General features: G+C 41.1%; 6 protein-coding genes across 6 annotated transcripts; 2 read left to right on the top strand and 4 right to left on the bottom strand.

Moving 5' to 3' along the window:
* Positions 1-2,495: 2,495 nt before the first annotated feature.
* Positions 2,496-13,383, bottom strand: enc3 (ectodermal-neural cortex 3). The gene is made up of 4 exons (XM_080506940.1): positions 13,174-13,383; positions 10,062-11,097; positions 9,210-9,971; positions 2,496-2,621 (listed from the first exon to the last, which is right to left on the bottom strand). Exons 2-3 carry the CDS (start codon positions 11,082-11,084, stop codon positions 9,225-9,227), a joined length of 1,770 nt encoding a protein of 589 aa, XP_080363066.1. The 5' UTR covers positions 11,085-11,097; positions 13,174-13,383; the 3' UTR covers positions 2,496-2,621; positions 9,210-9,224.
* Positions 13,384-18,875: 5,492 nt separating this feature from the next.
* Positions 18,876-22,222, top strand: timm13 (translocase of inner mitochondrial membrane 13 homolog (yeast)). The gene is made up of 3 exons (XM_080505823.1): positions 18,876-19,075; positions 19,540-19,608; positions 21,085-22,222. The coding sequence occupies exons 1-3, from the start codon at positions 18,956-18,958 to the stop codon at positions 21,181-21,183; spliced, it is 288 nt and encodes a 95-aa protein (XP_080361949.1). The 5' UTR covers positions 18,876-18,955; the 3' UTR covers positions 21,184-22,222.
* Positions 22,223-22,706: 484 nt separating this feature from the next.
* tmprss9 (transmembrane serine protease 9) lies at positions 22,707-29,674 on the bottom strand (the record flags this gene model as incomplete). The annotated part of the gene is made up of 15 exons (XM_080505729.1): positions 22,707-22,868; positions 23,441-23,577; positions 24,138-24,403; positions 24,505-24,673; positions 24,745-24,858; positions 24,964-25,249; positions 26,030-26,172; positions 26,459-26,733; positions 27,501-27,666; positions 28,092-28,205; positions 28,639-28,683; positions 28,792-28,967; positions 29,058-29,125; positions 29,218-29,345; positions 29,536-29,674. The coding sequence occupies 15 exons, from the start codon at positions 29,672-29,674 to the stop codon at positions 22,707-22,709; spliced, it is 2,388 nt and encodes a 795-aa protein (XP_080361855.1).
* Positions 29,675-31,984: 2,310 nt separating this feature from the next.
* lsm7 (LSM7 homolog, U6 small nuclear RNA and mRNA degradation associated) lies at positions 31,985-34,167 on the bottom strand. The gene is made up of 4 exons (XM_080506979.1): positions 34,150-34,167; positions 33,818-33,908; positions 33,630-33,701; positions 31,985-32,527 (listed from the first exon to the last, which is right to left on the bottom strand). The coding sequence occupies exons 1-4, from the start codon at positions 34,153-34,155 to the stop codon at positions 32,385-32,387; spliced, it is 312 nt and encodes a 103-aa protein (XP_080363105.1). The 5' UTR covers positions 34,156-34,167; the 3' UTR covers positions 31,985-32,384.
* Positions 34,168-35,250: 1,083 nt separating this feature from the next.
* LOC308137153 (kelch-like protein 23) lies at positions 35,251-37,358 on the top strand (the record flags this gene model as incomplete). The annotated part of the gene is made up of 3 exons (XM_080505727.1): positions 35,251-36,232; positions 36,419-36,830; positions 36,969-37,358. 3 exons carry the CDS (start codon positions 35,251-35,253, stop codon positions 37,270-37,272), a joined length of 1,698 nt encoding a protein of 565 aa, XP_080361853.1. The 3' UTR covers positions 37,273-37,358.
* Positions 37,359-40,040: 2,682 nt separating this feature from the next.
* On the bottom strand, positions 40,041-48,772 carry LOC308137815 (ceramide synthase 2-like; the record flags this gene model as incomplete). The annotated part of the gene is made up of 10 exons (XM_080506665.1): positions 40,041-40,241; positions 40,329-40,485; positions 40,956-41,062; positions 41,854-41,982; positions 42,514-42,606; positions 44,317-44,367; positions 44,616-44,673; positions 44,859-44,977; positions 46,059-46,176; positions 48,597-48,772. 10 exons carry the CDS (start codon positions 48,770-48,772, stop codon positions 40,041-40,043), a joined length of 1,209 nt encoding a protein of 402 aa, XP_080362791.1.
* Between the last annotated feature and the right edge of the window lie 11,405 nt (positions 48,773-60,177).

The raw sequence follows: 60,177 nt of genomic DNA, 5'->3' as shown, positions 1-60,177 counted from the left end.
TTCACACCTCATGTAACACCCGGCTCCAATGTGCGATATCGCTACAACAGGCAGCAAACGTGAACCCGCTGAATCTTCGGTGCACAGACTGGTGGAAGGAGACGAGTGTTTCTGGTAAATACCGAACCACTGACAACCTGCAGTTGGAAACTATGTGAAGCATTTTAAGAGCACCTGTGTAATTATATCTCTGCCCACACTAGGTAATGACATGGCTGCTGAACTCCATCCTCCACAGGAGAAATGAGAAAATAAGCACCAGTTCCAACAGAGGGACATTTATTGAAAATGTAGGAGCTGCAGAAGAAGAGATAATAGTGTGTATCCATAACAGATTCATATCAGATCAGACATATACTTTTATATAATTGTGAGTTACAAGGAAAAGCATGAGGATTAGAGACAGAATGCTTTGATACAAAAGGGATTTGAGTATTCACACTACCAAGGCTGGGTTAAGACAAAAATACAGAATTAAGACCATTGAGAGACGTCTTTTTTTTACAAATTGTGCAAATCAAAGGCTTCTACAAATTAATTACAAAGCAATATACAAACTATACACACAAAAGATCTTCAGAGAAAACAAATGCTTACACAATTGGACTACTGAGGACACGTTTAGCTTTTGTTGTTAAAATCCAAGATGGCACTAAAGTTAGCTTCTCTGGATTTGGCAACAATTCTGTTTTAAATAAGACAGTTGTTAAGCAAAATAAGCGTAACCAGACATTTGCAGCTGGAAAAACAATATAAATGAGAGTTCATTACAAAAATAGTACATTCACAACAAAAACAAAGATGTAACAATTTATTGGACAGAATCTGGCAAAAAGTATACATGACCCTGAGACAAACCACAGAGAAATGCCAAAAATCATAGTATGAAATAGAAAATGATCTCCTTCAGTCTCAATGGGCTCAATCTCTATTGCGCGTTTGTATTTTAAGTTGAGGAGGAAGACACAAATTTAGCTCACCAAAATTGAGGGAAGCCCAAGTCCAAAAGCTAAAAATACAAACGCCAAGATTGTTCCTGTGCAACAAAATCATACACTTCCCCCAAAAGGTTTTCTCTCCTCCAGATACAGTGCCATGAAAGAGTATTGGCCCTTTTGAAGATTCTTTAGTGTTTAAGATCAAACAAAAGTAAATATCATAAAGATAATTTAGATGATTTTATTTATTAAGAGGGAAAAAAAAACACAAAAGGACCGGTGGCTTTCAATAGTTTTGACAAATAAACTGCCCCCTGAACCGAATAACAAGCGTGTTCTAGAACTGGCAGCGAGTCAGGAGAATATTTTGGCCCATTCATCTTTGCAGAATTGTTTTATTTCAGACACTGGAGGGTTTTCAAGCATGTATGGCTTTTTTTTTTTTTTTAAGGTCACGCCACAGCATTTCAATCAGAGTCAAGTCTGGACTTTGACGAGGCCGCTCCAAAACCATCATTTGGGTTTTTTTGTTTTAAAGCCAGTCAGAAGCCAATTTTCTGTTATGTCTTGGATCATTGTCAGGCTGCAGAACACAAGTGGTTGAGGTCACAACCCAGTGGCCCAACATTAGGCTTCTGGCCGAGCAGAATTCATGTTTCCACAATCACAGCAGAAGTTGGTTTGCAAAAGCAAGACGAGCCTTTATATTCTTGACATTTTTCTTTGTTATACAGATTTTATCTAAGTGATTTCTTAATGGGAGAGGTCTGGGGGTGTAATCAGGTTTGGGTGTGGTTAATGAAATTAAACTCAGCTTTCCCAAAAAAATAAATGTAATTAGCCACAGTTAATTCATGATTTCACGCAGGGCCAGGTGGGTTTGGATCGCTTTTTCTCACCCTTAAAACATGAAATCATTTAAAAATTGTATTTTGTGTTTACTTGGGATATCTTTGTCTAATATTTACATTTGTTTGATGGCCTTAAACATTTACGTTGGTGAAATATTCCCCCCCAAAAAATAAGAATTCCAGAATGGGGGAAAAAAAATACTTTTTCACAACACTGCACATAGCACAGGAAAGGTCTAATTCAGACCCCGTTTACCCGACGGTTTCAAGTGAAAAAGCCAAACCTTCACTCCCCTCCGAGCGTCAGGAGGGGTGAGAAACCACAACAAAGGACTGCTTCACTTTCTTTAACTTAAAAACATGCCAGTAAAACCGATGTGTTCATGAGATGATACACAACTGATGGTGGAATAAGTCATTCGAGCAGTGCATGATTCAGTCAGTCACAGTAGCTTATTTGCCCCCAAGGGTGGAAAGAGAGAAGTTTCTGGGGGGGGCTCACCTCTACACTCTCTGCCTCACATGTGTTACAAAGGCGTCTGTGAGTCTCTGCAGTCTACATGGCAACCGGTCCAGCTCAGAAGAGAGGCTGCATGAGAAAGTCACACAATAAGTCTGAGTAAACAGAACTGGGCTGATTCCAGGACCCTTTGCCTTCTTTCCTCTGCAGCCCAGGATAATGTGATTCAGGCTGGAGGGAGTCATGACGAGCATTTAAAAGGAAAGGGGGAGGCGAAAAAAAAAAAAAAAAAAAAACCTTCATCGTCTTCCTCCTCATCTTCAGTGCCGGTGAAGGGAGACACATACCTGCATACCAGACACCAGGGCTCATCTGGGGAGAGAGACAGAGGGAGATTAATGGTGAGGTCCTGTGAGCTCCTGCTGTACAAGGAGCCCGTGTGTGTGTGACTTCCCCACCACATGACCAGGGACGGGTGGCCGGGACATTCTCAGGGAGTGCAGAGGAACGCCAAGACTTCAGTCATCCAGGCTACACATCAGCTTATCACCATGCCACTTCATCGGGCTTACTCGCATAGCATGAATAATGCCATGGGACAGGGGCATTATTTAACCAAAGTCCTCCTGGCATGTGAGATTACGCTGCTCCAGCCATTCATGTTGCGAGGTAATAAATACGTGAGGGTGGCAGTGGAGAGGACCCCCTTTGTGAAAATAAGCGTCTCTGGATGTGGATGAAACACATATTCCAAAGCCGTCCTCTCTCATCTGCTTTATCCGGACAGAATTCATACCATATGTGGTTTATACTCCAACTCTCAGATCCCTTCATCTGCAAGCACCACTTTTTAACATGAATGCCGTGTTGAATTCCCCTGAAAGAGCTCATCTGAGGCTTTCTGTGCAACATCAGAAAACGTGGCGTCTAATTCTCCTCACCTGCTGTTGTGGAGGAATGTCCTGCTGCATGTTTGCGGAGTCGGAGCAAAAACCGAACATGTTTACCTTTGATTTGCATATTTTTGATAATAAGCTCCGAAGAAGCTCGGAAATGTTACTCAGAAAGAACACCGTGTAACATTTCTGGCTCTGCCGGGGGTTTGTTTGGATAACCTAATGAGCCCTCATTTCCATGGCTGACAAAGCCGGTTGATACTACCGAAGCCTCCACTGATCCATATGCATCTGTTACTGTTGTGATTACTTTGCCTGAAGTGCAACAGCAGGATGCAGCCAGAGCAGGGAACGACTGGATCAACAAAGAGGCAGTCCACAAACATTTAAGCTCAAAATGCATTATGTTGATGTTTACGAATACCACTTGTCAAAAGCTGTACAATATAAAATAATCAAAATAAGAGCAACACGTGAAAATGTTTTGAGCAGAAAATAAAATAAAATTTACTATAGGATCTACTTTTCTTGATCGTTAATCCGATAGCATAGCTGCTCCACCTTTAATTAGACTTGTAGTGTTTGGAACGTCTCGAGATGCACCCCGACCCTACAAAAGGTTATGAGGACATCCAATAACGGCTGCCCTCCTTCATCGCGCATGATTACACGTCAACGGAGCTCTTAATGACAAGGGTGCCGCCGTCATCAGGACTGAGCAGGAGACCGTCTCAACTGCAATTATCGAAACATTAAATCAGTCAACATGATCTGTAGTCTGTGTTACACATCATCAGGTGAAAACGGAAAAACGTCTGTTTTGGCTGCTCATTTACACAACAAAACAACAACGGCCTTCTGCAACTGAACTGTATTTGCAAACGGCTTCAAGAGTGCAATTTTTAACGCTCTGCTCTCGCTGTGAAAAGGGAAAACTGAACTTTTCTCACACCGCAAGCACTGGTGACCTGAGGCTTTTTTTTTTTTTAGCGTTTCGAGAATTTCTGTCTGATGATCCTTTTCACGACGTTGCCGTCTGAAAGTAAAACTTTACTGAAACACAAACACAAAAATTCCTGCCGTTTTCTATCCATCACTGTTATGAAAACAAGGGAGAACTTTTCGTGTTCACTGTGGCGTGACAGCAAATTGACCTTCACCACCGCGTATCAAGAATCATCCAGCGATCTATGTGCGTTTGTTTTGGTTGACTGAAGGCCGCCCAGCGTCCTGCTGTGGGAGACGGAGGGAGCCTGTGTGACCTTCAGCAGACCAAACCGAGGGGTTGGGACTGTGTGACATGACTGGATCCGACAGTCAAGACGTTGAACTCTGCTGCCACATTTTATCAAAGAAAAAAAACAAACACTCTATGGCTTTGCTGTTTATTTTCCCCCCCATCGTATTCATTTATCAAATGGACCAGTCGTGCACTGGGACATTCATCTTTTTCTGCGGCTGCACTTTGGACAAGATCTGCGTCCTCACGAAGCCCAATTAGGTGTGTGGACTCCAACTGAAGCCAAGTGGTTTCTTTCTTTATCTGTCCCCTGTGTGCAAGAAGGCCTGTGCCATGTTTACTAATGACCACCAGGAACTCCAGCGTATTGACCATTGTACGACTCACCACTCACTTCATTTCCACGAGTTTGTTTTCAGAGACACGCGAAGAACTCCTGCATCTTGGCGCAGCCGAGAAATATAAACGAGGATTCTTCAAGAGGCACGTCTTGATGAATACTCGGAGAAAATGTATTTTCAAACAAAAACGAAAACACAATTGGAAGACTAAATGAGCACCACTTCAGAGACACTTGGGCAGAAATTACATAATTCTGATTAATTACCAGGCAGACACCCTCTGTCCTCCCCCAGCTGGCTTTTTGAAGAGGCCCCTGTAACTGTATGACAGCTCATCCCTTTTTGAGGGTGTAATCAAATTAGTCTGGGTGATTATTCAGTCATTTTGAGCATCGTCTTTCCTTTCCCTTTTTGTAACTCTCTGCATGGTGAAAAGACCAATAAAAACCCCATTAGATTTATGCAAATGTAAGCCACTGTGCTGAAGGCTGTAATGTGGCAGATTGATTACTCAAGGGACCGGAGACGAAGTGTGTGCGCACGTGCTAACTAACTGTGCATGTGTGTGTGTCTGAGCCGGGAAGGGGGGGGGGGTCGTTGTTGTACACAGATGCCACAATAAAAGCCTTATTCAGCTTGTGTTCCTGGTGGCCCTCACAGCGAGGCATTAATAAAACATTAGTATTGAGTGACTGGGGGCCTCAGCACTCCTCCTCCCTGATCCCACTGTGACCTTTCCGTTTTACAGCAGCTGTCTGGGATCCAGAGACCCTGCAACGGAGTCCCCTGGTGCCCCCGCGACCCCTCCAGGTGTACCCCGTCTCAAAGAGCCAAGCCCACCTTGTAAAAGCGTCCGTTAAACTAATTAAGAAAAATGTAGATATTTTTAAAAAGGTTGTGGGGGGGAGGGGGGGTTCAATATCTGCACTACATGCATCTGGATTTTGCATCATAGGATTTTATTCCCCAAGCTCTAGCCATTGGACAACATGTTTTGAACCTCCAATTTGACTTTAAATCCCACAAAAAAAAAGATTCAACACCACTCTCTTTCCCATATCATATCCCAAGCCTAATTTTTAAGTGAGTTAGTTTGTTAGGTTTTGGCTCTTTTACATGCGAAGTCTCTGAAAACAGCAGTATTTGAAAAAAATGGCCTCCATAGTCCCAAATTTTTTTCAAAACATTCTGCTCTCATCTGCATGCAAACGGTCGTAGTGAATAGCTCTGCACATGTGAGGGGATTAACAATAATGATGGAGGAACTGTACGTTTGTGCTGCTCACTTTTCAATTTAACAATGCTTGTACGTTTACTTCGCCCTCATCATGATCATAGGCTCTTTTTTTTTTCTCTCTCTCTCTCCCTCTCTTCTCTTGCGCTACCTCCCTGCAGGATCTCTGATAGTGGAACTAGAAGTTTGTCCTCTGAGCCTCCAGCCCAATCCATCTGCAGTGAATTGGCTTCGCTCTGCCAAACAGAATGAAGAATCCCTGCTTTAAATGAACCTATGGGTACTTGAAGTCCAACTATAAAGGCTGCCCAGAGAAATGTCTGGATATCTCCATTAAGTGTCTTTATCTCTGCGCGTTTTAACACCGAATGAAATGTTTAAAAGCCATTCACATTTGTCCTAGTCATAACAAATCTCTCATAGTTTTCCATCAACAGTGGGCTCTGGCTTGGCATCAGAGCCTGTGGTTAGTCACATCTGGTGAAAATGCACAGGGCAGCAAACTACAGTAGGTGGCAATAAAAACAGTGAAAAGTCTGGTAAATCCCACACAAGCCACATAAACTGTGTGGACAACAGGGATGCCTGCGCCACAACAGAACATTAACAAATCTTTACTAATGGGAATGCAGGCCACACCTTCATTCCTCCCAAATTAGAGTAAGGATGGCTGGCTTTTTAAAGGACAGGCAATGCCAGCAATTTGACTGCCTTTGTGTGTGTGTGTGTGTGTGTGTGTGTGTGTGTCTGTGTGTGTGTGTGTGTGTGTCTCAGCAGTATGAGTGGAAAACCAGGAGTTTTACAACAATGTAAAAATTTACAATACAACTTGTGAAAACTTGAACAGCTGACTGGTGACTTTTAAGCTACAATAACACCAAAATAGTTTTATTAAAAAAAAAAGAAGAAAAAAAAGTGCGCACAAATACACAGGCACACAAGTGTTTTTCTTTCTAACCTCAGCTGAAAGTTGACAACCTCGGGAGCAAAGTATTTTTAGATTGTCCTTAGTCTCGCCTGCCAAACAAAGCAAAATATAGCTTTGCTTATTCTGGTCTTACTTAGTCTCCTCTTTATCCCCTCCTCTTCTGCGTGTGTGTGTGTGTATACGCTGTGTTACTTTGATGGTCCTACATATTTGCCGCTCGACTCCTCCTTCCAACCATATCCTGGACGAGAGTAACCCAAAGATTGACATGTGCTTGACACACGGAGGGAACTTGAGCTTTTTACATCTCTGTTGTAATTAAATATAAGGCAAACAGCAGTGGCTACTATGACTTTGAGAGTTCATAAAGCGACGGTGCCTTGGTCTGTCAAGTCAGCCCGTCTGTCTCCATGCTGGCACAGGAAACCCTGGCCACCATGGATACAGAGTACCGTACCAGTAGCCTCCCAAGGCTGAGCCCCCAGGTCCATCATCTCCAGCTGTTTACTGTAGACACAAGTCCCACATAAAGCTTTCGTTTCCCACAGACGTGCACTTTGCTTCACTTTCAACTCACTGCCTGCATTGAAAAAAAAAGAAAAAAGAAGAAGAGCTTGTCGGGAGTTGCTTTCATGCATTTTTAAGAAGAGTGCATGTTTTACAGAAGTGAAGAACAGGATCTACCAAAACTAGAGAACAATAATGCTTAAAAAAAAAAAGAAGAAGATTAAATGTAATTTTTTTGAGCATCAATGACACTGATGGGATTGCAGGCTGAGACAGAAGTGGCGAATGCTCCAGTAAGATTTGAAACAAATTTCATGTTGTGAGAATATTATCATTCTCAGTCACCGAGGTACTTAATAATTAATAATAATAATAATAACTTAATAATAAACCTGGCAACGGGGTGACACAGCTTATCTGAACAAGAACACTGAAAACAATAGAGTCCAGGGCATCTTTGTTACCTTGACTCATCTGTTAGGTGCACCTACCCAGCATGTAAATTAGGTACACTTCATTTCCTTTAGTAAACTTTAAACAGATCTAGGTTATCCATTTCCCCACGCGCCGAGCTAAACTCATTAGGTTTAGCATTATCGGATAAACCCTGCATAAGCAAACCATTGAGGTTATGGACATTTATTTATTAGACCAACAAAGCATGTCTTCTACTAGAAGACGATACTCTGAGAAAGAACAATACCTACCAATACAAAACACGATATACGGTCCGACTTCTGCAACTTCAGAAAACAATTGGTTTTATGCCACTATTCTCGCTTGCTTAACCACATTATACAACCGCGGGGCATATCTGAAAGCAACCGGCACACATTATCACACCACTGACTCTTAGCTTAAATTAAGAGCCTCCTGCTCCTCCTTTTTTTTTGTACAAAACCAAGAGCACCGCAAGAAAAAACATGTCATCTCTTATCTCACACGAAACTGTGAATGCTGCCACCTGTCATTCCTTCAGGCGGATCAAGCCTCTCAATCTTTCAGCGCTACAATATGCTACATGTCAGTCATAATAACAGGCTGGGGATGAATATTTAAATTTTCCTTCTTGTTGCTTTTTATCGATTACAGATTATACTTTTTTTTTTTGGTATTGAGCACCCCCCCCCCTGCAAGCCTCCTAAATAGATTTAATGTTTTCTCATTGTGTAAAGCATCGGATAATTTGTTTTGATTACAAATCTGATTAAGGGCTTGTTTTAACAAGAGTAAAATTGATTTGAGGAAAGCACAACATGTAAAAGTTTGAGATCTTAGAATAGTGCATAGGATAAAGGGTATGTCCTCAAGCCTGTATGAAGTGCACCAAATATAACACCATGTGTCACTTACAACTGTTTAAGGTTACCGACTTGCATCATGCGCTCTCTGAGAGCGGCCTTCACACTGGCCCTGCTGGCACTGCAGGCTCAGACCTGATCCCCGCCTCTCCGTCTCACTCCTGCCTCTGACAGAGGTGCTGCCCTGTAGCGCTCTCCCTGTGATTATCAGCACCACTGACATTCCTCCTGCACTTTAAACCAGGTCTCCTCCATGTTTATCCAACACTCAGCTGTCACTGTGGCCAACTGTGTAACCACTGGCAACCAGGAAAACAGAGAGGGGCTCCTCCAGCGAAGAGTGGACTCACCTGGAACCGTTAACTATGCAGTTTGAGCTTTCAACTCACAATACCGTCATTTGGCTAAACATAAATATGTATATGTAATGATCGTTCCATAAAGTACACAATCAGTGACACATGATTTCAGCTGGTTTGTTCGTGTCAGTGTAAAGCGGTTACAATATCTTACCATGCCGGCTAGTCTTTATGCCGGGAGGTACTTCCATGTGCTGACGAAGGCCGTAGGAATGAGAGAGTAGGGCACGCTGGTCACGCTGTCCCAGGAGTCTGAAGATGGATCGTAACAGTCTAGTGTCTTACACCTCTGTGCCCCAAAGTACCCACCGACCACATACAGTCTGTTTCCTGATGCCACAGCGTGACAGCTGATCCTCTTGGCTGTCACGTCGCCAAACTTTGACCACTGGTACGTCTCACTGTTGAACCTATATGCTGAGCTGGCCGAGAACTCTGTGTCACCGCCGATTACGACGACATGATTGCCGACCACAGCCGCTGCGGTGTACCGCCACAGCTGTGGACAAGCTGCCGGCACCGACCATCGATTTTGACAGGGGTCGAAGCACTGCACCTTGGGATATTTGTCTCTGTTCACACTGGTGCCTCCAAAGGCAAAAAGTTTGTTTTTGGCACCGACCACAGCGGCGTTGCTCACCCCTTCTCGCAATGGAGCCACGAGGGCCCACTTGTTGGTTTGAGGGTCATATTGCTCCACCTGCTTGAGGGACACCGAAGGGGAGGCAGGGAAGGACCCTGCCAAAGACGTGTGCCCTCCCACAACATACAGCGTATGGTCGAGTTCTGCAGAACCATGTCCAAATCTGGCTACCAGCATAGGTGCTGCTTTGGACCACTCGTCGTGTAGCGTATCGTAGACCCAGACATCTTTGGAGGCACCATTTTCAGATCCACGGCCTCCAGTGACATAAACCTGAAACGGGGATAAGAATCACAATCTGTTCAAATTCTCATGGTAATGAAAAACTAAATAATTTCGTTTCAGTTCACTTCTCATACATACCTTGCAACCGATGGCGCAGGCACTGCACTCCTTCCTGGGGCTGGGGATATCCGTTTTTGGGGTGATCTCCTTGGTCTTGTTGTCAATCATGTAGACTTTATCGCACATGAAAGTCTGTCCTCCCAGCAGCAGCAGAGCCTGGCTGACCTTTCTCGGTCGAGCACAGAACCCCGTCACAATCCCGTCATTCTGGAGGATCCTCATCTTACAGCAAACGGCATCCTCGACAATCTCTCGACTCACTTTGTCACACATCACCAGCTCCTCCGAGGCCACATTCTTCAGCAGGTACGACTCGGGCAGCAGGGCCAGGCGGACACAGCGCAGCAGCTCGGGGAGCTCGCCGTGCCTCCGCTCCATGTCGGCCTTCACCCAGTCGATGACGGCCTCATACACAAGACTTTCGTCCTCCACCTCCAACTCCTCACTGAAGATCAGTTCCTTTACTTTGTCTCTGGGCAGGCTGAGGAAGTCTTCCGTCTTGAAAAGCGTCGCAAAGTTCGCCAGGCACATCCTCCACGACAGCTCGTACAGTCTCTGACACTGGTGGGCATCTGAAAGCAGCATCATGCCCAAACAGTTTGACTGGTGCAGGTTCTTTTCTAGGAACTCTGCTGCTGCGTCCCTGATGTCATGGAACTGAAGCATGTCTCCGGCTTCCAGGAGAGACTCTGCGTTTTCCTCGTTGATGATGACCCGGGCTGAGTACACGTAGTCGAGTAGGAGCTCCAGCACCTCTGGATGGAGAGAGTCGTGGAAGTTGACGTCGTCATCGCGACTCTCCCGGAGCCCACCACTGAACATGGCCTCAAAATACCGGCTGCAGGAGGCCAGGACGGCCCGGTGGCAGGGGAAGGAGCGGTTCCCTGCCTTCAGCACCACATCTGTAAAAACCTTTCGTTTACGCAGCAGGTTGAGCTGAGTCAGGAGGCTGTCTGCATGGGACGTCTTGTGGAATAGATGGATGTTCATGGAGCCGGAACTGGAGCGAGATTTTCTGTTTTCGTGGTTACTGACAGACATCTTGAAACTTCACCTAAAGCAATAAAAGAAAAAAGTCAATTACAAAAGCACAAGTAGGACATCTTCGAATTATGAATTGTTGAAATGTGTTGTGACATTGCTATTGATGCAGGTACCACAATAAACACTCCTTTTTTATGACTAAACAACAAACCATGCCAGCAGCTGATGAATGGACGGTTCAGGAATTAAATACTCTCAAACGGTATGCCGACTTACAACGGAAATGGACTTTGGACTTGGAGAGATGAAAGGACATCTGATAAGGCGCACACCCACGGAAAACAAAACAGCATGCGTACACTTTGTGCCAGAAAGATTAAGCCTGTAAAATCTATCAAACAAACATAACTTTCAAGTCTGCCAGAGCAAATGAGCTACATTAACCAACTCTCAGGATCAGCTTCTGTAATTAATGCGAGTTAAAGACGCAACACCTGGGCGTGTTGTCCTACTTCACCTGTTTCCACCCCTATAAACATTTTGTGAGTCACATCAAGCCAAACAGAAAGCCAGTAAATCCCTGCCAGCTTGTTCTGTTCCTCAGTTGGCTCACATGCAAGATGGTGCCAGAAGCAAAGCTTTCAAGCCCACATAGGATGCGACACCTCAGCTCCTTAAGGATAAAATTATGTAACCACAGCGCAACAGATTTTAACACCAATGTTTCCTTTGATCAGTTGCAGTGGGTTTAGGCAGAGTGGGAGGAACAACTTAATGAGATTACCATTATTTTAACTAATTGTCGCAAATATGATATGCACAAGGGTTGAGACAAGAGCTCTTGCTTTCAAACTACTATAACAGTATGTACTGCTTCATTTAGGGCAAAGGTGAACTCTTGACTGTCAACATCTTCAACAGTTGGTGTTCCAGAGTGTCAAGACTAATATTCAACAACACTTAATACATTGTGCATTGTGAGTACTTTGCGTATTGTACATGTTTGCACTGCTCAGACACCATTGCACCAATATTGATGTTCATTTGTGAATTTAATTTGTCGGTAAATTATACCCTGGTGATTTATTATAATGTCATAGGTTTTCATTTTCTATTATGTTAATGCAACACAGGGATCAGACTCAATTATGTATAACAATTTGGGCATGTACAATATTACACTACAAAGTGAAACTTTACTGCTTTCCACTTATCCCTGCAACTTTTAAACCACTGTCAAATTCAGGGTGCTGATCACTGTAAACAACAGATGGATAACATAGTACAGTCTATTACCATCATTGTCACACCTACAGGAAATTCAAGATCTATAATTACCTTTAAATGCATGTCTTTAGACTGGGGGAGAAAAATGCACCTATGCACAGCTATAATATGCAAACTCCACACAGAAGGAGAGATTTTTCGTCTCGGAAATATTCATACAATTTATATTTAGACAAACAAATACTTCGATCCGTTTTGCTCTGATCTTCTATATATTTAGATTACTATTAGAAACACAGCATCTCCATTCTTCATTAGAGCAAAATGTAGTCAAACAACAGAACTTTATGTATAATATTTCAGGCTATGCGTTTTGATTTTAGGTTCACTCAGTGGTAGTATATTTTCTCTCTTTTCACTGGAGGCCACAAAAAAAAAACTTGACACTTCTCAGTGTCGTCAACTAACTTTTCACAGACATTTTCATTTGGAAACAGACTACGTGCATGGGAAAGGCTCGTAGTGAAAATTACCCGGCTGCAATAAGCGGTGCACAGCACAGAGGGTTGACAAAGACTGTACACAACTTGAAAACGACCAAATAAATATCTTCCGCCTAGAATAACCTTTTGTTTCGCGGCAGATAAATTTCAGTCGACTATTCAGCCGCTCTGAAAGGGGGACGGGGGGCTTCCTGGAGGAGGGGGGGATCGGTGTGAAATGCAGATCGTTCAGTGCAGTCAATGTGAAACTTTGCTGGGCAACTTCAACATGCGCTCAACTTTCCTCCCAAGTTAGCAGCAGCAGCCTGGAACCTCCAGCCTCGAACCAGGACACCAACGAGGCTGCTGCGCTACAAGGAGTCAAAACACTCCGGATTACTAAACTCCGACCACAGCGATCAGGATATAGCGCTTACCTCCAGACACGATTCAGGGCTGCTTCCTTTATTTCGGCCACAACTTGTCAACTGTTCTCGTCGATCTGTTCGAAATTCAGCCGAAAATTCAAAGCAATCCGGTTTGTGACCTCAGCGCTGCGCCTCGTCCTGTGGCGGTGAGAAGCGGCTGCGCCATCTGACCGTCCAGCCGCAAACTTTTTGGAGTTTTTTGTTGTTGTTGTTGTTGTTTTTACAGGCGTGAAAGAAGAACCAACAGTGTGAAAAGTTAAGTCACTCGGTGGACTCTGCGGTGAAGCCACGCAGCCTGCGGGGGAGCAGTGAGCTGTGTGCGGAGAGAAAGAGCTCGTGCGGCGGAGGTTCTCTTCTCAGGCTCCTCCCCCTTGCTGCTGCGCCCGACCAATCAGCTCCGGCAGCACGAGGCGCACAGCGGGTCTTTATCCTCCCTTCAACTTTGAACAGTGAACTGCACCTGTGTCAGGACAGCAGTGAATCCTATAAATAATGCAAATGTCCCTGGTTCGTCTGCATGTGTGGCGCGTCTCATAAATAAACAAAAGGCATCCACCGGAGCTTTTTTTTGTTTTTTGTTTTTTGTTTTTGTTTGGGGTGGGTTGGGGGGGATGCTTTGTTTTGTTTTGTTTTGTTTTGTTTTGTTTTGTTTTGTTTTGCCTCAATGTCAGTGCTGAATCCTTCGCACCAAATCTATTGTGGCCGTTAGTGTACAATCTAATTCCGTACCTGATAATTTTATTCTTTTATTCTTTTAACCTTTACTTTTCCAGGCATAATTTGCTTGCATGCAAATCATCTATTTTACAAGCAAGGCCTGGTCATCTCAGGGCAGCGTTAGAACAAAGGATGATGGAAAGAGACTCATAGAGAAGAATTCAGAAATAAACAGACAAAAACAGAGAGAGAGAGAAAGTCAGAGTCCTGTGGATGGCTTATGTTGCATCATTGTATGGCATGTGATGGGGGTGTATGAGGGGAAGGAGATAACTAATTGGAAGAATGAACACTCACACACACACACACACGCACGCACGCACACACACACACACACACACACACACACACACATTTTCTTCTCCAAGCCTCAGTATGAACTATGGGATAAACCTACTGTAAACTGTCAGTATTTTTTTTTATTTATTTTAAATTTAAAATACAACACAAGCGCAAAGAAACAAATGACTCTGACAAACAAACACTTGTGGGAGTGGGAATATTTAGATACATTTTATTTAGATTAATTTTAGCTGGGAACTGTTACATGGCAGCTGTATTTTAAATATAAATGTCTCTGCTTTTTGTTAATAATACATGAATCCCTTGCAGCCGCAGTCTAATGCACTTTCTTTAGTACAGCCAGCAGTCCAGCTTGGATCCCTGCTAAACATGAACTACTGTGTCAAAATAATCCCTCTTTAGCAACAAACATCACCAAAAATATAAACACAAAGCCACTGTTAAGTCAAAATCATTTATACTTTAGAAATAATTTAACAGTAATAATAATAATAATTAACTTAGTAAGTAAAATTACAAGACAGAATAGCCTTTAAAAAAAAAAAAACAACAATGTGGTAGCGTTTAACCAGCATTAAGTTTAAGCTATTTCAGTGTGAAGTGTGTCGACTTGAATCCCTTTGAATTCAAATGCATTTGTCTGATTTGTTTTCTTTTTAGCACATTGTAGATGTAAAGTAAAATACTGTATTTGAATAGCGCTTTTTGTATGTTATTATTATTCATTCTCACCAGTGGTGGTAAGTTACATTGTAGCCACGCTGATAAAGGTATGGCTGCCATTTCACACCATCCACCACCAACATTCATGCACCATTACACACCATATGACAATGACTTGGATAGAGTGGGATCCAAACCACCAACTCTCAGGTTATTGGACAATGCACCCTACCATTGAGCCACAGTCAAAACATATATCACAGCTGAAGCTAGAGTTGGGTCAAGATAGGGGTAAAAAAAATGAAAGATATCTAGTAAAGGAGTAATATATTCCTTTATTATCATAACATCAATGACACCAGGTTATTAAAACATTTATGAAACCATTTGGTGTTTCCATCAACTGGAGGCAGTTCTGATGACCTTATGAAAAAAATGTTGACTTGCTTTTTTCCTTTTTGTGGGGCACCAGTCACAATATATTGCTCTAATAAAACCGTAAACCGAATATTCACATAAAATATATATGGAAAAAAAACTCAATAATACAACATGAGTGGGCCTTTGTAAGTAAGGGAAAAATACTGGGACAAGAACTAGTGAAAATTGAAAACATAGTGTAGACTGGTGAGAGTACAATCCACATTTCGTTCCATAATAACTTCAGGAATATGAAAGAGAGACGCACAGACAACAAGAAATGGTGATGTTAAAATAGTAATTTTGTCAAAGTTGTTCTTTTCTTCAGAAGTATCCATTTAAATGTTGAATTGGGCATTGTTAAATATTTAAAACACAACATGAATGTCCCAAATTTTTGAATAACATCACTGCGCTGCCAAGCATGCCAATCTTGGGAGTTAAATCAGGAACCCTTGATTTAATAAATAATTAATTGTTTTAAATATTAAACGTATTGATGTCGATATACTGCACTCAGCACATAAAACATCCCCCATGTCCATAAAATGTAAATTTCTTAGGATGCTAAAGCCTACGCGTTCATGAAAAATCAAAGTGAATTCAACATGAACCTTCCACTCATGGCTGCTGTTCAGCCAGATGTTCAGCAAGATGTTTGTATTGACAATCAGTAATGTTGATCAGCACGTGTAATTGGATTACAGTCGGTGCCACATAACCAGCGGTCTTAACAATCATACGGTTGTAGATTAAGTCCTTCTGAGAACGATGAGATTGTTTCTTTAGCTGAATTCCTGGAATTTTCTCAAGGATCGAAATACTTGTGAGGTTTACAAGAATTTATCAAGAATGTTTCTCTGTTCTGGGCAGATTATTGGGACATGAATATGCCAAGTTTGGACCGCACATACAGAGAATATCCTGATGCAATTCTAAGTTTAAATAAACTGGGAATATGTACGACAAGAGGTTTGCATTTCAATGAATGAGCTACAGAAATAAGATGCATGTGTGAAATTCATCTGGACATGCAGGTGTAGTGGATGATTAACTATGATTTTATGGCAATCCGGTCCCATTGTTTTATTGTTTGTCTATTCAAATAATAGACGAATGAGACTGGCTGGGTGAGCCTGTCTGTGCACAAAGCTGACAGTTCTCAAACACGAGGAGAACACCACCGCCGAAGTGGGTGCCACAAGTCTCAGGTTTCTTCTCCCTCTCTCCCTGTTTTCACTCCCCCTTAGTGTCAATCAACAGCTGCTTTTGAAGATTAAAAACCTGCTGCTGTTTCTCAGCTGTCACAGTTTTGTTTGAGCGATCTTCCCTTTTTATCTAATATGTTCACTTGGTTCCATTATACATGCCTTGTATTTTAATATTAATTACATTTCACTTCACAAAATATATAATACATTTTTCAGCGTCATAATTTATCCATTGACATTGAAAACAACATTCATCATTTAAATCACACTTGCTTGCGGACTGTTGCACATTGAAGTCTGTTTAGCTGACTGGGTCAAATGCTTTTATACACACAAGTGTGCCTAACTGGAGATTAAGACTTTAAGCAGATTAGATTAATGAACTCATGATTGTAATCTAGGGTTAATTCATTTTGCTGCACTTTAGCTCAACCCTCCCCCCTGAGGCCAAACTGATTTGAGGACTTATATGCATGTGTGTGAGTGTTTACATGTGCATGATTGCAAGCATTGTCTAACCGGTCATTAATTACTTCTGGGAAGGCACCCCACTAATCAGACCCCCTACAATTCTTCATCAATGCCCCCAGCACCGACATAAACTACTGATTGTCCATTCAGATGACAGTAACCGTCACTCTATTGTTGGCTGCAGACTCACTGTACTGGATATTTGTTCAGTCGGAGCAGGTGGTCTCCTCTGTGAGGTCATCACGTCTCAAACATAAAGGGGGGGGGGGGGGGTCCTTATCCTCACCCCAAGGCCTCAACAATAAACAAACCAATTTTATTTACGAGTTTCCATTTCTGTCACTGGCTTGCCTTCACGTAATTCTTTAGTTTCCACTTATAAAAACAAGTTGAAAAAGCAACACCACACAAATACAGCAACCAGATGATGAGTGCCACTGAATCATATATTAGATTTACAAAATATATATAAAAAAGACAGATTGCAGTAATTTAAGGAGGATGTCCGAAGTAACATATCACCACATGGCAAATACCTGTTTATGCCTGCTGTCTCACTCTAAGCTGTGGGGATGGGAGCTCTTGTCCTTTGTTTCAGACAACAAACAGAACATAGTTGCTCACAAAAAAACAAAATTGTTTTCTACAATTATACTCATCGAAAGACGACATTAATCAATAAGTTCAACCTGTTTGCTTGTTTTGTTTAGATTTTTTGTTGCTGTTTTTTCACACTTGAATGGTCGCCTGAAAAACAAACCCACAAAAAAATAGCTGAGGTACTTATGTTGCTGACTTTGTCTGTTCACTTTACTTTACCTATGGCGCCACCTTCAGGTGGACCTACTACTTGTGTCCACTTGGGTGAATTACTGTGTAACATCGTTAGGTTAGTACACTGCTATCAGCATGAATTAATCATTTCAATCCTATCATTGAATATGTTGCAGTTATTTCACGGTGGCAATAACACGATTCTCTCTCTTTTTGTTGTACAATGTGTACCAAGTGGAAAAAGTGAGGTACCACCACCGACAAAATTCCAATAGAGTTACTACTACTATGACCAACCTGAATATGTACTAGAGGTTTATCTGAGTATCTATGTATCTGTGTTAACTCCTGATATAGGGGATATTTAATTTGTCAACCATTTATGACAGCCTCACTGTACAAAACACTGCATTACCACGGCACTCTGAACTCATCCTAACAAGTTGCAGCACCTATTTATCTCTCACAACAACAGGCCAGAACACAAAGAATGACAGCTGTTTTTCATTCATTCACATGTACACCAAGTCTGCTGACAGAACGACAAATGTCTGGTTCCATCAAAAGCTTTGATGTTGAGGCAAAATAAAAGCATCTGCTTGTATTTGCTCACAAGTGTGTTCATAAAAGTATCATCTTAATAAGGGCTCTCTGTTCACTAACTGAAAAAAATGTCAACATTGGGGGCCTCTCAAGCTAAAAAATGGATTATAAAATAAAGATTTGCAACACTTCTGGCGCTTGTTGTAATGTGGTTTATAAAGTCACTGTATTTAAATTAACACTCAGACTATGGTGGCTGGTGGTTAATTTCCATAATTTCCATAAAATTTCAAAGAATATTATATTAGTCTTTTCTACACACATACCACAATGACAAGCTTGCTTATTCTATCAAAAGTATTGACATTCTTGCTGGTCGAGCACAGATCCTTTTGCATATCAAGAGGAAATATATATTGTATTTGTGCTTAGTGTAAATGTAACTAAAAATTGACTCTTATACATGTATTCCTGCTTTAAACACCATTTTTAATAGTTTCATCAGAAACTGTATTAAAACTACATTTCCCATCAGCCCATAGCCACTGTACGGAAATTACGTCAGTACGCTCACTACAGTCAAGGACATTGTATCTGTCGTTAGCCTAGCCTCAGTTAGCAGCGGCTCAACACACGTGTGTCTCCAAGAGCGTCGCGAAGCCGTGGTTTAGGCACCAACTCCAGCACAAATGGACGGATTCGGTTCAGACTTCTCTGCAGGAGGATCCGGGGGTAAAATGGACACCGGCACCATAATGGAGCAAGTCAAGGTCCAAATCGCGGTGGCTAACGCTCAGGAGCTCCTGCAGGTAACTCAATGGAGGCAGCAGGCAGGGGCAATACTGGGCAACACTGACCAGGAGGCAGCGGGCAGGGGCAACACTGACCTGCCTTTCGCCCACTGTCACTTGCATACTCGTGGACCATTCAACCACTTGCATTTTGTCGAGTTTAAGTAAAGATTGACCAAGTTTATTCATAAACCTGGCCTGCAATGTTTAGTCGAATTTACTAACTACTCTGTAAATTGTTTTCTGAAATGTCAACTGCTTCTTTTGGTCCTCTCGTCTTTAATATTGCATTGAGTTTTTCATGAGTTCTTGGTTTTATATGCTACATCCCATACTTTGGGAAACTATGGAAATCTATGGAACAATTAGAAACATTGAAACCATGGATTTCCCAAGCAGTGAAATGACTGATACTGAATTTATTGTATTTGAAAATTGAGTGTTGAAACCGGCTTTGGGCATGTTTTTTGTGTTTCTTTCAGAGAATGACTGACAAATGCTTTAAGAAGTGCATAGGTAAACCAGGAAGCACACTGGACAACTCTGAGCAGGCAAGTGAAACACCTGCAAACTCATATGTCATATCTACTGCATATCTACTGCATTGGCACCAAAAGCTACATTTGATTGTGTAAATCAATCAATCACAACACTATAGAAAGACATATATAAAGGAATACCATATTGAAATAGATTTTATGGAGTGCTACACCAAGGTGAGAATGGAGTGTTTGATAACACTGGGTGACCTCTGTTGGCTATCACAGAGGATGTATTTATAAATCTGATATGTAGATTTTAGATTAACTTGTTCAATATTGCTCTCGGCTATTGATTAGGTTTCCACACAGCGTCATTGCTTGTAAGCGCTCACAGCAAAACAACGTAGCTGTTGATGTATTTTACTGCTTGAGTCGGCAGGCTTCAACTCTCATTTGGACCCGTTTCCCACTGAACAGAACACACTGGGAGCTGCAAAACCCTTGAGACATAAATAAAATTACTGTGCAGTAACCGATCCAAAAAAGAATGAACAAAACCGCGTCTGTAAAATTAACCAAACATAAATAAATGAAATCTTGCAACAGTTTGAACTCGAACCCTCGTCCCCCCCACATGGCAGTTAAGGGTCCCGACCACTGGAATACGGTGGCCAGATGGATATTAAAAGCTTCCAACAACGATTTCATCACTTTCCAATAAAACTTTTGGCCCGCATTAAATTTTCCCTTGACAAAAAACACAACATAAGTGAGGAGGGGGAGAGAGAGAGAGGCGGCAACTCCATTCCATCTCAGGAAAAGGCTGCCGGCCAGCCCATTGCTGGAGCCGCAATATAATCTAATTGGCGCCTCCATGTAGGAGTTTGGTGTTTTTAGAACCAAGAGTGTGAGTGGTGTGGCTTTCAATGTCATTCAGTCGTTGCAATTATTCAATGGTAAGTGAATAATTGCGACTGTCTGTGACCGTGAGCGTGAAAAAGTGAAGGACGTTATTCCTCCACCACAGCAGAGGGTTGAAGGAGCTGCGAGTTGCGAACCCCCGATCCAGTGCCTCGGCTGCTGCTTGTCACTGCTTTTTGAGCTGTCTGCTAAGATGAGCTGCAGTTTTCGTCAATCATTCTGGGCACAGTAGATGGGCAGATGTTGACTTTATCCTTTGCTGGACTTCCAAACTGTTGGACTACATGTTGACCCTGACGACCACCCAATGCAGAATTGTATGTTATTAGAGTAACAAAGAAACAAAACAATGTGCGGGTAAATAGGCGGGGGTGGCTTTGCTGGTTTTCATGGTGTTTAAAGTCACTTTGGAAATTTTGGCCCATCAGCAATATTTCTTTTTAGGCCTATCAGTAGGGGCCTATGTACAAAATTAAACAGTGGAATGGGTATATATTTGGTTAAACATTATTTTAAGTCAATAAAACTCTTTTGTTATGTTTTATTCCCCCGAAGAACTGTGACCGATCTGCTTTGGTTAGTTGCTCCTTGCCATTGCTAACCAAATAATTTTTTCCTCCTCAGAAATGCATTGCCATGTGTATGGACCGGTATATGGATGCCTGGAACACAGTTTCCCGAACATACAACTCCAGACTGCAGAAGGAAAGAGCTCGAATGTGAACGCCCCTCCGTGCATCCTTCCCTCCCTCCGTCAGGCTGCTGCTGCTCACAGTCAGGACCACTGCAAGGCAACCCCTGGAGCTCACCAGTTGTGGAAGCGTGTATCATGGCAGCGTCACATCATCATCTTGTATCATAATACCTCACAGACAGGCAAGCAAAGCCTGGGGACTCGAGCCAAACAGCATTTCTGTGGAAATGTTCCTTTCCTCCATAGGCATACCTCACTGACAGTTTAAATATTTCTGTGTCATTTGTGTTAAAGCAAGCAGTCTTTATGTTCTGGTCATTTTGATTGAAAATTTTAATTTCTCATTTTAAATGAAGTGTGGGGGTTTATAAGTAGGTGTAGTTGGCGTCCTGTAGAAATTTGGGGTTCGGTTTCTGGCTTCCATAATGTAAAAGCAGCTCAGAAAGAAAAAAATCAATGCAGTATCACAATTATGAATCATTTAGAGTAACATTTTAATAAGTTGCTGGGACACGTTCCTTGTATCAAATGCTTCTTCACTGTATAATTACTACATGATCTACCGCCAGTTATAAACCGGTCTCCCACTTGCTTTGAAACATTAATTTCAACATGAACACCCTTGCATAAAAGCAGCACAACTGGAGCCATCGCAGGACAAGACTGAAAGACCTACTTTAAACCATCAGGAAGACTTCCATCAATTTTTCTGTTTTTCATAGTCGGAACACGTGACATTCACTGTCCTGTATCGAAGTACACCTGGAGAACAAAACAGTTTTGTCTTGCATGTTTTCTAGTCATCACTCTATCTGCTGCCCTCCACAGTTGTGGGTTTGTCGTGCATCTTGTGGGCTACTGCACTATTCTCAGCTTTGTTTGTTTATGTAGAAACCTTACTGCCTTTCTTCTCTACTATGGGCTCGTGTGAGGCACTGACAGCTGACGAAAAGCCTGTGAATATAGCTGCAGTTGGATTTCAAATGTGACTGTCCATCTTTTTTTTTTTTCCTCCATGAAAATCCAATAAATGTCAAACAGATTCCTCTTGTTTTAATTAAACAAGTATGTATTTACCAACAAAAGATCTCTAATTTCTTTGCCAAGTTTAATTACGTAAGCTGATTCATTTGTCCTCAAGACCAGATTCAAGATAATAGTAAAATATAGCCAAAAGTAAACCCCATTTATTCTGAGCCCTGCGCAAATTCAGAAAAAAAAAAAGGTGGCTATATTTACCAGATATAAAAATAAATAACAGCAATAAATACTTTGACATGGACGTGTAAGAAGAAGGTCCATACACTGTTTTTTAGTATAATTTCAGCAGTATATGTCGCCACATGATGGTTCCAGTTCAGTTTCGGTAGATTGCACAGAGTTACAAACAGCACCCATGACCAAAAATTCACGCCGGTCAAGACTGTGTAAACTGAGTATGTGTAAGTATGACTTAGGTCCATGTACAGTACAGTTTTGTAGAGGAAACGGCATCAGTAAAATCCCTTGATTGTGGTTTGTTTGAAGGCATAGTTGCCTTATTTGTTTCTCCTTAAAAAGGCACAAATGTCGATATCCACTTCCTGACGGATGTCACGCGAGTGTAGACCCCTGGAAAACCAATCCGTCCACATCCGTGTCCCCAGCTCGTCACTCCGGCAACGAACCACTGGCCAGAGGGCTGACGACAAGTCAACGGCCCGCCGGAGTCTCCCTACATATTTAAACGATAAATAGTGCAGTGATTATGTGACAGCAAGCATAATTACTTTATTGTAGATGTAGATCAAGGAGCGTGAAAGCAGGAAAGGCCCAGCAGGTACAAAGAGAATGTCACTTGGATTGAAGTTGAGATACCGGGTGCTTTGACCGAGACAGGAATGCAGTGGGGTTTCCTTACAAAAGAAGATTATGGAGGCGGTGAGAGGGAGCTGTTTTAGGAAACAAAGTGTCCTTAACCATCAGATAAGCAATTCCCATTAATGGACATCCAAACCTGTAATTATGTTGTTGTTTTTTTCATTATTATAATATCGACTCGGTGGTTTTCTACTCTTATTTATCCATTTGCCTTTTATGTTTTTGGAAAAAGGAAAAGGTTCAGATTGCTCAGACTTGGTTAAATGTGAACTTGATCATATTTTTCATGGCAGATTAACCCCCTATTTCGAAGCATTGGTGGAAACTTGACTAGGAAGTAGGACATCACTACTCAGATGTCCAGGACAATCTCAGGCGGGGAAAAGAGAAATATTGTGTCACAGAGTGGACAGTGCATCGTCTTACCAAGCAGGTGTCTCTGCCTCCCCCCATCAGTCCAGCACACATCATGTTGGAAGACAGTGCATTTCCATATGACTGCTGGCACTCTCTCTGGGCTATGATGTTCACTGCAGCTTTCTGTAGGAGGCTGGTTAATGAACCTGCGCAAATAAACAATTTTATTAGAGTAGTAGCATATTCATGCATATTTGCAAAGACTAATTCGAAACACTGAACATTTACATATCCTCTGTTGCTTTTATGACCAGACTATGGTCCATTCGCTGCCTTTACCATGATAAGGAGGGGAAGTGGTGATTTCCAAAGTAGATACAAATAAAAGAATCTTCCAGACTTTGAGAGAGAAATACGTTTGAAAACTGCGAATGTAGATCTATTTTCATAATATGAATGAGTTTCAATGTGAAGTGCCATGACTTTCCTTGAAGATTTAGAGGTTATTGCTTTTTTATTCATAAAAAAACAATGGTGATTTTAATATAAAGGGCAATGTTTGCCATCACTTCACCTTTCCTTTATGTTTATTATGATATTGAGATACTTATAAATGGATCATTTATTTCTTTGCTATCGTAATTAATAATGTTCTGCATTTTATAAGGCCTTAAAGCAATGTAAAGAATGTTACAATTTCCCATTTTGCTGTAATCTCATTCATTATGCCTTGCTGTTGGTGGAAGTTTACATTTCATTTCTTTACCTCCTTCTCTCATGGATCCCCAGCCTGTGATGTAGCACTCTGTGTTTGTCAAGAAATTGTGCACGGGTGAGGGAAGACAGACAGCCTGGATGGTGTAAGACATGGGCGCTGGGACTGCCAGCTCCAGCAGGGCCACGTCGTGGTCCATGTTAGTGCCATTGAAAGCAGGGTGGAGAATCACTCTCTGAATTGGAATAACCAGGGCTCCAAGTCCAGATCGCAGCACGGATCCCAGACTTACAGCCCAGTGAGTAGGACTGGAGTCACTGGGTGTGAGTTAGAAGACAAATCAAGGTCAGTACAATGAGTGAAGAAATAGAAGTGACTTTTGTCACGGTGTATATGGGAACGCACCCGAACACATTACCTTTTGAAGCAGTGGGCTGCAGTCAGCAACCATCTGCTGTGAATGAGTGTTGCACCACAGCGATGAAGCCTTTGGTAGTGAAGGCTGCCGATCCAAGGCCATTCTCCCCGACGGGCCGTCACTCCACCTACGATCCTATGGGAGCCCAATGCAGGACGCATACCGCAGTCTGAAACCAAAGCACATCTCAGAAACACTTTCTTTAAAACCAGAATAAACTGTCCATGTATTTCTCCTTACCACAGTTTCTTTCATCGGTCCCATTGGGGCAGTCGGGAACACTGTCACACTCTGGGTTAAGCTTGCTGATGCACATATTGGAGCCACACTGAAAGTTTCCACTGCAATTCACCACTGGTAGAACTAATGGACAGATTAATCAAATAGTTGATTCTGTAACTGATTTAATCACTTTGTCATATGTCATGGAATAGTTTTCAGAAAGAGTTTTCAGTTTACCAGATAGTTGAAGTGCTGGGGATAACTCTACGGTCACAGTCCCGGGTGTTGGTAGGTCATTGGGGGTCTTCTCTGTCACTGGAATTGCAAGCGGAGACACATGCGAGTTGTAATCATGGACCACGCTGGGATCTGCGTGTCTTAGGATCCAGCTGCGGAGCCTGGTGATCCGGGAATAAACCCCAGGCTTGTTGATCTGGGCGCAGCCCACACCCCAGCTCACCACCCCAGCCAAGAAGAACCGCCCTGGGGCCCCTTCACACACGAGAGGCCCTCCAGAGTCGCCCTGCACATGACACACATAACCAATTAGTTTTTAATGATTCACATTCTAATGAATCCAGTGAAAACTTGGTGACTTTTAAAGTTTGTGGATCACAGGGATGCATTTTCCCAGAATAATTTATTTTAAAAGAAGTAATTGAGATGATTATTGTTAATAATAATAATAATAATAATAATAATAATAATAATAATAATAATAATAATAATAATAATAATAATAATAATAATAATAATAAAAATAATAATAAGGGAAGGTGAAACAATCACATCAATTGTGTCTGTGCATGCAAACACGTGCAACCATTTGCGTACAATAATAGTTCACAGTGTGAAAAGTAACAAATCTTTCCTTTAGATCTTCCGGGCTGCATTCTCATCCTGATCAGGCCTATAGAAATTCTATAGGTTCTGCACATAATATAATGAGTTAATTGCAAGTAAGACTATTTAGTTGTATATTGTAAACTGTCTGATTGGGAAAAGAATGTAAAGGTTTCAACCTTTACTGCTATAAGGCACCTTTTCACCTTTATTCTTCAGCATGTCACACTGACACGAAAAAGGACATGACATACTTCTATTTTTAGGGTGGGACCTAGGTTATTGTATAGTTTTGGTCCTACTTATGGGTTTAAAATGAAAAGGAAGTCCAAATCGTCATAGTTTACTCACTACTCCTGAGACAGGAGAATAATGTCAGTGAATGTAAGCGGATAGCGCTGGTTATGAGACCCACCTGAGGTGAGCTGTTTTCATTGAAGCTACAGAAACATATACTGACCCGACATGAGTCCACCTTGCCCTGCAGGAATCCAGCACACATCATGCTGTGGGTAACGGCTCCTCTGTACACAGACGATTTATTGCACATCTTGGAGTCAATGATTTTCACCACTGCTTTCTGAAGCGTGGCGGCCCCATCAACTGAACAACAGAGGAGAACACGACAGATGGTTCACTCATTACTCCCACTGATCATATATCAACATGCAACTCAAATATAGTCCTAAAAGATCTTCATATTGTGAAATCATACAATGTTTCTCATGGGACACATTATCTTTAAGAAGAGCTCTAAAGTATAGACCGCAACTGGTGAATGTACATTGATAAATTAACTAGATGACGCCGCTCATGCAATGATGTCTGTCTTTAAAATTCTAACTGTTCACTTGAAGTGTTAATGTATAGAGATTGCGTGTAGACTCACAATCAAACTGGGTGAGTGCGCCCCATCCTGACACCAAGCAGCTCTGCCCAGGGGCAAATACGTGGGACAGGGAGGGCAGGCATATGGGCTGGATGTTAGAGCTGAAGGTAATTGGAGTCTCCAGCTCCAGCACGCTCACGTCGTTGTCGTTGGTCATGGAGTTATACTCGGGAGATAAAACTAACGACTTCACATTGATCATTTTGGACTCGGACTCCTCGCCGCTCACAAGTCTCGCTCCAACCAAGGCTTTCCAGTTTTTGGGGTTGTTTTCTCTAAATCCGGAAAAGAGAGGCAATACAAATATCAACTATAGTTCTATCACACGTGATACAGAAGCTGATCTGGTTACATTTAATTATGTGAGCAGGTCAAATATCTCAACTGTAATTTTAAATAAATCTCTCAAAAAACAAAACAAAAAACATAAATAAATTCAACATAAAATAATGATTCTAAAAAAAATACCAACAAAATAGAAAGTGAAATGAGGAGGAAAAGGAATAAACCTACTGATTTAATAATCAGTAGCTTCCTAAGAGATCAGGCATGACCAAAGTGTTGACCAAGCGTCTTATTTTGTAAATGTGATATTTTTCGACACAAAAAAAATAAGTAAAGGCAGCAAGCAATTCCCTTTTTTAAACCAATGAATTAGAACAACAACATGTGCAACATTATGTATTTTGCGCACCAATCAAAGCTTCTGTTGTCTGTCACATTTAACTCCATGTTATACAACTAACATAACACCTTTGTCCAAAGAAGAAGACCATTTTATATCTCTGGATAACCTGCAAGTTTCTGGGAGGACACAAATTGAAGAGTCACCAAATACTTAAACATAATGTTTTCTTGTTTAGAATAATGTAATCAAGGGATATGGACGGGTGGACACATTTCACATGATCGATTTAAGTTTGGAGAGCCATGACATTAATTAATTCTAGGTTCATATTGTGAAATTGATCGAAAACACTATTGACATTTCCCAGAAAAGACCAAGAAAAGTTTGGAGAAGAAGTGTAGCATTGCTGCCCACCTTTCGAAGCAGTGTGCTGCACTGACAAGCCAGCGTTCGTTGATGATGGAGGCTCCACAGAGATGCTGCCCATGAAGCCTCAGACTGACCTGCCAGGGCAGTTCACCTTGACGAGCATCTTCTCCGCCCACCACACGACTCCCCATGGCAGGACGCATTCCACATGCTGAGTGGGAAGATGTGTATTAAATTACATAATTTAGGGGTTAGAGAAGTAGAAAGTAGCCAATTTAGAGTACCTGGGCATATAATGTCAGCCTCAGTATTTTTTTCCTGCAATTCTTTGCTCAGCAGCAAATGAATAGTGTGTGACAACATGAGTTTCACTTGTATAGTGCTTTCCCACTGATTTCGCTGCCCCTAAAGCACTTTAAAGTCTTAGCCACATTCAACCATTCATACACACATTCAGACACCAATAGAGGCGGCTGCCATGCAAGGCTCAGTGTCTTGCTCAAAGACATTTCAACGTGTGGACAGATGGGGGATTGAACCTTCAATATTCCGATTGAGCAAACAAACAAAATGATATTATATATATTGGAGCTATTTTAAACAGTGCTATCATTTGTAGTTTTATGAAACACGTACCACAGTGAGCTTCATCAGATCCATCTGCGCAGTCGGCGATGAAGTCGCACTCTGGATTGACTTTGGTGACACACTCACCACTATCACAGGTGAACGCATTGTCAGGACACCTGACTATAGAGGAGAGAAACAGATGACCAGAAAGTGAGAAGCCATAATATGAATCAGAGAAATCAAAAAAAGACAAGAAGAGCTTTAAGGTAAACTAGTTTGATATACGGTACACACATTTTGATAAAAGAGAGAAATTATCTCTACATAGCTTTTTTTATGATAAATCCAAATATTTTCCACAAGAAAGAAACATTACAAACCTTACTGGATATGTAAAGGATTTACAATAGGCTAGATAATCAGTAAAATGCTCTAAAACTAACAATTAAATGTTTAGGTGAAACATTCACGGTTGCAGCCGACTGTACAATGAAGCCACAGAGTTACCAACACATGCAATACATTGATTATTTCACACATTTTCTTCAATGGAGAACCTGTGACATTAATATCCTTTGCATGTGTGAGAAAAAAAAAGTGTGGGCTGTCTTACCAATCATATCCTCTCCAATAGTATAAAATGACTTCCCAGTGGCTCCTAGGGATGAAGGAGAAAACCATTAAACCTGATGGTCTTTTTTTCTTCATTATTCTTATTGTCCACATCAACTTGTCGGACAGAAGTCAATCATATAGCTTTTACTACCGAGTAAAACGATGGTGTCGATCTGTCCAAACCCTGGCACCACGAGTGGTTGGCCATGCATCGCTGAGCTGAGGCCGGCTCTCAGCAAGTCCTGAACAAAGTTGTCTGAATACTGCTGGATCTTGGACACCAGGAAGACCAGCCTGAATGTTACCATCACATCACCATTGACGTTACTGGCAAGATAGAGGAAAAGAAATATGTTTTTCTTCATACTCACCATGTTGTTTTATTGTGTTTAAGTAGACAACTTAAGATGTGCTTACCCATAGGCAACAATACTGGAGTCCACATAGTGATGTGCTATAGATGAGGCAGTGAAGGTGTTTTTAATCTGAAAATAATAGGGGGAAAAAAACAGGATTAGAAAAAAAAGATACGATTAGAGAGGAAATGCTGGACTCGCCTCTGGAAAGGGGAGCTAACCTTGGACATTAAAACTGAGGACAGCATTATGGAGTAAGCAGAGGTCTCATCCTGTAGAACTGGGTCAAATTTCAGGCCTTTCAGCTCCACTGTCTCCATGAAATAATGCTGCTCCTGCACAAGATATGCTGCCAAAGCAAGAGAAGAAATGGATTGCACTCAAAAGCTATGTCTCAAATGAAAGAATGCCAACATGTCCTCAAGAGGATCCCTGAATGAAACATGCATAATGTGATTTAAAACCTGTTACAATTAATGCATGTTCCAATGTGTTTTACAAAATGGAGCTGTATGCGACATTAGTGTTTACCAACTCACCTATAATAAGCCCTACGAATACACCAATAACAAGGAAGAAGAGGAGGATGAGTATGAGCATGCTCCTGTAGCAGGTAGAGGTGGAGAGAGTAGAAGTGCCTGAGGAAGGCCACGGCCCTTCTCCTCCCTCCTTCTTCATCTCGATGCTGGATTCACAACGCCAACTTCACAGCTCACAATGTATGCAGTGCCATAATGCCTAAAACAGAAAATGTCCCAAATCAAATAATAATAATTGCTCCAGATGATAATGCTTTCAATGTGATATACATCTGTATTAGTCACACTTATAAAATGGATGTGATGTGACTGCAAAGACCTCTTGGTTTATATACTGAGTGCAGAAATAACGATCAAACATTCTATAAAAATACAAACATATAACACTGCATCAGATCACGAGTATCAACAGTATCGAGGTCTGCGCCTAAACCGAACAGAAAAAAGTTCCAGTTCATAAGATTAGTTTTATTTTTCTTCCGAATGAATATAACCTTTATTCAATTCGATCGGCAATATTTCAAGAATGAACTGAGCATAATGAGTCGTGTGACTAAAGGATTCCAGGTTAAAAGCGCGTCAAAACTGAACGGAAACGTGAAACCCACAATGGATCAGTGCTGACTGAAATTCAAGTTGTGTGCATAACAGATACGCGGGAGGCCACGGATCTGGGCTGAAGAATGTGGACAGAGTTAAAACGGACACGTCCCTTTGGTTTGAGGCAGAAGTGGGCTTGTCGGGTGCGTAAAGTGAAGCAGGGTGAGCGCAGGTGCGGCGCGCGGAACAATGCGGCCTTTATGAGCGGAGGTAGACTCACTCACCTCTTTCTTCAGTGATTGCTCTGAAACGCTGACATCCAACCACGACCTCCAAGGGGGACAGATACACGGAGGGGGGAAAAAAACCCCGCTTTTTGTCTCACCTGTGTCGGGGCGTGTCCGGCGATGCGTCCTTGCGCGTAGCCCCCACCTCTGGTGTTTACTTGAAGGAGTGGACTCGACTTTACAAAATCCCCTCCCTTCTTATTCGTCCTGATCCCCCCCGTCAGTTACACCCAACTCTTCAAATGTGTTTTGTACTGTCACCTCAGAGCTCCCATAGTCTCCAGGTAAATAATGATCAGCGCCTCTGAAGAATAAAGACGGAGAGCGCAGATAATGGGTGAAGCTCAGAGCTCGGGCTGAGTGTTCCAGTGACACAGTGACTGAACAGCAGAGGAGGAGCGAAGCCCCAACCCCCCCGGATCTCTGCCTCTCAGTCCTACCTCTCAAGATCTCTGGGCTCACATCTGGAAAACCACCGGGTTCCAGCTCTTCTAACCAACTAGTTCAAGTCTGTATTTTAGGCTGATTATTTATCCATACCCCCCCTAAAGAAACCCCCCAACATATTTTACACTGGAAGTCCATCATCTTATAGGTCTGCAACACATGACTCTTCAGCTCATCTGTAGTGGCTCCCTGCAGCCGTCAAAACATAATACAAAATTTCATCTTATTTATGTGTTATTTACACACCATTTTCTTAGATCAGGAGGTCTGACACTCTTGGTGACCAAAAGAGACATTTCCACCACATAAAATTTGCCTGAATCAGCTAATCATTCTAATGTTCTGAAACGGGAAAACAGCATTTATGACATTAGCTACCATTTAGATAAACTTCAACTTAATTTTTTTTCCTCGGTCACCAAACTTCACAAATGTTTTTTTCCATGGATTTTTGCTGCTTTCATCATCTCGACTATTTTTTAGTTGTGCATTTCCAATTTCGGGCAGTTTCATGGAGCTGCTCCCGAGCAGCTGAGGAGCCATGTGGCTCCATAGTTGCAGGTAGCAGACCATAGATGGAAAAGGGCACGAAAATAAGTCATAAATATTGAAATGGAAAAAATAATCAATACGGCTAAAAAAAACAAACCCCAATTTGCTATAAAGCAGCTAAAAAAATAAGCACTACATTTAAAGAGTTGGTGTCCCTTGGGAAGAACAAAGTTAAAGTATTAGTTGTTTAATGTTGTTCACACTAAGTCCCAAACAAACAGGCTTTGTTATACTTACACCCTGCATAAACGCTTGATGTCACGAGTGTCGTCTGTTAGTTTTACACTAAGTTCCTGTATTCAAAGACCACAAATCCCTGTTTGTGCATGAGAAAAGCAGGGCTGCACATTATTCTGCGGTTTGACTGAGTGCACACACAGATTAACTACAACCAGTGAGAGGATGATCTGAACAGCTCAATATTTACTGACATTAGTTTAGCACCCTTTAGGAGCTCCAGATGGTAATGAGCCTTTGCTATTATGTGGGTCAAGTGAGGCGGCGACTGACCAAGTTCAAGCAGTTTGCATGCCTGGCTGTACCGAGTGCACTGGATGCAAGTTTATTGCTGTAGTTCAGCCTGGTGTAGAAAAACAGAAGAAAGGAAAATCCCAGAGTGCATCCAATTTTGACTTTATTTTCTTATCAAAAAACAACATCTATTTTCTTTTCTTGATTCACGTATTTGAGAATGTGGCGACAAGTTAGGGAGCAAAAGTATCCAACCTTTCCAGCCAGCTGAGAATTAAACCTCTGGGCCAACGATAAAACAAAGAATAGTACAAAGAATGCATTCTGTATTCCTAACTTACAGTTATCACTCCCTAAACGTCGGGCTCATAACAACACAACTATTTGTATACTTGCACACCAAAGACAAATGAAACTGAAGTGCATCCAAAAGTGTTGCCAAATTATTTGTTGCATGATCTATGCAAACAGTGAAAACAAATATAAAAGACCACAAAAGGAGAAAAAAAAAAAAAGCATGTGCATGTTGTGTTTTTTCCCCCCGGTTACGGGTCAGCCATCCTGCTGCTGTATAAAAGGGTTTGGTATGGCCTCCATGCCATCCTGAGGACAGATGAGCACTACGGAGGTCCCTCTGCAGACCACCAACCCCAGCTGCCGGGTATCTTCTGTCAGCTTCAACTGGTCATCTGGATCTGAAGAACACATGGAAAAAGAATTGCAGCAGCACATTTGAAAACAAAACCATCATTATGGGAAAATAAAGGGTGAAGCACAACATACCAATTGAATTCATGGCTGCTAAACCAAGCTATGTATTAGACTGATTCTCATTTAAGACACCAAGACGGTGCAGTGTCAGCTGTTCTCCAGACGTGACGTGACGCACCATAATAATGTGCGTTTCATTTACTCAGTAACTCCCAATTGCTAATCAACATCGCAGCAAAGACAAATGTATAGTAACTGAAGCTTTATTGCCAATAATTACCTGAAGCATAGGAGCAACTAGCTTTCTGAAAATTAAATGGATGAAAAAACACTCAGGATATTCAAAATAAAATGTTTCTGAACCAATCAATATATGGATCATGTGGATGGAGACACTCAGGAGGATGGTGTGAGTAATGTCAGACAATTATATCAGGTTTTTCTGAAGAGTTCAAACTTTAAAAAGCAATGAGAGACATGTATATCTCTCAAACTTGATTTTTTGTTTTCACGTCCCCCAAAGTAGGTAGGTAAAGAGAAGGTGGTGCCCTGAAACAAAAGGTCCAAATGAGCTCCAAGTAGCTCACAGGGACCCAGAGTGCTGAAGGAAACAACATATAATGCATGTGATTTTAAATTAAAGTCTCCCAAGGTGCTCAACCATTTAAAATTATTACTAAATACTGTTACATAAAATAATCAGATGATTAGTCATCATTAAAGGTGATGCACACAATGATTAATTAAGTTTGTAATGACTTTTAGTTCTATGGTGACCAAGATCAGGGCCAAAAAGTCCCGTTTTCCCCTGTTTACATGGCAACATCTCCAACCAATGTAAATTACATGTATTGTCTTTTGTTGGGAGACACATGAGCTGAAGTGACGACAAAACAAACCACCCGTGAATGTAAATGAGAGGAAACAAAGCAAAGAGCAATCTAATGAAACAAAACAGATTCCAATAAATGTCGGCGTGTCCTTATGAATATTTTAACGAGTTCCGTGTCTTTGCCACAGTATTAAACCCGATTCTCATGTAAAGCCAGTGTGGAGGAGGAAGGGGAGGGTTTGTGTGTCACTTACCACGCATGTACTCAATTGTTCCGTCCAGCACCAGATTCAACAAAGGATCGAACCCTTTAAGAACCCCGCTGGCTGAGGAAGGAAACAAACTTAAATCAATACAAATAATTACGAGTGGAAATACTTGACAATAAAGTCCCCCCCCCCAAAAAAATAAAAAAAACGCGTGAGCGCAGCTCGTCCCCCACCTTCACGTCCCCCTTGAAACTTCACACGGATCGGCTTGTCGATGTATTTGGACAAGTCGAAGATGCTTTCCTTTTTCTTCTTCTCTTTATCCTGCAAAGAGTAAAATCATGTTTTTAGCCCCGTGAGATAAAAAAAAAAAAAGGCAGCGGGATGCAGGACGACACGGACCGAGCGAAATGCAAGCTTCCGGCACGGCGGAGGGTTTTACATTCATTGCTGCCCAACATTGCAGGTTGTATTAGAATGACACAGTTATTGAGCAACAAAGAGTATGAAGTCAGTAGAAAAGTGATTAAATGTTTGAATGAGAGCGTAAAGTGCACGCACTCACCGCCATGGTTGCTGTGGGACCCGGAAGTAAAATACCTCTGATATGATCCACCAATGGAGTCAGTGAGCACGCGGATATGACGTCAGACTTCATTCATGAGTTTAAAATAATATTTATTTAACTTACTGGCCAATAACTTAAGGTAGTGAAAAAGATTTTGTCGCAGAAAAGCATTTCCTATATAACTTTAAATAATTTAACTAAATGGTTAACGAAATGTACAACCTATAAACTGTCAATAGTCTTTATATATATGCTATTGACACCCTGAGTAAAACAATGCACCAATAAAAACATCAGACGATGTTTTCATAATGCTAGGAAAATAACACTATGAGGACATTAAAAGGTGTGGCTTGTTCCTTTTAAATTTTGTGTCAATAACTAAATGAAAGGATTACATTTAATAATACTCCATGAATCATATCCATCCAACACATGAATATCAAGATTCCTTAATATCAATAACAAATGTACCTTTAGTAAATCTGAACCTGACAGTGTAGCTCGTGTGTTTTATATAATATGTATATAACAATATATTGGAAAGAAGTTGGGAACTATATTGTGTTCAAAAAATGGTTAATATTGAAGGGAAAAACATTGTTTTCTATTTTGAATCCAATGGCAATAACCTCTGTACTGTTGTTAACCTCCATATTTTATTAAGGACACTTTATATTCATAAATGTGAATGTAAAAATTATACTATATTATTCAAGTTGTTTCTGATTGACATTGATTGTCATTTTAAGTCTCTTAAGTTACTAACAAAAACACTTTATATCAATGATCAACATCCACACAGAGATATTCAACAATTAAGCTGTCACTTATACAATTCTCATTTTACACTAAGTCGGGATTTTTTGTGTGTGATTTAACTGTGCTCTAAATATCATAATGGAACAGTCTTTTTTAAATAATTTGTCATATAAAGGCTTGAATTACAAGTAGGTCTTCATTTTTAGACAGAACTATTTTTCCTTGCTGTTTTGTCTGTGTGGAGGGAAGTCTATTAATACCGCCAGTATGTGTGTCGTAAACCAGAAGGAGGGGGAGGTTTTCTGCACAAGACAGCTGCTATGGCTGTTCGCTGTCATGGCTAACAGATCTGACACCGAGCAGGATACGCAGAGTGTTAAATTGACACTGATTCCTGGGCAAAGAGACAAACAGGAAGATGAATCTTCTTTCCCGGTAGAGGACTCCGAACTTGTTGTTGTCCCCGATGCCGTTCTACAAGTGCAAGGAGAGAATTTCTATGTGAACCGTCAATATCTGTCCCTCCAGAGCTCCTACTTCAGGGCTCTGTTTTTCGGCTGTGGTGTGGAGAGCAACAAAAGCCACGTGGAAATCAAAGGCGTGCGTCTGCAACATTTCAGAGTCTTGATGGAATACAGCAGAATGCACAGCCTGACTTTGGAAAGAGAAAATGTTCTGGACATTCTTGAGACTGCAGACTTTTTACAAATGGATCAAGCCAGACTGCTGTGCTGCAAGTTCCTGGAGCGTGAGCTTCACCTCACTAATTGTCTGGGAATGATGGCCTATGCCTGGCAGCTGGGATGCATTCAGCTTTACACTGCAGCGAGACATGTGGCTCTCACACACTTCTCCGCCGTCATGGCTGAAGAGGAATTTCTGTCCCTTTCCAAGGACACAATAGCAGCTCTATTGGCCAGCGATGACCTCGCTATTTCTAATGATGATTTGGCCCTGGAGGCCACCTTGCGTTGGGTGTCATTTGACCCCAAACGAGAAGAATATTTCCTGGAACTCATTGAGCTGGTGAGGCCAGAGTCTCTGTCTTTAGCTTTTATCACTAATCTTTTGACCAGAATGAAAAGCTCGGACCCCAGAGCTAAACTCATCTGCAAGCTGAATGAGCATTTTCCAGCGTCTTGGTCGGTTGGCAGGTCAATGAAAAGGACCAGGGGCAGAGAGACTCTGTACATTCTGGGTGGACCTCACGATCAGGATCAACAGGCGCTGTACCAGTTTCACCCAGTGAGTGGTAGATGGCAGTGCTGTGCGTCTCTGCAGAGGAAGAACCTTACACAGTACTCTGTTGCAGCAGTAGGTAAAGTATGCATGGTGGGGTTGATGATGATTGTGTTGATAAAGGAGGTGTTAGTAATCAAGCTGCTAATGAATAAGAGGCCAAATTATTATTTTTCTCAGATTTTAATCCTTGTTAAAAATGCAAATAACAGAATGGACATCATAATTTATAATTATTTATTTTATTTTCTCATTACTCATTCAGGAGACAATTTAGTTGTGACAGGTGGATTCTTTCGAGATGTGCTGTGGTTCAGTGTGGACTGGGTCAGGATATACGAGTGTGGGAACCAGCGCTGGGTGGACGGTCCGGCCCTGCAGAAATCCAGACACAGCCACTGCTCCATCGGCCTGGATTCAATACTGTATGTGGTCGGTGGCAGTATGGATGAAGGGCTTGTAGCTGATGTAGAAAGGTTGGTCCTGGGGTCAAAGGAAGGCTGGGAGGGAGTGAGCCCTTTGGTCAAGGCTGTAGAGAGGGCAGCCACCGCTGCTCTCGGTCTACGTATCTACGTGGCATGTGGCCTGGATGAAAATGGAGAGGTATATGGCGGAATTCAAAGGTATCTGGTGAAGGAGGATCAGTGGGACGTGGTCTCTTATTCTCCATTTCCACGGTGAGTAAAATCACAGCAGCCCCTTTACACACGTCACAGATGTAAATGTCAAATATGCTTTGTTGGCATGCTTTTTTTTTTTTTTTTCTTTTTTTCGAACAAGTAAGATATTTGATTCAAAATTATTGTCTTTCCTAGATATGACCTAGTTGCCACAGAGCTCAATGGCGCTCTCTACCTGCTTGGAGGCCAACCCCTACGTTTTGATGTGGAGACAGATGAGTGGACTATTGTAGAGGAAGATTGCTTGAATGGAAAATTCTTTTGTGGTTGCAGCACAGTCAGTGGACAGATATATCTGGTCAGTGAAAGGAAGAGTAACAAAGCATTCCCAAACATGATTCTGCTGGACCCTTACATTGACACTTGCATTGAAATGGATGATGCCATACCTTGTCCTGTGCCCATCAAAGGTTGTGTTACAATGAAAATGGTGACATAATGATGTATTGAAAGTATTCTGAACTACACGACAACAAAGTGTTTTTTTCCCCTCAGCAATATATTGATATTGCAATATCCAACATTGACAAATCATGTGAATTTAAAAACTGACTCACTGTGTCCAACAGAGCTGAAAGATCAGTACATGATGTTATATCAGACAGAGCTCTCTCTAAATGACCGCTAAATAGCATAATCCACCTTGTTCCCCCCAAAAACTGGGTGAAATACCCAGGATAGAGCAAGTATAGGATAGATTGATGTGTTGATAGACAAACGCCTCTCAGAGATTAGTCACTACAATTGTGAATTGTGTGAGTAAGTTTAAAGAAACACAGCAAAGTGTGTTCAGATACTTATTCTTGCTTAGCTTGACACACCCTGCAATGTAAATTTCGTAGAGCTGAATAAATACACAGTGCGGTCCCTTTAGAGGTGTAATTCCTGCTTCAAAGAGAGGATTTAAAATAGAATGACTAATTTCTTAGTTTGCTCTGATTGGGGGTGGTACGGTACAGGTTGTTTGTTAAATGTTTTAATGCGGTTTGTACTTATAATAAATACGTTATTCACAGCAACAACTTTGGTCATAACTACTCCCAAGTTTGTAAAGACACTCGTTTGCGGGTTCTTGTTATTGTTTGTGCAAGATTCCAAATAAAGTGGCATTCTTCTGTATATGAGATGAATATGAAACCTCTTTATGAAAAACCGAAACAGTGCCGGTTAAACCTACACAGTTGTTTGCATCTGACCACCAACAAAGCTGAGGTTGACTCATACAATTGATAGATTGTAGTGCAAGATTAATCAGAATCCTTATAAATGGTATTTAATTATATTACATAACAATAAATAATTTCTAGAGATATTAAATGATTACAAATAGTTGGAAGTAATAATAAGAATAAGAATAATAAGAATAAGAATACAAAATCCCTCCTTCCAAAAAAATAAAAAAATAATTGTTGCATGACACAGACATAAACATCAAATAAATAAAGAGGTATACACAACAACACTATGCAACATTTCTTGGGGACTAAATATAATAATTTATTCAAAGAATTTGAGGAACTGCACAAGGAACAAAACATCCACACGCACTCATAGGTGAAAAGTCAGGTAAAAGTTTAATGGATACATACTGGTATTTTCTGTCTTTGTATTTATTTTAGAAAACCTCTATGTTGGAAGGTCTAAATGTCATTCAGTGGATCAGCCCTTTAAATACAGAAATCTTTCAGATCCCACTTCACATTGTGGGCTCAGTACAAACTCATCACTGTGGCCACGGCCATCATATCATCTTGATATAGAAACTAGATGTGTTTGCAGCAGCCAAACAGCCATGAAGATTTCCATTACAAAACCTCATGGGGATGAATGATGACTTGGTGTGAATGTGTAAAGTCTGTAAACAATGTCTGCGACGTTTAAAATCAAAAGCATGACTAACGACCTGGACTCAAGCGGGACTGATTCATAAATCCCAATTTTTCTTCAGTGAATTGAATGTATATGTAATAAACATTTCATAAACAAATATATATCTGAACATCCAACTGATATTAAGAATCTTTCTCACCTTCTGAGGCATAAAGGGTTTGATCATTGTAAATAACTCCACAAATAAGGTCTGTGTGCAAACCTCTCGTGGCTTACTCTCGCATCGCCAGCTCAAAAACATTTACCCAAAACATGTCAAAACAAGGCTCTTCCTTTGAGTTTGTCCAATAAACACAAATCTTACAAGTAACAAACTACAAACAAATCTACAAACTTGATATAGTGTTTGCAACATATGTATGTAAATAACAGCCAAGGCACAAAACAAGAGTCCGGTGGGACACACCAGAACAAAAACATTGTTAAGAAGTCACTCTGCCAGTTACAATCATATTCAAAGTAGAATAAAGGCAAAAAGCAAACTCGTTACATTTTGAAGGCAACATATTTTCAGCCACAAAGTGGGCACCAGGGGGCACCATATCTTTTCTGAGCAGTGAGCTGATACAAGTGAAAAACAGACTCCTGTCACAAAAAAAAGAGATAAATTTATGCTTCCTCTGAGACCTGTGCTATAGCATTTTGATAATTTGCCACAGCAACATTTCAATGATCATCCTGCTTATTCATAAAAAACATCATGTATGAAGTGGGTGTTCACCAGCCTTATTAGAACCTGTTTTTTGGTATGTACAATCAACCAAACCATAGAGATGTGAATTATATGAAACTGTACCTTAAATTAGCTTTCTTTAAAATATATAATGTACTGCATAATACATTACAGTTTGACTTGTATAAAAAGCTTTAGATTTAGATCTCACTGTCAAGAAGAAAGAATTAAGTGTAACTTCTGTTTTAAGATATTTACATAAAATGTTAAAATACAAAAAGAAGAAAATGCAGAACATCAAATCGGCCCAAAAAATATGCACAAACTGTTACCATATGTGAGATGCAGTGCACTACCTCTTTGTTATTGTAATTCTTTTTTCCATTTTTTTTCCCCCTTTAAGCAGCATTATGAGCGACAGATGTGATCTAACCACACACTATTTGTGTAGATCTACAATCATCCCCCCCCTATTTTAAAAAAACATGATGCAGATCCAGCCTGAAATAATTAATGGCCATGCCGGAGACACACAAGCGGCAAGTATGTATCACACAGTAGAAAATAGGTAATCTCCAATAATCAAAGGAGGAAATAACTATTCTTTCGGTGAGGATTGGTGGGTGTTGAAGGGAACCGCTCCACTATCTGGCTTTAGGTAGTCTGCTGCTCCTCTGGTGGGTCAGATTGTTCAGGACACAGTTGTTAGCCAATGATGCCAGTTTGGAGTTGATTGCACCTTTCCTTTGTTCCCAGCCACACTCCTCGCCATTTTCATCAGGCTCTTCCTCTTCTTCATCATCATCCAACTCACTCTCCGCGTCACTTCGTTCATCACGCTCAACCTATGTAGGAAAAAAATTAATTCATTCCAGAACCCCCATTTCCAGAAAATGAAGGCATGTTTGGCTTTACCAATACAATCCTCTCACCTTGCCCAGGAACATAAACTTGAAGACCATGCGCAGGATTAAATAGGCCCAGAAGATGTGCAGTGCTTGAAGCACAAATAGTAGAGCATTAAAGAAATAATAACCAAAGAAAGGCTGGAAGAAATCAAGAGACGCCACCAACGTTGTGTGGATTACCCTGCAAAACAGAAATATAAACTAGTTAGATTTGCTTCAGTTATTCCAAAGTAAAGCTTGAGAGCTGAGGTTCAGCACTGCATTGCGATAAAACAGTAAACAGGATGGCTGTATGGATATTGGAATATGTTTTGTTTCAATTATGTAAAAACAATATTGTTATTTGTCAATTTATATAGTTAATTTGACATATTTCTTTGAGTAGGTCATCGATAAAGGGCTCATATGATCACTTTGCATTGGGTAGTTTAACCAACTTTGGTCAGAAATGATTAATAGTTTTATTAATAACTGACTTTCACCAGTGACACTTGCCTCTGTTTTGATCACTTTCCCACAAATACATCGAGTTAGTGTACAGTTCTTTCGGTTCTCACTGGCCAACATTTACAATGATATCTGAGCAGCTGCAAATATCTTGAGTTGCACATTAATTCATAATATATCTGAAGTCCCTTCACAGTGTCTTACCAGCCAGGAAACACTATGAGCCTTGTGATGAGGAAGACCAGTGCGAAGATGACAAACAGCGTGTCGCATGTCTTTGTCCACACAGCGTAGTGAAACATCTTTGCAGACTACAGTAAGAAAAGGGTAAATTAGAAAATTTTTTGAGTTATGTCTAATTTCAGAGAAGGAAGAACACATATAAAACATATGATCATATTCATAAATGAGCAATAAACATTTTAACTTGTGTTGGTTCCTACAGTGAGGATGACCAGGGGAGTTGGTCATAACCTACTGAAAACAATAATTCTTCAGCAAGCACAATTCTTCTTCAGAGCACAAAGTGATATTTAATCCATCAAACTCACATTGAAGTGCCCGTGCAGCAAACAATTATCATCAACAAATAAGAATGGTCTCTTTTTCCTGGAACCTCAAGTTGAAATCCTATCGAAGGTTCCTACTTCCTTGTCTACTTTCAAGTAAATAAGCAGACCAAGTCGTGTTTGTGGTGACATGTGACATGATGCTCAGATGTCAACCCTGATATCCAGATGTTATCAGCAAACTGTGATACTGAATCATATGACTGAATACAATGGGCCTGTTGACTCAACCCACTGTCAGGTGAAACATTTACAGCCACTGAAGGTACCCCAGACCGTCAGGCTTTTTTGTGCATAGCTCATCGTAGGAAATGACAAAAAATAAACAAAAATCCTAAAAACAAAACAGGAAAAACTCAACACAATGTGGTTTATTCAAGACATGTGCTGTGGGACCTTTGAGCAAAGTTTTGCCATTCCAGACCGTTGCATGTCCCGTGCTTTTCAGTAATGCGTTTGAAGATAGCGAACAAAGTGTACTAAGTATTGCAAAGAAAGTCAAATGCGATTGGAATCAAGGAATGATGGTTTACCTCCAGAAGGAAGTCAGAAGAGTCGTGCACCAGCATCACCAGTGTGCCCACTCTCACATAGTTGGCACAGTACGAGAAACCAATGAGGAATATGGTGGCGATGTGATGAATCACCTGCTCCTTGAAGTCCTGGAGCACAAACACAGACCACACAGTTTGAAACAGAATCAGTATGGTTAATATTTGTGATGTTATATTGTCGGAGCCAAACAAACTCTTTATAAATTAAGAACATACACAGAATAAAATGACTGTTGTAAAAAAAAGAACAGTGTAATCTTTTCTCTTGCAAACGATTTAAACTCCTGGAGTCACAGAACAACAAAGTTATGACGTAACAGCAGATAATCCAGTGGATAATCTGAATTAAATACAAGTGTGCAAGAAACAAAACACATTTGATTACAATATGCCAAAAAAAAAGTTTAAAACTGGAGTCAATGCAGTTAGTTCAGAAGCATTTACATTTGTTTTTACCTGACTAACTGCATTTCACTGTCATACCAGTTTGTGTATATGCCGAATTAAAAAAACAAACTTTACATACACTCAAGACAAAAAGTAGAAAAAATACATAAAATAGGATGTTACTGAAGGAGTTGCTCTCCTTTTTGGTTAGTTGTTGGGTACGAGCTGTCCGTCAGTCAAACCCATACTCACTTTTCGTTTCACGTCCACAGAGACACACAGAAGCAGAGACAAATAGAACGCTAGTTCCAACATGTAGTACCAGTAATGAGCCTCGGCCACGGCCTGAAGAAAGAGAGGAAGAGGGTAACAATAAGTCAGGTTTTCTATTCAGTGGTTGAAACACAAGGTTCTTGGGCATCGTGCTTATCAGTCTCAAGAAAAAGTACTGTTTATGTATGTTGAATCATTTACAGGCTGTAAATGAAAAATAAAAAAAACTTTGACGTGTTCAACTACTGTATATAGTTAAATAAATATGAAGAGTGGAATTTTCAGTTTTTATTTTATAATGCAGACTGACTTTGGCTCCTCATGCAAGTGTTTACCGAAAAAGATCTTGAGACCCCCAAAAGAGCCCTTTTGTCCTAAAGCCAGCCAGCAGCCCTCACTGCTGAGCATTTACAACTTCACCTGTCTGGCTTGTGTGTGGGGAAAGTTTAGCAGTAGTCCACTGTGAGAATTGAGTGGTTGTATATGTAAATCTGTCCATGTTCCGTTTCAGAACATTTTAATTACAAAGCTGTTAACATGCCTTCAAACAGAGGAAGTGTTTTACTCGGAGGAAGTCACGGTGCACTATCTCCAATGAAAACACTCGATGAAGACACAACATCCAGAGTTAACACCAACACAATGGGAGGAAGTTGAATCGAGCATTCAAACCCTAAAAACACATCCTCTCTGCCTGTCAGAAGCCACAAGACCTCGGAGGAAGACACACGGTTAACAGCAGTATTGCCTGCAGGAGTTGTAATCAGCCACACTGCACATAGAAACAGCTGCGGTTTTACTTTTTTTTTCCTTCCAGTGTTTTCTATTGGAGGCCATGACCTTGCAAAGACGGGAGGAATGTCGACGTGCAGGCATACCAAACTGTCGCCAACAGAGCAGAGATAATAATATTCAAACTCCGAGTAAAAAAAAAGGGTGCAAAAACCTGCAGAAACACAAAAGCACTCAGGCCAGTGTTGCCTTAAAGGAAGTGAAGAAATGGAGATAAATGTCCGTGGGTGGGTGGAGTGTGCTGATCTGTCTGCTTTCAGGTGCTTTGGAAAAATCAATTTCCACCACCAAAGGATATTGAATTGTTGGATTCTCTCCAGCTTCTGCTTTCAGCCACTGCTTTGTAAAATTATTATTGTATGAGTCATACAGAAGTAAAATCATTACATCTTTTATTGAGCTGTGTGGATGTGATTTAGAGTCTGAAGGGCTGAGAACTTGTTTTGTCAATATATCAATACAAAAGAATATGTAGCTACGAATACTGCAAGACTTAGAATTAGCATCAATATAAGGACAACAAAAGACTTCCCCCATTTACCACTAGAAGGGGTTCACATACCACCAGTGTTACGCGAACCACAGCTTTCAGAATCACAGTTCTGAAACTCTCAAACATTCTAAAACTGTGTGACATTCTCAAACATTCACACATTTTAAAACTACCAAATACTCTGAAAATCACACAGTTTAAAACCTCCTAAAAGGCAAAGAAAAAGAGCTTTGTGCTCATACTGGTCGATACAGTGTCCCTCAGGACTGCATTTTAATGTACCAAAGTTCTAACATAAACATCTCAAAGACACACAGCAACATTTAAGAACTGCCAGATATTAAAAGTTGTAATGATCATTTCATCCTGTTTCTAATTCCACAGCCATTTATTCAGAATGAATCAAGACAATGTCATCATAAAAGAGTTAATCAATATGTACAGGATACCAGAAGTATTTTACACCTGAAGCTGCTGTAGAATAATAAATTACTCACCTGCCTGGGGAAATTCCTCCAACACTCTCTGTGTTCCCAGAACCAGGGAGTCTGAAAGATCAAGGAAATAATAGTCATTCACACGAGATTTCACATTAAATAATCCAGAGTTTGGACATCAATCTGTGTAAGCAAACAAAAGACAGAACACAATGCTTCAATGATACTACTTGACACAAGAAGGAACACAGACGTGCCTAAAAAGAAATACTTTAAGTGTAAGTAATTATTGTATAAACAGTTTGAAATAAACGTTATGCTTATCTACCAAATGAAAAAAAAGTGACTTACGCACTTACATTAATTAAAGAGCCAAGCCCTGCTATGAATGCTACAAGGTAGAACACAAACCGCCAGCTGCACAGATAAAAATAAACACCATTAGAGCCGTTGGTTTCATTCATCAGATTAGCAGAAAAAAACGCATCCTCAATAATACATGTTTATTTTGCACAAATCACAGACTTGCAGTTGTTTGGATGAGCACATTTGATCAGATCTGTAGTGAATCTGTTATTATCAAAAGAAAGAAAGTTACTCACGAGGCCTCGCAGAACTTTTTGGTGTTGCTTGGTCGGTCTTGGTTCTTTCTGTGTCTAAACCAGGTCTGGATCTTTGTCTGAGAGAGTCCACACTGCTTCTCCAGGCTCAAAGACTCATTCTAAATACACACAGATATGCAATAATTTTTTAAACAGCATGCAATAATTGGCTTTCTCAGTTTGATATCCAAAATGGAAAATGTGCTATTGCAGGCTTGGCCTCATTATAGATTTATCTTGCAGGTTTTTTTCTTTCAATAGACTCTTAATGTTCGTCTGATGATCGCTGCTTCTGCAAAACAATACTTTACATTGGGTTACAATACTGCTGAGAATGCACTTGGACGTGGTCAAACTTAATCACATATCAGAGTTAAAGAAAAACAGGAACATGTGCATACAGAGTTGAATACAATGACTATTTCTGTGATGCCACAATGAGGCTGTGACATTTTATTCTGACTGCATTGTGGACATGCGATACTTGCAGCTCACATACGTATGTACTTTGCCTATTAACTCATTTGTAGCCTCGTATTTACATGGCAGAACAATGCAGATGCCATCTGTTGCAGTAGTTCGTATTCCACCCCACATAGAAACAGAGGCTTTGCAAATGAGGGTGCACAGGCAAAAACTAAACAATACACTCCTGCACATGTGCAGAAATGTGTGCCCACAGCAGCCACAGAATGCAGAACAAAGCACGAAGACTGGTGCATTTGATTGGATATTTTGAGCCACGTCTTGTCCCGACAAGTGCCACCACTCTACGTCTCTGCACAGGAACGTCTGTGGTACAAAGTTAAATGAAGCCAGGAGGTTGGATGTCAATTTGTCAGGATACTTATGGTTGTGTTAATAAAGGAATAGTCAGTAATTACATTGTCGGTTACATTGTAATACCATCGAAGCTGAACAGACGGCATGCTGATGCGACACCTTTTGCAGGAGGAAATGTTTTTTCTCATGCTGTCTGAGGACACGCCCATCACTAAGCATTAGAAGTCTTCTTTGAACACGGTACACTTTATGAGTGAAACACATGAACCAATTATTGTTTGTGTGACTCCGAGCTTAATGGGAATTTCCTCTTGTACTTCCTTCTTTGAAGCAGTTCCTTGCTCAAAACTAGCAAACAACTCTACGATATATGTATGAAAATATGCAGTCTCAATCAGAGAGAGAAGAAATACAAACTTGCGATGGTGGTCGGCGATTCTGTTTGTAGAAGGCCTCCAGCTTTGGTACTGCAGGCGCTCGAACTCGAACGCGATCTTTCACACCGAGGTATTTGCTGAAGGGGGCAGCGATGACCCTAAGAGGGCAGATTAAATAAGAAAAAGGCAACAACATTTGTATCTTTTAGATTATATTTTTCTCAATCAGCATTGTGTGAAAAGTCAACACCTGTCCAGCGTAAAATAACACAGTACAGTGCAGAGCACAGCAACAAGATAGCTCATTATGCTGCGCCTGACAGCCTGTGGAGCTGCTCCCATGGGCATATTGTGACATTTGGCGAGACCGACTGTCATTTAGTTGATATGACATCAAGAGACACTTTACAAGTGTGAGTGTGTTTGACTGACAGAGAGACAAAGTGACAAAAGGAAGAGGTGAATGTGGGTACATAAATACAGAAGAGACGGTTTAATGTGTGTGTTTGTATGTGTTTGTGTGGGTTTGTCGCGTGCATGTGCCAGATCACGTGTGTGTAACTCTATCTCTGAGCTCATCATCCTGGAGTGAGCATGGAGGGACAGAAGTATAGAGAGCGAGACGATCAGGGCAGCTTTGTACGCACATGCACGGACACACGCATGCACACACAGGGGCAGCTCTATACCCTGAGATGATGAGACAAATAAAAAGTAGGTGCACCTTTTTCACCTTCCAGCTGTCGTCTCCTCAGACGGCAGCAATAGTTCAAAACCTCCTCATCCATCAAAGCACAGATGCTCACCGCGACAACGCACTTACGCTCAGGCTTGCATTCACCATATGCCTTTCCCCTCCCACCCCTGTCCCCTGCTAATACTTGCAATGTCACTACTCTGCTAATAAGTACCTGAGGAACGCGCGCACGGCGGGGCTAATCCCACACAGCACTCACCAAGCAAACCTGGATTTTTCTGCACAGGAACAGATAAGAAAAGCATTCACAAACAAACCTATCGGATCAGCCATCACATATCTTTAAATCTTGTCTCCGTCGTACTGAACTGCTGTCCTGTTAGCAGCTAAACTAGTTAAGTGTGCGGAGATACTGCCCTTTACCACAGTCTTCTTTTCAATCATCAGCTCACGGTCACGCTATTCTGAACATGAAGAAAACCTCGAGACACTGCTAGTTAGGAAAACACCTGCTGTCCATTCCATATGCATAATGCATTGCTCTCTGTTTGAAATAACTGAGTCAACTAATGAAAGCATTGTATAAAGACAATACCTGACATTAGAGGGATATATGATATAACTAACCACACACAATGCAGTTTTTTCTCCTTGTTTTCTATGTTATCTTACTTCTTATTTTAGTTATTTTGAGTTTCTGCATCTGTTGATTTTTACAATTAACTAAATTACATCTCATGAAAATAGATGAATAAATACTCATTAGTTTCTGGTGTACAAGAGGAGCACAGTGACAAGCAATTAACCTTCAAGAAAATATAACTTGGTTGATTTTCTGAACAATTAACTTGTATAAAATGGAAATACATAAACATGCATGACTATTAACTTATCCCACTGTAATTCAATAAAATTTGCAGGATCATCAGTTCAAACCTGAAAATGTTGAATTTATCATCATGTCAGTAATTCCTTCATATTGTTTATATTTAAGAGCTTAACGGCATAAAAAAAAAGCTTTAAACAAAAGCCAAAACAATGATTAACTCAAGTCCTTCTGTTGTCAATTGCTATAAATGGTTTTTGAGGAATTTATAGTGTCATCGTTTCAAACTGATGATAAGATTGAACAAGATTGAACAAGATTGAACAAGATTAAACAAGATTGAACAAGATTGAACAAGATTGAGTCGACGCTATCGTCACCGAAGAAGTGGTTTGACCTTGTTTCTTTTCTCAAGGTGCTCAATCTTGATTTTCAGAAGAAGCGCGACTGGGAATTTACATGAAATCATTGCAGTCTTCTCAGTTAAACGGCACAATGTGGTTGGCAGGCTGCGTTTCATGCCGGTAATGAGTGAAGTGCATCAGCACAGCAATGAGCCGTGGTGTATTATCGCAAAGCTCCGTTTCACCTGTTATCTCTACTTGTGTCTGACCCAATGACAACAGGACCACCGTCATCACACCCAGCGCCAGCAGTCATTCTCTTCATGCTCCTAAAACAGCTTTGCGAGGCTGGAGTGTCTCCCAGGTGAAGAGTTTTTTTCCACACAGTTTGCAGTTAAAATAGCCTACGATGCCCTGCTTCTCTCTGAGCTACACTCGTTCTATCTGGGGAGCACTACCACAGGGTAAAGATGCTATTATCTAGAGCAACATAGGCAGATTAGCAGGGAGCAAGCCTGGTGGTAAACCATCCAGCTGAGCGAGTCAAACAGGTAAATTGATTTGATCCCGATGGAGGAGCCTAATACTTTAATTGTTTCGATGAAAGTTATTTCACTCAGTCAGCTTAAGAAACTGTTATGAATAATAAAACTGTGTGCCACCGAGAAAAAATACACAGAATTTGACTTACTCAAGCTGTGATTATCTCACCTCTCAAAGACATATCTCAGTGCTATGAAGGCAAGCGCCAGGGGAAAGATGTAGATGAGGTCCCTGGGCAGAGGAACGTGGCCTTCGTCTTCTGTTATTTCAATGTCCTGCCAGTGGGCATCAGCAGGCAGCCAGTACTCCTCCTGCCACAGCCACTCGTTTAGCAAGCGCTCCATCCTGAGAGGAGAGGAGAGGAGAGGAGAGGAGAGGAGAGGAGAGGAGAGGAGAGGAGAGGAGAGGAGAGGAGAGGAGAGGAGTGCTTCATTGAAATGTTTTCTGGGCTCCCAAGTAGACCTAACTTACTCAAACTTTCATCCCTTAATTCATATTTATGCTAAACAGTAGCTGAAACCCTCAATATTTGAATGAGGATGACAAATATGCAACAGCAGTATGTATGACATTGAAATAAATGAGCAACTTCAGCACCCTGTCCATTATATGAGACCGGGTCCATCCATATACAATGTTATGAAAGTTATTCGGGCCCTACAGACTTCACTGTGGTTTCTACATGGGCCATTTTGAAGTCCATCATAAATATTGCAGCTTCAGAGCCAATCCTTCTCACCTATTGACCAGTTACTTTAATACTGATGTGAGGACTGGCAAGAAAACAAACTGACAATAAAGAAAACTGTGTGGCGTGCATTACAAAAAAAAATCCCTCTCTCCCTAACTCTTTCTTTCCTATCGAATCATATATTACAGCATAAATCTAAATGCATGCCTGCTTCAAGAGCTCACATACAGGAAGACAACAACTGTTCAGAAAAACGCCTCTCTGACACAGATGAATCACACGCGCCAAATGCAGACCCACACTTAATCTCCCTATGTCTGCAGACGAGGGTCCCACTTTAAAGGTGAGTCACTAGTTTCTAGAGTCACGTTGACTGGCATATCGATGAGCCTATAGCGGTGCTGCTGCGTGTGTCAAAGCCTCCATCATCCAGCCTGCTGCCAAGACAAACGCTGCACGAACCGCAGCACCGCTCTGTCAGCAGGTGCGCCGTTTTCCTCCAATGGAATAAAGAGCGCGCAATGACGCACCGAAACATAATGAAAAACACGCCACATATTCGCTGAAAAAAACACAATCAAACAAACAACGATATAAAATCAAACACAAAAAAAAACCCAACATAAAAGCGCGGATTTGCGGACAAACGATAAGCCCACCTCCGGCATCCACCAGCTCAACAACCTCGAGCTGAGCCTGATCAATACGCATCCTCCATCCTATCGATCTCTTACTTGAAATTGTCCCCAAAATAAATGACTCGTTGCGCCGTAACAGTACACAAATGTTATTGCGCTCACCTGACTGCGCTCCTGAGATGGGGATGGAAAACGTACAGCGGCAAATACGCTGGAGGAGGAGCGTGTTTGACGCACCCTGCTTCTTTCTGAGGGCGGGGACTGGCACGCGCCTTCATCATCACCGTCTCACTGGGCTGTCCTGCGTGAGTGCGGCCAAGACGCGCAGGACGGGCACTGTCATCATCATCATCATCATCATCATCATCATCATCATCATCATCATCATCATCATCATCATCATTTTAGGTGCACAGCAAATACAACACAAAAGTTAGATCGAGCAATTATTTGAATATTTGTTATTATGTGTGTGTGTGTGTGTGTGTGTGTGTGTGTGTGTGTGTGTGTGTGTGTGTGTGTGTGTGTGTGTGTGTGTGTGGGTGTGTGGGTGTGCGTGTGTGCGCGCGTGTGTGTGTGCGTGTGTGCGCGTGTGATTTCATTTATCAATCAACAGTCACGTCAGAAAAACTGATAAGATCTGCAGGAATGTTCACATGATGCTGTCATTCATACCTCTCATTCTGTAGTTCTTTGATAAAAGAGAAGGGCCTCAGAAGTAAAACGTCTCCCAGTTACCTGTTAGTATTTTTGGATTCCCTTTCTTTCATAAAAGTGAAAAAAATGACAATGAAAGTGAATGAAAATATCCTAAACGTAATATGTGTGCAATCAAATTTTGACGCATGTACCTATGTAGAAAAATGCTGCGTGTAAATAATATTTGTGTAATAAACACCACAATCCAAAGATTCAATATCTTATCAAGAAAACTGTTACAATGTGTCCTTTCTCTCACAGATATCGAGTAAAAGCTTTACACTGGTATCATCTTCACTCACTGGTGTCATGTGTGGGAGGTGTTACACAAGTTTCAGGAGAAAAAAGTCTTCACCTCTGCAAAGACATTGTTTGTTTGTTAACTCCTTCTCTACACGACAACCCAGCTGTCCCTAGAGGTTTTCTATGTTATTCAGATCTGGAGAAATTGCAGGCCACTGCTTTTGAAGTTCCCCAGTCTCCAGGAGCTGTTCTCTAATGATGCGACCTTCACGAAATGTAACATCACCGCCAATAAATGTTCGTCTGGTCACAACATTGGCTGGAGCACAGCGCTATCCTTGGCGTTTCTAACATCGCTGGCGGCCAACATGAATCAACTTTCATCAGAGAACAGCGCCGAGGTCCAATGGTACCTCATCCATTGTAAATCCTTCCTGGCCGATGGAAGACGATGATGCCTGGGCCTGGTGGTGTGTTCAGGTATCCTTGCAGGTCGTCTAACATACAGAAAACACTGATGTAAGCGGTTTCTAATGGTCTGACATGACACTTGGTTGGCCTCTCACTCTTAAATATGTCTGGAGTTCGGTGGCGTTCATCATCTGGTTCCACAGGGCACTGTTAACAATGAAGTGGTCATCAGTGTGGAATGTGGCCAAGCAATGTCCACTTTTCTGTCTTTCTGTGTCTCTTCCAGTCTCTCTGTATCTGTTCAATCTGCTGATGACACTGTGACACTCAAGCCTCAGTGTCTCTAGGACATTGTTTACGTCTCTCCCCACTAGAGAGTTGTGTCAGAGGAGCACAGCAGTTTGAGTGAGTACAGACCTGGACACCTGCTGACACAGACAGGGTGGAGCTCGTGAACTGGAGCCAGTCGGGGGGTGTCGTGGAGGTTTTAATGTCAGGACTATTGCTTTGTTTAGCAAATCGACAGTAAAACAAACAAAGGTTGTTTGCTATGCTTAAGCTGTCTCTGGAGTGTGGAATCTTGGTCCGTGGTCAGGGATTTTTTTCACAAGACCTTTCCACAGAGGTGGGCAGCTGAGGGGAGACATTCGGGCTCCTCAGAGTACAGATGCTTAGCTTCCTACACAGTCCTGCTAAACCTGTAGATTGCCTCTCTGAAAATGTCCCTGTCCCCGTCCCTAAATGCCTCTTCTTTCCAAAATCAATCCTACTGTGATGGGATTGATTCAGTGTGCTTTTCTCTCTGACTGGGCAGCTAGTGAAGTATTTGAATTTGAGTAGTTTGTGGGTAATATTACCTTTGTTAAAGTCACCAAGAACAATAACTAAAGAGTCTGGGTGTGATTGCTCCTCACACTCAAAATCTACGAGGCAAACGACTTTTTATGAGGACAAAAATAAAATGTGACTTCCAGATGAAGACAGAATTCAGAGTCAGTATTGAAAATGCACGGATTGTAATTATAGTTTAGGTTATAGTAAATTTCTTTCTTTGTTAAAGTCATAGAGACATATGACTACATGTGCACAAGAGTGCACGTCTGTTCATGTCTGTGCGTGCATCTGTAACTGGTAAAATGAGTGAACCTTTTACATCCAAACAAGTATGGCAACCAGTGAGCTCATTTCCTGTTTCTAAGTCAGTCACACCAACAGATGCACATGCAAGGTGCTAAACACCTATCGATGGTCACGATACACAAAACATTTAGTTTTAAACATTGATTCATCAATACTTGGTTAATGTTTTTCATGTTTTTTGAGGGGAAAAAAATACATTGGCCATTAGTGTGGGGTGGTGAAAATGATAGGCTTTCAGCCGCTTTTTTCTGGGGTCATCACAGCACATCATGACAAGAATTGGCACAAGGTCTACACCATATGCCCTTCCTGATGCAATCTCAGATCGAAGTAAGGGGGGTCTGTGGAATTTGAACCTGACCTTCCTGTCACATGCTCACTGCCTACCCTCCAGGCCACCACTGCTTAAACAAACAAAGGGAAAGGAAAGCTATCACACACACTTGATAACTAAAAGTTGAATGCAATTTACGTGTTCACAAACGTATGACCAATGTGCCTGCCTTCAACAGTTTCTTCAGCAGATGTATTCCACCACAGTTTCTTTTCTTAGTTTAAGATTTGGCATGCTAAAATGTAATTCATAGGCTAATCTAAGGACATTTGCTCTTTTAATATAAAGGGCAGAAACGGGCCCATATATATTGAGTATTTTCCACTTTTAGCTGATGTAGTTTACACTTGAAGAAAGAAGTTGAATCGATTTTTTAAAATTATCTAATTTTCACCAAATTATCTTTTTGTATAAGATTACCTCATAGTGAAGAATGTGTATACTTAAGACATTCTTGAGACACAAAACAAAGTCGCACCTAAAGAAATAAAGCAGTTTGATTTGAAGATTGATCCTGAGATCACTAATTACATTTCAAAGAAATTCACGTAAGGCCCGTCAATAACCAGAGGGGTCTTAGCTCTGCGCCCCCGATTCCAGGCCAACAATAACAGAGACGTTGAGGTCAGGAATGTGCACAGGAAACCAGTTCCTCACAGCAGCCAGCGGTGGTGGCAGCTCTGAGCTTGGCTGAACTGGCTGGGCTGCTGACGACCTCCCTGGGGCCTCAGTCCCATTTCGGCCGGGACAAGCGGGGAAAGAAAGGGGAAGAAGGATCTTTCCAGGAAACACACATACCCGCTTTCCCACATGAGCCAAATCCCAGATTATACTATATACATGTGCATAATTAACCCTCACCTAAACCAGTTTTCCGTTCACTGCATAATTTACATCAGATTTCTTAATTTCTCTCCTTAAACAGAAAACCACACACCACGCAGACACAATCAACACACAATCTCTTGATCCCCTTTTCCTCTTATTTCCCCCTTGTTTCTTTGACGACTGACACTTCTTGTTGTCCCCTTTCCTCTTCCCTCTGCCAGGAGTTCAGTCAGCACCCTGAGGTTGCCAACACAACAGGGCCTCTGTTCACATTTCTCTGTGAAAGATTCCTGGGAATCACTCGCATTATAGCTGCTTTTTTTTTTTTTCATATACTATGACTTTCTTCCTCCTTTTCCATACCTCTCTATTATTTTCTTTTTTAAACCATTTCCTTTCCTCTGAACTGTTGTTTCTCATTCTTTTGTGTGTTGGTTTTGGCATCAGCGCTCCACTGGACCCCCAGGGTGACGCCAGCTAACTCGCCAGCTTTAAGCTCTAAAGACAACAGGGAAAAGCCTCTCGTCAGAAACAAGGCTAAAGCAACAGCTGGAGACATCCAGTAGAAATGGTGCTTCTGGAGAAATTGAAAGTTTCATTCATGTTCAAGATTCCAGCAGACAAAAGCTTACGCAACAATGTTCCACCAGAGGGCGCTGTAGATTTTATTTAGTGGATCTATCAGGGGGCACACACACACACACACACACACACACACACACACACACACACACACACACACACACACACACACACACACACACACACACACACACACACACACACACACACACACACACACACACACACACACACACACACACACAAAGTGGAGAAATCTTCATGTTTGCAGACCAATTACAGAGATGGACAGTTACAAATAGGCTGTTCAAAGTCACCCAATAGCCTCAAATGCATTACTTTGGATTGTGAGAGGAACTCAGAGGACCCACAGAACACATGCACAAGTAGAAGACGCAAACCTCTCACAGAAATACACCCAAACCTCAAAATGGGTTGGACTCTTGGGACATCTTGTTGAGTGCTCCACAATTTTGCAAACCCAGAAGAAGTTGGAGATTCTTCAGCAGAACTCAGCCTCTCCATGTGGTGAAGTGTCATCGGACAAAACCCTGAGAACCCTGCACCAGCTATCGGCATTGTTGACTGTGTGAATTAATGTATGTGCAAATGGGTGGGTAAAAGGTATTGAGGTCTTTAAACTGTTCCATATACTGAAATTATGCACAATTTATGCACATTAGTCTGAAAATCTAAGAAAGACCATAAGGTTTTCCATAACACATTGAAAACAATTCTAAAATCTTACTTTGGATTTAGTGCAAAAAGAAAAGCGCTCCAAAAACTGAATGTATGCAGCTGTAAATACAAAACAGGCTGCCAGCAGAATGTACCACACCCTCCAATTAATTTAGAGAAATATCATTTGTGGTATTTTCAGGTGCATTGTGCATGCTAAGGGATTAATGGAAACATGGCTTTTATCATTAAATCCTCCTGTAATGGCTAAAATGAAAAAAAAAAAGAACAGTAAATTTAATACGGCCACCAGCTGTATCGGTATTCCGCACATTGCGTTCCTTCTGAGTACAGATGTGTTTGTGTGCTCGGTGAAAGGTATATTTCCATCCTTCAAGGGGACCTGAGGAGGTAAACATCATTAAACTGAGGTTGAGGAAGTTTGATTGTCAAGTATAAAGTCAGCTACAAAGCCTCTTTCACCCACCTGTTTACAACCTTAATTAACAGGCAAACGTCAAGTCAGATGGAGGTTACGTCATCACTCGTGTCAGGCTGGGGATGCGTATCGCATGGCTTCACTCCACAACTATTTAAGAGACCCTGAGGTCATAAGATAGAACCTCTGAGTCCAAAACCAGCACTGAGTATTGGGCCTAATTATTGTTTTACAATAATGGCATGCAGTTTTAGAGGGTATTGTTCTTCTAATCAGAAAAAGAAGTAAGTGATCAAAAACCACAGCACTTACACCTCATTTTCTTTTATCTAATTGATGCCTTTGTCAAGTTTAAAATATTTACTGCAGATATTTTTCTCTTGCCAGGCCAAATTGGACAAGAAAAAAAATCATCCACAAACACACAAACACACAAAGAAATTGTGGCGGGGAAAAATAAAAAAAAGAAAGAAATAATTGATTAGTGAAGCAAAAATTGAAAAGCAAATAATTTGAACCAAGATTTAAAAATGGTTATTAAAAAAAGAGCATGAAGTCAGAGGGAAACTATGTTGAAAATCTGTTATCTCCACATTATTATTATTATTATTAACTAAACTGTGGACAGTATCTGTCATTATCAACATGTCGATTCAATCCATGGTGGTTGAATGGTTTGTGCGCTTGCGTTGCAATGAAAGTATCCCCAGTTTGCATTATGAAGTCGCCCTCCTACCAACATGCTGCCAAAGACATTTTAATACAGTTTCAATTCACATTGTTTGGATACTCTAAAATCTCTGTGATTAGCCATTATGTGAACTCTGAACCGTAACCCTAACCCCAAAGCAGTTCAAAAATGTCTGGAAAGAGAGAGCAGATGAAGGTGAGCAGTAAATTATTGTTGTCAACCTATTTTCCCAGCGAATGCTACATCACACTAATAACCTGCCATCATGCATTCCTGGTGTTTCACTACGTCAGTTCAGGACAAAGGTCACAGGTATATTCACAGGTATATCTCTTTTTCATAAAATTTAGAAGTGAGTGTTTTCCTAAAATGTATAATGATCATTGCTGTGAAAAGCTCCGACTGCCTCTCAGATTAAAGCAATGGGAAGTGGGTCATCTACATTCATGTTATGATTTAGTTTATTAGAGAGGAATGATAATTGGAAACAAGACCAGGGGCCTCTGTCAAAGGAAAATAAAAGTACACAGACCTTGGCAGAAAAAAAGACTTTCTCTGGCTTGAGACTTTTAACATGATAGAAACATGTTCACTTGTGTATGTGGTATTGCTGATGACACGTTTTAAATCTTTCAAGAAAACCCAGTTTGTCTCTTACAAAACCTGAAGTGAGTCTTGAACGTCACACCCATTAGCTTGTACACTTCACACAGAGATGAAACACGGATTTAAGGCACAAAAAATCCCCCAAGTTATTTCCAAAAACAGGAGTCAGTCTGATACCAATTACCTTCTGACGTAAATTATCACATAGTTTTGTCCACAAGTGTTGATGTTCAGCAGCAGGAAAAAAGAGCACACAAGCAACGTGATGATGATCTTTATCTGCTCTGGCCACACTAAATGTGTGGCTTATTGGCTGCTTGTGACGACAATGATCGTGTTTTATTAGGCCTTGGCTCTCAAAATGAATATTTTATTATAAGCTGATTATTGGTTTTGGTCTTTCTATGGGACTTGTTGACAATGCAATAAATGTTAAGTACTTCCATCTTTGTCCACAAACAATATTGGTGCATTCATGTGTTTCATGTGTTTTTCATGTCGTTTAGTGAAGTCAGATTATTATTTCAAAACAAGAAAAAGCTTTGAATCTCAATATGGACTCTTGTCAGCTCAGTGATCCAGGTTTAAATGGAGACCATTATTGTTTGCCACGTTAGCTTTTACACATATTGTTCTTCTTGCCACTAATCTTCAAATAAGCCTTTCATTGTTGCAGTTTGGCTTGTTTGGTATAACAAATGAAAAAAAACACAAAACAAAACACCATCATCGCTTGGAGATTTCTCCTGCTCTCCTTGCTACCTTTACCTCTTCACCTAATCATTCTGTACCATATCCTTCAACAACCAGGCAGGGCTCCAGACTTCATACTAATTAAAATATTGTCTGAAGGGACATTTTAAGGTTGGCCCAGATGCCTCCCTTTGATAACCTTCGCGTCAGGTCCTCTCAGCCTATTCTGTGATTTTGTGATTCCTCCTTCACCCCATCTGTTCTCAACCTCGTCCCTTTGTTTCACAGGCCAGGACGCGCACAGCTGCCTCTCCCCTACCTCAGCCTCTCATTGTCTTCCAGTGACATCATTGAATTACTCACAGCAACACATCTTTCATCATCATTTCTCTAATAATTACCATTATCGCACCACGAGGTATCTCCAACTGCATCATGTTTGGCTGACTTCCTTCCTGGTCCTCAGAAAGAGGATAACAGTAGGAGAGGCAATGTTTGGGTGGCGCTGAGGTATGTGGGGCCGAGAGTGGAGGAGGAAGCAGACAGTGGGGTTGAGACCACATAGTTTGGAAACTAATGGGAAAACAGTATAACATACAGCTGCAGTGTGCTGTCTGAAGCGCAGCAGATGCTACCTGAAGACTTCGAGCACGTCTCGTGTCTTTGACCTTGCCTTATCATTATCGTGTCAATAAAAAGCAAGTTTATATCCTCTGATTGTAATTATCTGTTATCATCCTTCACAAAACATTTCTTCAGTGTCTTATCACCAGCAGCTGTTTTTGTCCTTTTTCCATCACCTCACTTATTTGCCCTTTTGAGTTTTGAAGTGGTCTGGGAAATGTACACGCAACATCTTTCACATTATCTTGCCTCAACTCTTTGTTCAAGCGGGTAATGATTGTTCCCTTTCACAGTGGCCTGCCCGGACTGCTCTCCAAAGGAGCAATGGCCACTCCAGGGCAGCTCTCTTATCAAGAACACAGCAGTAACATCTGGGAATGTGCTGAAGCCATTAGCAGGCTATTACATTGTTTTCATAGCCCTGCTATATGTTAACGACAGGGTGGGATTGTATGACTCGGCATGCACTAGTCAGCTGTGTTGTATTTTCTATCTGTATATCTGTGTGTGTGTGTGTGTGTGTGTGTGTGTGTGTGTGTGTGTGTGTGTGTGTGTGTGTGTGCGCGTGTGTGTGTACTGTATATTGCATTCTATCACCACAAAAATTACAGCTTATAATTTTGCATGTGTTGTAAATCACACTAAGTGTACATAGGCACACTCACGTGGCTTCAAGTTCACTGAAAAGGTATATTCGACAACATCTGATAAACAAGCTTAGCCCGTACACGTTTGGCATGAGTAAATTGGGAATTTCAAGAAACACCACAGCAATATGTAACCCACAGAGGTGGTTGTGCACAGCTGGCAGCTTCCCTGAGCTGGCCTACAGTCTGTGCTGAGGTCTTGTGTCAACAGGACTTGGGAGCTTTTTTTAACTACAGTAAAACCTGACGACTCTCACAGAAAACTGCTTGAAATTGACTTTTTGTCTGTGAGATTTTTTTGCGTTAAGCTATCTCACTCTCTTAACCTCCACTTGTTCTTCTGTCTGGATTTCCCAGTGACGTATTTGATTGTTGTCATATTCAATCCTCACAACTACCCACTGATAAGAATCTAACCACATACAGTAGGCATGTCAACAGTTGCCTCTTTACAAATATGACAGCAACTTTGCCAACATGTCATTTAAACTCTTTATCATCTGCTTCATCAACAACCCACAAAACATTGATATGAAAATGTACTGTACAAGATTTGCAAAAACAGAAATAGGATTTTTTTTCTTCATACATTTTTAATGTCCTCCTTGTATTCAATTGAATGAGACTTCCTTTTGTGCTAATTTTTTAATCCAATATACATTGACCCACAGTTACCAGTTTGCCACCAGTTTGTTCTTGGCAACTAATGTAATTAGTAGCAGCAGTTGGAAAATTACAAGCAATGAATTCTAATAAAGCTGAAGGTCACAGATTACCAGTGACTTTATGCAAGAAAATGACATAAATTTGATTACTTGATTGATTGAACATATATTACCCAACAGTCAGATTAAATAGAAAATAATAATAGCCTCACTTCCATTAAAATGAGAATCTAGTTTTCAAGAGATAACGGACAAAGATTTATTCAGATGAAGATGAGTACATTAAGTATGTTTTGTTGTTTGATTCCGTTTAAAAAAAAAAGTTCAATCATGAGGCAGCTTATAGTGCAACCAACAAAAAACAAATAAAAATAAAATACATTCTTACACTATGACAATGACTTAAAATAGCAAAGAACAAATCCATACATGTCATTAGTTTCAAACGGTAGCAAAGACCAAAAAAAACCCAAAACCTTTAGTCTATTTGCCCTACTTCTATGGAGTCTGTATGGTAGCAAGAAACACATCTGCTGGGGAGCATTCAGGGTCAGCACAAGCTGAAAGTGCCTTCCTGGAAAGCTTCAACCTATAAAGTTGGGAGGGATCATCCAAGATTGTACCTCAAACTTAGTAACGTACAATTTACATTGTGTGTGTGTGTGTGTGTGTGTGTGTGTGTGTGTGTGTGTGTGCGCGCGTGTGTGTGCATTGTCGTGTGTATTGTCGGGTCAATGGCAGGAAAAACATGCATTAATGAAATTTGGGTTTGAGCTTCTTTGTTGTGATTTTTTTTTTAAATCATCTGCAGCATTTCAGCATAAACAGAGCAGAGACCTTTTTTTTGTGAAATCATTATACTATAGCAGGGCTATTCCCCTTTTTATTCAAGGGCATAACTTCAATGGTGGCATGATTCATTAAGCGTTACTGGTTCCAAGTACTGTTAATCATTGTGTAAAGAAATAAAGCAGAAAACTGCATGCACAAAAACAAAATCAAATGCTTGAAGAGAAGAATGCGATCATGAGGACATGATCTGACCTAATATTAATGCCAACATTGGGAAATGAAGACATCGTCTACACAAAAATCATATAACAGAGCAAGTACACACTGACTGGATCATTAAAAAGTGAT

Source organism: Blennius ocellaris, assembly GCF_963422515.1.
Source record: "Blennius ocellaris genome assembly, chromosome: 12".
Lineage (NCBI taxonomy): Eukaryota > Metazoa > Chordata > Actinopteri > Blenniiformes > Blenniidae > Blennius > Blennius ocellaris.
Note: the sequence above shows the minus strand (reverse complement) of the source record. Positions and strands in the feature narration are given on the sequence as shown.

Excerpts from the sequence above, each read along its gene's own strand:
- enc3 (XM_080506940.1), bottom strand. The coding sequence starts at position 11,084 with ATGTCTGTCAGTAACCACGAAAACAGAAAATCTCGCTCCAGTTCCGGC. Across the intron at positions 9,972-10,061 it reads CCTGCGCCATCGGTTGCAAG|GTTTATGTCACTGGAGGCCG; the intron begins GTATGTATGAGA and ends TCCCCGTTTCAG.
- timm13 (XM_080505823.1), top strand. The coding sequence starts at position 18,956 with ATGGACGGATTCGGTTCAGACTTCTCTGCAGGAGGATCCGGGGGTAAA. Across the intron at positions 19,076-19,539 it reads ACGCTCAGGAGCTCCTGCAG|AGAATGACTGACAAATGCTT; the intron begins GTAACTCAATGG and ends TGTTTCTTTCAG. Across the intron at positions 19,609-21,084 it reads CACTGGACAACTCTGAGCAG|AAATGCATTGCCATGTGTAT; the intron begins GCAAGTGAAACA and ends TTTCCTCCTCAG.
- lsm7 (XM_080506979.1), bottom strand. Across the intron at positions 33,702-33,817 it reads GTTTCAAGGGGGACGTGAAG|CCAGCGGGGTTCTTAAAGGG; the intron begins GTGGGGGACGAG and ends TTCCTTCCTCAG. Across the intron at positions 32,528-33,629 it reads AACAATTGAGTACATGCGTG|ATCCAGATGACCAGTTGAAG; the intron begins GTAAGTGACACA and ends TGTGTTCTTCAG.